At 40.6% G+C, this 72089-nt stretch overlaps 1 protein-coding gene, 3 non-coding genes and 2 pseudogenes across 5 annotated transcripts; 2 read left to right on the forward strand and 4 right to left on the reverse strand.

Moving 5' to 3' along the window:
• Positions 1-1909: 1909 nt before the first annotated feature.
• Positions 1910-4393, reverse strand: LOC121979344 (sulfite exporter TauE/SafE family protein 4-like). Of its 2 annotated transcripts, XM_042531325.1 has the most exons (11): positions 4129-4393; positions 3884-4043; positions 3534-3796; positions 3409-3457; positions 3272-3327; positions 3107-3193; positions 2970-3020; positions 2630-2869; positions 2458-2551; positions 2239-2379; positions 1910-2157 (listed from the first exon to the last, which is right to left on the reverse strand). In XM_042531325.1, the coding sequence occupies exons 1-11, from the start codon at positions 4330-4332 to the stop codon at positions 2078-2080; spliced, it is 1425 nt and encodes a 474-aa protein (XP_042387259.1). In that variant the 5' UTR covers positions 4333-4393; the 3' UTR covers positions 1910-2077. The 2 variants fall into 2 exon arrangements, with proteins under 2 accessions (XP_042387259.1, XP_042387258.1); XM_042531324.1 differs by having other exon boundaries at positions 2239-2551.
• Positions 4394-28439: 24046 nt separating this feature from the next.
• LOC121983633 lies at positions 28440-28639 on the reverse strand. The gene has a single exon (XR_006112655.1). It is a non-coding gene; the product is annotated as a U2 spliceosomal RNA (small nuclear RNA).
• Positions 28640-29287: 648 nt separating this feature from the next.
• LOC121983685 lies at positions 29288-29459 on the reverse strand (annotated as a pseudogene).
• Positions 29460-29811: 352 nt separating this feature from the next.
• Positions 29812-30008, reverse strand: LOC121983504. Its single transcript, XR_006112553.1, has one exon. It is a non-coding gene; the product is annotated as a U2 spliceosomal RNA (small nuclear RNA).
• A 41101-nt stretch (positions 30009-71109) lies between these two features.
• Positions 71110-71306, forward strand: LOC121983469. Its single transcript, XR_006112520.1, has one exon. It is a non-coding gene; the product is annotated as a U2 spliceosomal RNA (small nuclear RNA).
• Positions 71307-71671: 365 nt separating this feature from the next.
• LOC121983693 lies at positions 71672-71768 on the forward strand (annotated as a pseudogene).
• The last annotated feature ends 321 nt before the right edge of the window (positions 71769-72089 follow it).

The following is a 72089-nucleotide window of genomic DNA, read 5'->3' on the forward strand; positions in this document are numbered from 1 at the left end:
AAAGTTGATCCGCTCAATCTTCCCTCTCTCTTTCAACCTGTCGACCTGCTGCAGATGCAGCAGGCTCATACGTTGGCTGATCGGTCAACGCCTGTTGCTATTGCTCCAATATCTTCGTCACTCGAGCTTGTATTAGTGTATCAAGATCGTCTTGCGTTAGCCACTGTTGTGAGTCGTCCAGCGTCTTCCATCTTCTTATTCGGATATAGGTCACGTTCCCACAGAAGGCGCCAAATTAATTTTGTCTAAAAGAAGGAAGCTGGAAAGCTGAGGATGGGGTGACCACTAATGGGATGAAGACTTCAATCCTGCAAAACAAAACAAAACCAGGATAGGGATCTCTGACGTTGGTCCTCCGATGCTCAAGTCAAAATCAGGAAGAGAGAATGAGTAATCAAGAAAATGATCAATCTTGTCTTTCCTCATACCTGGCGTACCCTTTTATATCTTTTTTTGTGATCGTTCATCTACCATTATTTAATGATATTAATTGTTAGAGAAATGCTTCTTTGTCTTGATTTCTGTGCATTAATAATAAATGGAGTATTCTTCTTGGTCTTGACTTCTTCATATTTAATGATGACAGACGAAGTGTTCTCTTTTGTTTTCTCGTCTCCTCCTGTATAGTGTCATTCTTGTGCCGGACGGGCAGTCTGATCGGCTCGTTTTCCTGCCGTACGGGTAGTCCGAGCGGCTCGTTTTCCTGCCGACCGAAACAACCAACTACGGGTTGTCCATTCGTCTGACCGACCCATGATGTCCATTTGTCTGACTGGCCGGGTGATCCACTCGGCCACTCCTTTATCGATCGGGATAACCAGACAATCACTTTTGGCCAAGGCTCTTTCCGTAAGCTCCGATGTTGATCACCTTGACTTTGACCGATACTGTGTCAATTGACCCGTGGCAGGTGGACTCCCTTTTATCGTCATGGGCCATGCCCACGAGATTCTATCATTTGGCTCCTGATGGAACTAACAAAGAAGGACAAGGAGCTGCGAAGAAGAGCAGAATGGGGAATAAAGCTACGTCTCAGCACCAGGAGCATGCCATCGCCGAGAGTAAGACAAGGAGAGGCTCAGTGAGAGTCTCATAGCTCTGTTTGCAATAATCCCCGGCCTCAAGAAGGTAGATACTTGCAATTCAATCGAGTTCATGTTTGATTTCAGAGAATGTGACTTTTTTGACTGGAAGATGGACAAGGCTTCAGTTCTCGGGGACACCATCAGGTACCTGAAGCAGCTTCAGGAGAAGATCAAGGCACTGGAGGATCAGGTCGCAAAGAGGAGAGTGGAGTCGGCCGTGCTCTTGAACAAGCCAGACGACGTCGACGTTCGAGGCCAGTCTGATGAGACATTGCCGGAGATCGAAGCGAGTGTGCCAGAAGACCATCCTGATCAAGACACACTGCGAGAACCGGAAGGGAATTCTGGTGAAAGTAGTTTCTGAGATCGAGACATTAAATATATTAAATATATTTATTAGAATAGAATTATAAATTTTAATAAGAATATTATAATTTTCTCTAAATATATAATTTAATTTTGAATAGATATTTAAATTTATAATTTATATTTATTAATCTCGTTTATGCTCGATAAAAGTTCAAATAAGCTCGTGAACTATGAATACATTCGTTAAATAAAATTCGAGTTTGGTTCAATTATAAACGAGTAAAACTCAAATATTTAAAAATACGATTCGCCTCGTTTACACCTCTAGTTGAGTAGAGAGTTTTCATTAGAAATTTATTGCCCTGGTAATTCAGTTTAAAAAGTATAAAATTAAAAGATATATTCAAATTCATTGCTTCAAAATTGCTGTTTGTTCTCATCTTCTACTTTGTATTCTTTAAATTAGCTGTTTCTTGTCATCTATATATTTCAGTTTTCATCTGTAAGCACAGTCATGAAATGATGAATTTCTAATCAAAATAAAATCTACAAATTCAAACAGATAAGGGAGCTTCATTGGTTTAGATCCAAGACATGATCTGATCAACTAGGTATAAAGTATAAACCACCACTGACTGCGTCTCTACTGACAATTTACTCCTTTACCTCGAGAAAAAAACTAGTTATTTCTGACAAAAGCTCAGGAATCCCATGTATTCATGGTGTTTAATCATAGAAATGGACTTCTGTGTGCCAACGACTCCTGATAAAAATGGAAGAATTCAACTTGAGTTAGCAATGCTCATGAACACACAATTTAATGGTGATCTAAAGGCAGGCGTACCCATGGTTAGAGCACTGGCGAAGATGACTGCGGAGAGAATGAAGACGATTATGGATGCTCTTTTTAGGATCTTTACAATCTTCCTGACGAAGGACTGGCCCCAGAACCCGGCCAACACAGACACAGCAATGAGGTAGAGAGCTGCATGCCACAGGAAGAACAAAGATCTTCGTAACTGTCGAGTGTTTTGATGCAGGTTTCGAGCAATTACTGCCTTACCGTAAGGGATGGGGAATCTCTTGAGGAAGTAGAACTCCAATACTGATAAAGACGACGAGAACATCATCACAAATGTTGCTGTGGCGCTAGCAACCTGAAATTCAAACAATATAAAGATTAGATTTTTCTTTATCTTTTTGCTTCTTTTCAAATTTTGGGATCGAAGGCGGACTTGAGGGATGACGCCGATTTCGAGGAGGAGGGGGCCGAGTATGAAGCCGCCGCCGGAGCCCAGGAGACCGCCGACGGTGCCGCCGAGGAGGCCGCAGAATGCGCAGAACAGCAACTGCACGGGCGTCCACTCGATGGAGGCTTCGCAGACGCACTCCCAGTTGCCTCGCATCCGCCGCAACCGACTCTCCCTCCACAACTCTGCCGCCTTCTTCCCGAACACGATCAGCGCCACCGGAAACTGCTCGTCGCCGACCACCGGCAGTAACTCGATTAACAATCTCGAACGAATATTTGGGCGGCCAAAACGAGGTCCCTAAGTAAACTACGAAGCCACCCACCTGGCCGACGGTTACCACCCAGTGGAAAAGGCTGCAGCTTTCCGACTTGCTCTGCAACGTACAGACAAATATGAGCACAGAGCGCGCACAGAGAGAAAAAAGGTTGCAGGAGCCTTTATTTAGTAAAAAAAACGCACCTTAAGAATCTGGAGGAGTAAAAAGGTGAACCAGACCAGCATCAACACAGTGATCCCCTTCCACCTTATGTTGAACATCAACACCTCCTTCAGCATTTCATCAACATGCAATGGAATCAGTGACACGATCAGGAAGTATCTCGAGCAGGGAGGAGCAGCACTTACAAGTGTGGTTTTCTCCGGTTGAGGAAGGAGAGGCTCGTATTTGGTGTCGACATCCACTGTCGAAGAAGTGAAGAACATACATATTTAATCATATATCAGTTTCTATAAATTGATCAAATGTTTATCTTGCTACACACCCTGTTTTTGATTCGATTGCTGAGCCGCTACTTGCTTCTCCATCTCCATCTGCGGTTGCTAGGTCAATAAACAGAGGATTGCAGAGAGGCAGAGTCTAAATCATGAAAGGAAGATATAATTCGACCTTGAGGAGAGTTTCCTGCTTCCACATCTGAACGCCCCTGAACATTGATCTTGAGGAAGTGCCTATGAAGAGGATGATGATGAGCACGGTGATGAGCCAGTAGGGGAAGATGACGCTGAGGTCGACGCCGATGGTGATGCCCAGCATAAGCATGGGCTGGAACAAAAGGGCGAGGTTGTAGTCGATGATGGGGACTTCCTTGGAAGGGTGCGCCACCCGGAGATTATACCACACCGACGAGGCCGACGCCCCCATGATCATGCCTGAACACGGAAATCACCATTGTGATAAAGATACTGTTTTTATAAAAATTCAATTTTTTTCCCCCTTTGGATCAAGATTGGTGGTACATTTGGAGAGGGCGGCGGCAGATTTGGTGTCGAAGCCGACGATGAGGTTTAGCATGGGGACGAAGATGCCGCCGCCGCCCACGCCGCCGACGGTGCCGAAGGCGGAGCCCAGGAAGCCAATGACGGTGGCCAAAGCGCTCCTCCAGCTCACCTCCAGATCCTGCTCGTGATGGCAACGAATAGATACGTAGCTGAAGAAACGAGGGAGATGGATTTGATCAAGGAGCGGGAGGTGGACGACTCACAGGCCAGGCGTGAACGGTGGGCGAGGACAGGGTGATGTTCCGGCGTGAGAAGGCGGATGTATAAGAGGGCAGGAAGAAGGCGGCGGCGGCGGCGGTGGCGGCGACAGCGAGGGACGATGCCGCGACGAGGTAGACGGCGAAGCTTCTGCTGCTGCCGCCGTTGATGATCCGGTAGGCGGAGCAGAGGCCGGAGACGACGTCCATGGCAAAGACAGAGACAATATGTGGAGCTCTTCAGAAATCACAGGTTTGTGAAGGAAGAAGATAGAAAGATCGCCTTACCATTTAAAAAATAAATTTATTACTTATTTCACAAAATAAAATTTAAATCTCATTTTTAGAAAATAAAAAATATATATAATTTTCTGAAATAACCCTTGGATTTCTGAAATGACACTTGAGTTAGTGTTTTTTTCCTTCCAAAAATGCAAGCTATTGATTTCCCTATGTAAGAGTAATTATTGATTTCTAAAATAGTAATAATGATTATGGGAAAGTATTAATTATATCATATAAATTTAAAATTTTGATTAATATTTTTATTATTTTATATAATAATTTTGATCAAAATTATTTAATAATTAATAGAGTGAATCCTCCTACGAGATAGTTGGGATCCTCTATCCCAAAATAACTCTATCCTTATATTTTCTTATCTATCTTAAAATAATTCTATCCCTATATTTTTTTGTCTATCCAAAATAACTCTATCCCTGTGTTTTCTTATCTATCGGATAGTCATGACATCTTTAAGATATGTACGGTATTGATGTATAGACATTCTTATAATGTAATCTGGTCTGTTTAATCGGTAAAAGGACATGGTGACAAAGATATTTCGGGATAGAGGATCCGAATTCCCTACTAGAATAAAGATGTCACTCTATTTCTGGCTTATTGAGCATCTTCTTGGCCATTTTGTTACGAAACAAACAGAGCCAAACTCTAAGAAAGGATGGAGAAAGGATAGATTTTAATAGTTGAAGCAACTTGGGTGGCGTTCGAAATATGACGAAACAAAATCTCCCCTCTCTTCTTGAAAACTTCTGGCATAATAGTTAGGGGTCGATTATCAGGAACTTATGATCTGAGATTTACCTCACTATACATATGACGCATGTGTACTTGTATGTATCTCCTTTCATATATATATGATTGACACTAGAAGGGTCATTAATGTAGCGGATCTATATTTTTTCAAAATTATTTATAAGTCCCAAAATGTAGCATAGACGATGAGCACAGAATATTTTTAATATAATGATTAAGAATCGATTCTTATAACTGATGATATGAATTTTATTATATCTTGTGCCTAATCTTCATATAATAATGGTAAGATTAATACTAGAAAGCTGTTAAGATAACGGATTAATTTTTTTAAAATGACGTCCATTAGTCAGCTTGACTATATGCCTCGAACAGTGAAGGAATAGTTAGTTCCCGAGGTTGCACACAAGAGATAAAAGTCTGTTGTAATTCCGAAGTTGATTGATTCGGTTGTATTAAGCAGTAACGTGTTTTTTTTTATGGAATTCGTATTTAATCATTAATGATTAAATAGTATTGTATTTAATTTATAATGCAGAGAGTTATATAATTTATAATGTAGGAGGTATAAAATTGTAGAAAGATTTTTTCATTATAAAGATAATTATATTTTTTTTTATTTTTAATATGATATTGATATAACATTGACGTTATAAGATGCCCTAAATTACGACCAATGATTTATTAATCCAACCTTTTTAAATAAAATGCCTATTAAAAAAAAAATATCAATTAATACGACAAAACTTAGATATTTGAGAAAATTAAGAAGTCATCTATCACTACACCATTGCCCTGGGCCAAAGGGGTCATTTAATTTCAATTTTTAGAATCGCAAGCAGATTTAATTTTTTATTTCGCCTGCCTAATTAACATTCATAATATCAAAAACATATAATACGTTCTCAATATACCCTCCTTTTACTACTATAAAAAATTTCTCTATCCTCTGTAAATTTTTGTTTACCCATTTAAAAAATGGACTATTCTCAATTTATGCTTTCCAATTGAGATCTAAACATATATGAATACATTAATAAGACTTTATGACTATATTAATTTTAATTTGAAATGATTTAAAATTCTCTAAATCCATTAATCAGTTTGAGATGAAATTTATTAATGGACTTATATTATTAAAAAATTTAAAATTTTGATATTTTTCAAATTGAGGAATTCCTTCTGGTGTATTAATTAATGAATATTATTGTCTTAGACCTTATAATAAAATTATAATAAATTTATCATTAAAATTCACTGTTGTCAACGGACAAAACTGAAAGATGGATATGAAACACTTTAAATTATTTCAATCAAAATCAATATGCTTTCCCCTTACTATATCGATGCCCTCATATATCAATTCGATAGTATAAATTGAAAATGGTAAATTTTTAAATGGCCAAAGCAAACATTGAGAAGATGAAAACTTTTGAGAGCAATGAAATGAGAAGGGGTATCCGTGCTTTGTTTCATGATTTTGATATTATGGAAGTTAGGTAAGTGCGATTTCTCCATTTTTGCTCTTAATTTTAAATGGCTAAATAGTTGTCATCAAAAATGCTATTCTATAATGTCTTTTTAATAGATCTCCCGTTAACCCGAGCGAACATTTAAATATCTGTCCCACATTCATTCGTGTTCCATCTTACAAATAAGGCATATCTTGTCTAGGCACAATTTTAAAAATATATACCTTTATTCCCATGTCTTCCAGCTACTTTATCAAAGAGTTTTAGTTAAAAGTAAAACAAACTAAATATTTTTAAATCAAAAGCGAACCATGCTCCTAGGGATACAACGGTAGAGCATTTTCTTAATTTTTAATTAATGGATGATTTTTTTTTAATAACATTTGATCTGAGAATACTGGATTGATGCGGCCGTTGTGAGCACTTATGCACCACGCATAGCCACATGTATCCCTTTCACAGTCGGATATGCTCAATCCCATCACTAGCTCAAGACGACAGTGGATGAGCAGGTAGGTCTTGAGGTCCAGAACAAAGCTTCACCCCTCAAACTTATCTTCTTCATTCATTCATTCATTCATACACGTGTTTCATATAAATATAAACTCCAAAACATAATAGATACTCCTAAAAACTATCTAGGATTAAGTATTGCATTAGTTGTTCTATCCTATTCCTAGGTTGATTAGAATATTAATATGAAATCATACAGAGCCAGCTTAAACTAATATATCCTATGTCAGACACCTAAACTGAGACTACAAATTAACTCGGCAAACAAAAATCTCCAAATTGATAAACACAAAGATATCCACAGCATGTGACGGGTAACATGGCCAACAAGCTACTCTTCCTTCCATTGTGTGCCAAGGGAGCAAGTCACAGCAGGTGGAAGTTAATTGAAGTTATCATAATTGAGTTGCTAGCTACAGTCGTTGGTTATGCTCTTATATATCTTTGCACTTTCAGGTACGGGGGTCGATTGTCATGGTAGAAGTCAAAGTTAAGATGATCAACACCAAATAGAGGACAATGGCAATGGCCGGTTGGGCCGGTCAGGGCCTGACCGGCAAGATGACCGTAAGACAGTTGACGCTTAATGCGAAGTATCAGGACGTCGAGGGAGACCGGATAGCTGGTCAAAACGGGAAAGGACATGTTACTACATAGCCATTGCACGGATGGATCCCGGCCGAGCGGCTACCCCGTTCAGCCAAGCAGCGGGACTTGGCGACGGACGGAGCTGAGTCTCAGTCGAGCGTCTACCTCACTCGGCTCAACAACGAGACAATTGTAGTATCTCTTGACATCTTTTTGGGAAATAGTGTTGTTGACATGAAGTATGGTTGACAGGCGGATCGTACGGCAGAAGCTTCTACTGTCGCGTCAGGGATATGCATGTCCTATTAAGGTATAATGTTAGAGGTATTTTCCTGATAAGATCCTTTCATGAGACACATGGGAGAGTGTGTCCATATCTCAAGAAGCACACATGCTGCCCACCGAAGCTCTATATAAAGGGGGTTCATCACCGACGAAGGTAGGCGCTATTCTTGAGTTCTACTGTTGTTTCGCTTTTTCCACGTTCCAGTGACTGACTTAAGTGTTGGAGAGCCAACGCCGGGGACCCCTTCCCTGGTCTGACACCGACGTCATCTGTTTTACAGAACGAAACGAAGTCCAAGTCCGATCAGCCACGGCGAGCCCATGCAAAGGGTTTGGTTAAGATATGCCAAATTCCACCAAGTATACAAATGACAGCTAACCATACATGTCCCCCAATTATATCTTCTAAATCATCTACAATAACAATCCACCTTTCTCCTCCAAAAGGAGATTTCAATAAATAACCAAATATGATACTTGGACTAAGGGTCAAGTTCGTAATTTTTCTTACATCCCCCCCGGGGCCAGGTATCATATATGCCCCCAAAATAAAGAGCCTTGAGTACTAGAAGAAAAGCACCTAGATCTAACAAAATTAAATGAATACCCAAAATGGTAGTCATTTTATTTCGATCTTTCCATACATAACCGAAGAATGGAAAAGATTCTTCAAGAGTCTCGGGCCCAAGAAACGCATGTCATCTCCCAATTTTCCAACTTCACGCTTTCGGATAGAATCAATATACTTTAAAAGAGGTAATTCCCAATCCAGAAAATGGTAAGAGTTCAACCTTGGCCGCTTCTTCATCTCACCCCCATGACACCACCTCCCAAATCTGCCAGAGGGAAGTTAGTGAGATGCCTTTTTGAGAATGCATTGGGGACCAATGCTAAGGGAAAGGTCATTTGGCTTCTCAGTGAATATAGTGTGTGCAGTGTCATGCTAGTTCTTGTTTGATCGCCGAAACTCCAACTAATCAGTTCCTGATGACCTAGCCTCTACCTTATGAATAGAGAACTCCATATTCAAGTGCTAAGAGGGATAGAATGAGGACTGGGGGTCATTCAACCATGATGATTAATGAGGAAGCATTGTGAACCGAAGACTGTGAGAAGGGTTTGGAAAGTGAAGTAATATTATCATCTAATAGGAATACAATAACCAGGTCCATTTGTCAAGGACTACTAACTCTGCCTCGATCTAAAGGAGATCCTGCAAGGAAAGGATAGATGAGTGTGTGCTATCTAGTGTCATAGATGATGCTCAAGTCAACCTCTAAGGGATGTGAAAGTAAATAAAAGACAAAATAGACTCACTTATTTAATTATAGATAAAAGCAAATCATGATTTTATCATAGTTGATCAAGTCCTTTTAAATCCTACTTGAGGTTTAAACTGGAGTCCAATCTCATCTAAGGTAAAAGAGGTGTTAGATATAACTGATGTGAATGGAGAAGAGGTGAAAGAGGAAAGATGCTCTATTCTGAATGGGTCTTTAGTCTCATATTGAGAGTTTCATAACATGTTGGTTGATTTATATTGATTCACATACATTAAGAATGTGAACAAATGTATAGAGAGAGATTCTCTCTCACGCTTAGCACACTGAACCATGTTGACTCGTGTGTGGGCACGACTTGCGTGCACTAAATGTCGGATCGATTGGGGCAACATTTGTCCAAGTGAAACAATCAACATTTTGCCATGTAAGCCTTTTTGCTGCTTGTGTAACAGATACATTAAAAAAAGATTAACGCAGCCGAGTGAAACATTGACGTTTCACAGCTGGCGAATAATGATCTTTAAACGATCATTAACACCGCCCTTTGGTCTTGAGCTCTTATATAAGGAGACTATGACCATATGTAAAGGGTTACACACATAGAAAAATAGCAGAAGCTCTCCACCTACGTTAACGTTCCCTCCTCCTCTGTCATGCAACTTTTGCTCGGCTGAGTGCCCGTGATAGTTCTGGTACCACTCAGTTCGCTGTGACCACCAGTACTTGGTGGAATCACGGTTCATCATTGTATCCTGGAAAACAGATGACCCATGTAAACCTCGAAGCATTGTCGGAGGTGAGACGAATCTGTTTCAAGGAAATTACATCAATTGCAGACTCTATACTGTTGGTCCCGCTCAGCGTCAAAGCCTAGCCGACCACTTGCTCGGATGCTCGGTAAGCTTGCTCGGCCTCTATGTCCACTCGTCCCGTCGGTCTCCTGTCCGCTTGGTCGGCCTCTTCTTCCGCTCGGTTAGCCTATCCGCTTGCCTACTCGGCCTCTTTGCTTGACCGACACTAGCTCGCTCGGCCTGTCTGTTCGCTCGACCGGTCTCTCACTCGACCCGTCTATTTGCCCAACCGTCCTCTCACTCGGCTTTTCTGTTCGCCCGACCTGCCTCTCGCTCGACCTGTCTGCTTGCCTGGCCAGTCTCTCTCCCGGTCGACTCTTTGTCTGATCGATCGACCTTTCTGCCTGCTCGACCTATCGACCCGGTCGACCAATCTATTGCTTGCCCGCCTGACCCTTCAGTTTACTCGGACTCGGAGCTCGGACTGCACTCTGCAATTAGCAGAAACTAGCCCTTGCTGGCAGCCTGAGATTATCAGCTCGGGTTATCTTGACAAATAAGTGAATTTAGTTAAGTGTAATTTAAATTTAGCTAATACCCCGTAAATCTCCAGCAGGAGAGATTGTGTTCACCAACAAGAGGTTAGCAAGTCGTTGGCTAGAAATATTAGGAGAAAAGTTCAAACAATATCTGCTGTTAGTACTACACATGTGGCGCGAAAATGTAACATGCTACAATCATTTAACCTTCTTTTTGCTTGATTAGTCTTAAGTTGCACCTGGAATCTTGCAGAACTACACAGGGTGCACAAATCTCTTCTGTTTCTTAAACTTTTTGAAGTGATCATGATGGTCCTTCAACCATGGGAGGTTGGGAGATTACCATGAGGATCTGTTTATTCAGTATAGAAATTGATGGGTAGCAGAAAAGATCGATTAACTAGATTTTCGTTCCTCAAAAGAATGCCACGCGATAAGTAAAGGAGTAAATACTTGAAAGTAAAGAGTGACTTGGATCCCAATAGATTAGCCTTACTCTGTTCATGTCTGCTTCTCTATTGATGATGATGGAGCAATTACCATTTATCAAACACCACAATCATAATAATAAAATTCTCTGAGATGCTGCTCCTAAATGTGATTTCCTCTTTGTTATATGTGATACAAATGCTACAGGCTGAAGCAGCAAACTGACGAGGAGTTCAGTTTACACGCTACTCAATTAATTACGATGGAGATTGAATGAAACAAAAGGAATATCTGATATTATGAACTTAATCTCTTAAAGCACGCCGACTTGGCGTTTGCAAGGAGGAACTTATGAAAATATAGTTGCTCAGTCTTGCTAAATTTACCCATTACAATGTGTTTCTTCTGTTTCTCATGATCTTGTTGAATGTAATGAGCTCATCAAAGTTACGACAGAATAAAATTGTCTGTTTTCCTTAAAAAAAAGAAGAAACAATTCATAGCCAAATTGCAGTATTTAGAAAGCAGACTAGGATACGATAGGAATAAAGAAAATAGGGAATAATTATTTCTGTGATGATTTTATTTATAAAACTAAAGGACTTATTTATACAAATCGTCTAACTAATAATGAAAATATAAAATATGACATACAAGTATAATAATAATAATCGTAGTAATGAATATAATAAATTTAAAAATATTATCTTGTTAGACAAAACAATCTGCCTGTGATATTTGGATCTTTGTCGAATTTAAATTACACGAAATTAAATTTAACTTATCTGTCGAGATGACCTGAGCTTATAATCTCAGGTTGTAAGCAGGGGCTGATTTTTACCAATTACTAAGTGCAGACTGAGCACCGAGTCCGAGTAGCAAAGTCCGAGTGGACTAAAGGGCCGGTCAGGTTCAGTAGCCAACCAGGTAGCAATGCTGACTGAGTTGCTGATCAAACTGAAAGTTTGACCGTGTAGTGCGGCCGAATGAGCTAAGCGGCCGAGTGAGCTTGCGGTCGGACGGGTGGAGAGGCCGAACTAGCTTCTGCCGAGAGAGTTGGAGGTCGTCTGGGTAGAAAGGCCGAGTAAGCGAGTTAGTTGTCGAGCATGCTGGAGGTCATCCGAGCAGAGAGGCCGAGCGAGCGAGTTAACTGCCGAGCGAGCTGGAGGTCGTCCGGGCAAGAGGCCGAACGAGCAGTTAGCTGTCGAGCGAGATGGAGGTCGTCCGAGCAAAGAGGCCGAAAGAGAAAGTCGGGCGAGCGAAGCAGCCTAATGTCGAGCGATTGAGTGAGTGAACGATCAGCCAAGCGAGTGAACTAGTTGCTGAATGAATGCAACCGGCTAGGTCGAAGTTGAGCTTGAGACTTGCTGGGTGTAGAGGCTGGCCGAGAGGATGAAGTAACTAGGCAATTGAGGCTTTGACCGAGCGAATCAACTGGGCGGGTGAAGCGTAGAACTTGACCGGGCAGGCGAAGAGTAGAACTTGATCGGGAATGCGAAGTGTAGAACTTGATTGTGTGTGTGCACTAAGTGAACCGAGGCCTGTGATGAACGCAGTTTCCTTGAAACAGATTCGTCACACCTCCGGCTGTGCTTTGAGGCTTTCTCGGGTCGTCTGTTTCCCAGGATACAATGGCTAATCATGATTTCCACCAAGCACCAGGGATCACGACGAACTGAGTGGTACTCGTCTGCTATCCCGGGCACTCTAACGAGCAAGAATGTACGACAGAGAGAGGGGCGTAGGTGGAGAGCTTCTGCTGCCTTTTTTTAATGTGTGTAACATCTTTCCCTATGATCACAACCTCCTTATATTGAAGCTCAGATCAACGACAATGTTAATGATCAATTAAAGATCATTACTCGACGAGCTGTGAAACGCTAGCATTTCGCTCGACCATTTTGATTTTACATTAATCTTGCTTTAATGCATCAGTTACACAAGCAAAAAAGTTTACGTGGCAAAATGTTGGTTATTCTACTTGGGTAAATTTTACCCCGATTGGTCTGACATTCGACATGTATAAGTCGTGCTCGCACACGAGTCAACATGGTTCAGTGCAATTCGGGCCATGGATTTGCACCCCCCTTGTGCATCCACACATGAGAGAGAGAGCCTCTTCCCATTCGTTTGTTCACATCATTAAAGCATGTGAATCAATATAAACCAACCAAAGTGCCTTGAAGCTCCCACTGTGGGACTAAAGTACCATTCACAATGGAGCTCCATGCCTTTTCCACTTCTTCTCCATTCACATATATCCAACAATCTCCCACATGAATGGAGATAGGATATGTGATAACATTCAGCAGTTGAGTCTAGTATAGGATAGGTAGGTTTTACCCTTTGAACCTTCCCTTGTGAGGATATGTTTACTTATTGGCTGACAGTAGATGCGATGTCCTTGAACTGTTCTGTCATCTGTGTAAGCATTGACATATCTCACCCGAGACTCTCCCTGATACAACTCAATTCTCATGAGTGTGTTCGTTTTTGGCAATGAACACGTTTGGTTCTGTGAGAAGCTCTAAGAATTGTGCCTCCAATTCTCTTCGAAGCGACCCAACTTCTTTCTCACATAGGTGATCTCTTAAGAGTATTCCACATTACTCTTCTTGGATCATTGAAAGCCATGTGCTTAACTTCCATCCTTCACTGATTCATTGGGTCGTTCCCCTATAGTGAACAACTTAGTCGGTGCAGTTAGGCTGTCCCTTTAAACCTAATCCTTGGGATCTCCAGTCTGCATAGGTTAAGTTTCCTTTGCACCAACATTTCCCATCGACATCAAGCCCATCCCTCGCAATGAGCTTGCAACTAACTCTCTATTTAATCCCTTCGTTAGTGGATCCGCAAAGTTATCCTTTGACTCTACAGAGTCAATAGCGATAACTCCCGTTGAGAGTAGTTGTCTAATGGTATTATGTCTACGACATATATGTCTAGACTTACCATTATACAGATGGCTCTATGCCCGACCAATTGCTGACTGACTATCGCAATGTATGCAAATTACCGACAAAGGTTTCGACCATCTCAGAATATCTTCTAAGAATTACCATAGCCATTCGACATTTTCACCACATTTGTCAAGAGCTATAAACTCAGATTCCATCGTGGATTTGGTTATTACCGTTTTCTTAGAAGATTTCCAAGATATGACTGCACCTCCAAGAGTGAATACATATCCATTCGTAGACTTAGAGTCTTTTATATTAAATATCCAACTCACGTCGATGTATCTTTCGATCACAGTAGGATATCTCGTATAGTGCAGACCATATTCACAAGTATACCTCAAATACCTCAGTACCCTTGTTATCCGTTTCCAGTGCTCAACACCAAGATTACTCTTGTATCTACTAAGTTTACTTACTGCGTAAACTAAGTCTAGTCATGTACAACACATCAAGTATATTAGACTTCCAATCACTTGAGAGTACTCTATCTGAGAGATACTTTTACCTCAATTTTTCGATAGATATTGACTCGTATCTATCGGCGTTCGTGCCAATGCAGTTGTTGGAGTGTATACTAAAAGCCTAGCTTTTGTATAAACATTTATAAGAATCACATTGGTCAAGTGTCTACATTTATATATACCAAATGTAGATGTTCAATTAATTTATATTGTAGATAACATAGTGTGTGGTGTCACACACAGAAGATTGTGTTATCGGTTCTTTATAAATTAAAAATAGTAGCTCACGACAAAGATGGAAAGGAACAAACCATTGGAAGGTCATAGTGTAATTAGGTATTAGTTTATCTTAACTATATAATTACACTAGTACACTTAGAGTGTATTGAGCAGGACAATTTAAGGGTCGTTTCTTTTATACTGACTTTATAAAGGAACAAAGACCTCAATTATTATGGAAGTATGTGCTCTTAATCCTAATATAATAACAAGCGCATATATTTGATATTTATTTCTTTAATTTATTAATGGGTGAGATTTAGTTCGATAAATCAATAAGCCTGATAAGTTGGGAAATGATATCACTTATAGTGTGTGTTGTTGATTATAGAAGGAAACTGTGTCCTAGTGATCTAGGTTGATAATGTCCCCAAGAGGAGCTCATAAGGATTGTCATGTTAAACCCTACAGGTGGACTTAGTCTGACATGATGATAAGGTTGAGTGGTACTACTCTTGGACTAAGATATTAATTAAATGAGTTGTCAGTAACTCACTTAATTAGTGGACATTCGACATCTTAAACTCAGGGAGACTAACACACTCATAATAAGAAGGAGCCCAAAAATGTAATTTGGGATTGGTGCTGTAGTTCAATAATAGTTTTTTAGTGGAATGAATTATTATTGATGGAATTAAGTTGTGTGTTCGGGGTGAACACGGGAAGCTTAATTTCATCAGGAGACCAAAACCAATTCCTCCTCTCGGTCCCTATTGTAGCCTCTTGTATATAGAGATTTATACCCACCACATACCCATCTTCTTACCCAACCAATAGGGGCCGGCCAAGCTAAGCTTGAAGCTCAAGCTTAGGGCCGGCCAAGCCTAAAGGTTGAGCCTTAAGGTGGCCGACCAATAGCTTGGAGCCCAACCTTAGGTGGCCGGCCACATCATATTAAAAAGGGATTTTTATTAAAATTATTTCTTATGTGGATATCATGGTTTTAAAAGAGAGTTTGAAATTTAAATCTTTCCTTTTATAGTTTTCTACAAAAGATTAAGAAAAGATTTGAAATCTTTCCTTATTTGTAGATTGAAAGGTAGATTTTAATTTTGAGAAAACTTTCCTTTTTTAACCATGTTCATGATTTAAAAGAGAGTTTAAAAATTATATATTCTCTTTTATAAGTTTCTACAAAAGATTAAGAAAAGATTTGATATCTTTCCTTATTTGTAGATTGAAAGGAGATTTTAATTTTTAGAGATAACTTTCCTTTTTGGAAATCATCCACATGTTTAAAAGAAAGATTTTAATTTATAAAATTTTCTTTTTTATAATCCACCATGAAGGGAAAAATTATTGGAGAAATTTTTATAAATTTCTGGAAGCAAATAAGGAAGTTTTAATTTGTGTTTAAAATTTTATTTGCTTGGAGATTTTAATGTGGACGACCATTGTAATTGGAAAAGGGAATTTAATTTTAATTTTCTTTTTCATGGCAAAAGCATTAAGGAAGTTTTTATTTAAATTTCCTTATTTGCTAAGACCAAGAATTATAAAAGAGCGGGTAGAGGTGCCTTCATTGTGAACGACTCTATTTCTTTTTCTCTCTCTCTTTCTTCCTTGGTGTGGCCGGCCAACATCTCTTTCTCTTTTCTCTTCTCTCCACTTTGTGGCCGAACCACATCTCTTCCTTGGAGTCCTTGTGGTGGCCGGATCTTGCTTGGAGAAGAAGAAGAGAAAAGGAGGCGATATTTCTAGCATCTCTTGGAGCTTGGTGGTGGCCGAACCTCTTCATCTTTGGAGGAGTTTTTGGTGGCCGAAACCTAGAAGGAAGAAGAAGGTGCTTGGTGGTTCTCGTCTCGGAAGATCGTTGCCCACACAACGTCTGAGGTTAGAAGAGGAATACGGTAGAAGATCAAGAGGTTATTTTGCTTACAAAGAAAGGTATAACTAGTAATTATTTTCAACATCATACTAGTTTTCTTTGTATAGTTATTTATGGAAATACCAAACACAAGAGGCATATGATTCTAGAGTTTTCGAAATAGTTTTTTTTTGAGTTTGTGTTTTCTTCTTTTTCGAATTTGTGATTCGATTGTTCTTTTTGGTTAACCTAGAGTTATTTAAGGAAATAAATATTAGCTTTCCTTAAAAGGCTTTGCCTAGGCGGTGGTGGTTGCTCCCATATCCAAGAAGGCCATGTGCCTCGCCATGCAGTCCTGGAAGCCAATTTTGGAAATTAATATTTATGGAATTAATAACTTAGGTAGATTTGAATCAATAGTGTTAAGTTCCGCTTGCGATTCAAATCCAAACCATTAAGAACAGATAAGTTAAATTTGGAATCAATGATGTTAAGTTTCATCTGCGATTCCTAATTTAACTTCTAAAGAATACAATAGGTTATTTAAGGAAAGGTTCGACACTTGTACAAAATTTTTTTGTACAGTGGAACCTGTACGTTTTCCTAGGACTAACCAACATCAGTATCACCCTTGGTGAATTTCACAAGAATTTTGTCCATATAATGGGACTGACTAAGAACAAGTCCTTCTATTATTCTAAGAATTTTGATTCCTGGAATCACATCAGCAAAACCTATGTCTTTCATGTCAAATCTTGAGTTTAACATATCTTTAGTGGATTTGATTATCTTATCATTATTCCCAATGATAAGTATGTCATCTACATATAGACACAAGATGATGTAGTTATTCTCTATGACTTTCATGTAGACACATTTATCACATTCATTAATCTTGAATCCACATTCCTTCATGACATTATCAAATTTTTTATGTCACTGCTTTGGTGTTTATTTCAAGTCATATAATGACTTCACCAATCTACAAACCTTGTTTTTCTATCCTAGCACAGAAACCCCTCAGGTTACTCCATGTAAATTTTCTCTTCTAAATCCTCATTTAGAAATGTTGTTTTAACATCCATATGATGCATTTCAAGATTTCATAGAGCGTCAATAGACAACAATACTCCAATGGATGTTATTCTCTACATCGAAGAATATGTATCAAAGTAATCAAGGCCTTCTCGTTGTCGGTATCCTTTGATTACCAACCTGGCCATATACTTATCAATTGTACCATCTGACTTCATTTTCTTCTTAAAGATCCACTTGCAACTTAGTGGTTTACTTTCCGGAGGAAGATTCACAAGTTCCTAAGTGTGATTTTACAAGATAAATTTTATCTCAGATGTAATTACCTCTCTCTAGTGAGGTCCATCAGAAGAGCTTACAGCTTCTGAGTAACTTCGGGGCTCACTTTCCAACATGAAAGTGATAAAATCTGATTCGTAGGATTTTCTACTTGAGCTCTTTTGCATTATCTAAGCTCAACCTCGACTGGCACATCATCATCTTCACCTTGTGTTTCATGTGCCCACTTTGAGGAGCTAGCATCCTCTCGGGTCTTATATGGAAACACATGTTCGCAGAATGAGGTATTTCTCAATTCTATTATCGAGTTCTTGTGTATCTCCGGTATTTGTGACTCATACATAAAAAAATCAATATGTGTTGCTGCTATGTGCATATCTAATGAATATGTAATCAACAATTTTTAGTCCTATCTTAATCCTTTTCGGATTAGGCACCAAAACTTTAGCAAGACACCCCCATATTCATAAATATTTGTAGGACGGTTGTCTTCTATTCCACAACTCATAAGGGCTCTTATCTATTTTCTTCTGGGCACCTTATTTAAAAGGTAATTAGCTGTTACCACAACTTTCTCCCACATGAACTCTGGCAGTCCAGAACTCAATAGAAGAGCATTCATCATCTTCTTTAGAGTTTGATTTTTCACTCAGCAACTCCATTTTGCCGAGGAGTATAAGGAGCTGTTGTTTCGTATTTGATCCCATGTTCATCACACAACTCAGTGAATAGTGATACATATTCACTGCCTCTGTCACTTCGAACCACCTTAATCTTTCTATTAAGTTGATTTTCAACCTCATTCTTATAGAGAGAAAATTTCTCTATATCTTCATCCTTACTTTTGAGAAGATACAGATAACAATATTCTATGTTATAATCTACAAAAGTAATGAAATATTTGTTCCTGCCACTTGTTGGAGTACTTTTGAGGTCGTACACGTTGGTGTGAATTAGCCCGTGTGGTTAGTTGTTTCTTTCAATATGTTGAAAGGATGATCTTATCATTTTTGCTTCAACACAAATCTCACACTTGTGTTTCGGGTCAAGGTGGAATGCAGGTATGCTTTGCATATTTATTAATCTATGCAATACATCATAGTTAATATATCCTAGTCTAGTATACCACAAATATGAAGACTCAAGCATATAAGTGGAAGAGCTTTCAATTTTATTTATCTTAGGCCTAATCACCATTACATTGAGCTTAAACAACCCATTAGATACATAGTCTCTTCCTATAAACATTTCATTCTTAGATAGTATAACTCTATCTGACTCAAAAATAATACGAAAAGACATGATTGCTTAATAATGATTTGGACACTAGATTCTTTCGAATCTCTGGAGCATACAACACATTGTTCAGAGTGAGGTCCTTGCCTGAGGTCATCTTCAACACCACTTTTCCTAGGCCCAGATGTCCATGGTTACTGAGTTCCCCATGAACAACTTGTCTCCATTGACTTCTTCAAAGTTGTGGAGCAGCTCCTTGTTGCAGGACACATGTCTGGTGGTTCTAGTATCGATCCACCATTACCGCGGTTTTGAACCGACCAAATTCAGTTCCGAGATCACTACGCAGAGGTCGTCCATTTCTGGTGCCTCATGCAGGTTGACCTCTTGCTTCTTTTTCGGCTTTCTGTACTCTGAAGATTTGTGACATACTTAGTCACAGTTGAAGCATTTCCAGAGAACTTCTTTTTTGCTTATACCTCCTCTGGGCCCCAACTTGAAGTTTAGTTCACTGAACTTCTCTGACTTTTCCCCGTGATTGATTGACACAGTTTCAATCAGGGCAGAAGGGGCCTTCATGTGTTGAGTCTGTTGAACCTCAACATTCTGTTCTGTGGCCATCTCAATAGAAGCGAGTTTGTTTCAAGATTGTTAGACAAAACAATTTACCAGAGATATTTGGGACTTTATCGAATTTAAATTACATGAAATTAAATTCAACATATTTGTCGAGATGACCTGAGCTAATAATTTCAGACTGCCAGCAGGGGCTGGTTTTTGCCAATTGCTAAGTGCAGACTGAACACCGAGTCTGACCAGCAAAGTCCGAGTGACTAAAGGGGCGATCGAGTTTAGTAGCCAACTGGGTACAAGGCCGACCAAGTTGTTGATAAAACTGAAAGTCCAACTAGGTAGTGCGACTGAACAAGCTAATCGACTTAGTGAGATAGCGATCGGACGGGTGGAGAGGTCGAGCGAGCTTCTACCGAGTGGGTTAGAGGTCGTCTGAGCAGAAAGGTCGAGGAAGCGATTAGCTGTTGAGCGAGCTGGAGGTTGCTCGAGCAGAGAAGCCGAACGAGCGAGCTGGAGGTCATCCGGGCAAAGAGGTCGAACGAGCGAGTTGTTGGAACACTAAGAGTGTTTTTATGTGATCAAACAAGTTAAGTTAGGTCATGTTTGGTTTAACCCTTGTGTCTAAGTGTGCAGGAGCTTAGGAGCACAGGAAGTCGAGCGGAAGAGGCGGCTAGAGAGAAGGACGGCACAGGAGCGAGCCGATGGGCTCGGTGCGTCCGAGGGACAAGGTGCCGCGGAAGAGTACACCAGTGGACAAGAACGTACGCGACGTTCGAGGGACAAGAAACTGGGGAGGAAGGCTGCTTGAGGAGAAGGCCGGAAGTTGGGTTCAAGTGAGCCCTATTCCGGATGGCCGAGATCACCCAAGCTAGTGGAGTCGGAGTGGAAGACCCGGACCAAGACGAGCAGAACCGAAGCAAAGGAACCAGACCGTAAAAAGTCAACCTTGTTGATGGTCCGAGCGCCCGGAACCTGAAGTTTATCACAAGTGATGTGAACGTTGACCGACTCATCGGGGATAGAATTTTATCCCACTCCAGGTGCCCGAAACCCTTCCAGGCGCTCAGAATAGTGCTATAAATATAGCGCTGATTTCAACAGTTATAACAATAACTTGTAATTCTATTCTTTCTGTTCTACTTTTGTTTGTGAGCTGTTAACGTTGTAAAAGACTACTCCGTCCAAAGGAGATCTTCAGAAAAGTGTGCTTCATTCTCCTTGGATTAGCAATCTTCTGATTGCAAACCAAGTAATTCCTCTTGTGTCTATTTCTTTTTAATTAGTCTCTTTATTTTTAATTACAAGTGTTTTTATTCAAGTTATAAGTCGAGAAAGGGTTGATTTATTTTTGTAGGGCAATTCACCCCTCCCCTCTTTCCGACTACCAAGGGACCAACAAGTGGTATCAGAGCGAGGACGCTTCAGAAAGACTAACTGCCGACCGAAGCAAAGAAACCAATGACCGGACCAAGCATCGTTCCACCAAAATTTGAGGGAGACTTCGCACACTGGAAACGACGAATGGAGATATTTCTGAAAACAGACTTTGAAATTCGTTTAATAATCGAATATAGTTTTGTAGCTCCTACTAATCAAAACGGAGAGGAGAAGGAAGAGAGTCTTTGGATGAAGAAAGAACAAAACGATTTCGTAGAAAATAATCGAGCAGAATATTACTTGTTGAGCGTGTTGTCGCCTCAAGAAGTTAACCGCATCGGAAGCTACTCGCCGGCCAAAGAACTCTGGGAAAAATTCCTGGAACTCCACGAAGGCACATCCGAAGCCAAGCTTGTAAGAAGAGACATATTTCGGAACAAACTGACGAATATCCATTTGGAAAGAGGTGAGAAGGTAGTCGATCTACACGCAAAGGTAAAAGAACTAATCACCGGACTCGAAAACATCGGTGAAACGGTAACCAATTGAGATACGATACGCTACACACTCAATGCCTTTCCTAGGACTCCATAATGGACCTCAATAATCGACGCCTATTATATCTCAAAGGACCTGGAGGTAAGTACCATAGAGGAACTCTTTTCTACTCAAGAATTACATGAAACCAGATGTGCAGGGACAACAAAAGACTCAAATAAAATTATAGCACTAAATGCAACCAAGAAGGATGAACCTGAGTTAGACTCAGAAGAAGATCAAGAAGCTTATATGGTAAGGAATTTCAGAAAATTCTTTAGATCTAACAAATTTAAAGAAATGCAGAATAAGAAAAATCTAAGAAATAGAAGAAGGGTTCGATGTTACCCGTGTCAAAAGGAAGGGCACTTAAAAGAGGACTGCCCAGAACTCAAAAAAGAAAAAGGCAAGATGCCCAAGCAAAACAAACACCAGACTCTAACTGCTACTTGGGACGATAACTCTTCATCTGTAACGACCCGACCCATTTGGCGACCCATTTGGCGACTCTTGGGTCATCGACCGTCGACCGTCGGTCGTGCCATTACTCACTAGGACTTTCCACCCATGGCAGTGGATTTTTGCCTCCCCCAGGATTCGAACTCTAAACCTCCAGGCTTAAGTATTAGAGTTTATGAATCCTGGTAACCAAGTGAGATGATCTCACTTGGTTACCAGGATTCATAAACTCTAATACTTAAGCCTGGAGGTTTAGAGTTCGAATCCTGGGGGAGGCAAAAATCCACTGCCATGGGTGGAAAGTCCTAGTGAGTAATGGCCGCACGACCGACGGTCGACGGTCGACGACCCAAGGGTCACCAAATAGGTCGCCAAATGGGCCGCCAAATGGGTCGGGTCGTTACAATAAAAAGGCGCCTTTTTATTGTAACGACCCGACCCATTTGGCGGCCCATTTGGCGACCCTCGGGTCGTCAACCGTCGGCAGTGCCGTTACTCACTAGGACTTTCCACCCCTGGCCAGTGGATTTTTGCCTCCCCCAGGATTCAAACTCTAAACCTCCAGGCTTAAGTATTAGAGTTCATCTCACTTGGTTACCAGGATTCATAAACTCTAGTACTTAAGCCTGGAAGTTTAGAGTTCGAATCCTGGGGAAGGCAAAAATCCACTGCCAGGGGTGGAAAGTCCTAGTGAGTAATGACACGGTCAAGGGTCGTCGGTCGACGACATTAGAGGTCGCCAAATGGGCCGACGACATAAGGGCCGCCAGTTGGGCCGCCACAAGGGCCGCCCAAGAGGCCAAAGGGCCGGGTCGTTACAATAAAAAGGCATCTTTTTATTGTAACGACCCGACCCATTTGGCGGCCCATTTGGCGGCCCATTTGGTGACCCTTGAGTCGTCGACCGTCGACCGTCGACCGTCGATCGTGCCATTACTCACTAAGACTTTCCACTCCTAGCCAGTGGATTTTTGCCTCCCCCAGGATTCGAACTCGAAACCTCCAGGCTTAAGTATTAGAGTTTATGAATCCTGGTAACCAAGTGAGATCATCTCACTTGGTTACTAGGATTCATAAACTCTAATACTTAAGCCTGGAGGTTTAGAGTTCGAATCCTGGGGGAGGCAAAAATCCACTGGCCAGGAGTGGAAAGTCCTAGTGAGTAACGGCACGGCCAAGGGTCATTGGTCGACGACATGAGAGGCCGCCAAATGGGCCGACGACATAAGGGCCACCAGTGGGCCGCCGCAAGGGCCGCCCAAGAGGCCAAAGGGCCGGGTCGTTACATCATCAAAATCAGAAATAAGAGAATATGCTGGACTAGCACTGATGGCAAACCATGAAGAGCAAAGCATCTCAAAGGCTAGCATCGATAAAGGGGGAGTGACTTCAGATTAATGGAACGAAGCAGGGGGAGAGCCAGACTTCAAGTCTGATATGGTAAGTGAGGTATGCCTCTTACCTCTTGATCAACTATATTTTGGTATCAAGTCTGAAGGGCATCGTATCGAGGGTAAATCTCTTAAAATGTATATCTAGTTTAGAACTAGCATAAGAAATTCGTACTCGTAATGTTTTTCAAAAATTATTTTACTTCGCACGGATCTGGTGGCATGAGAATCGGGTTTCCGCAACGCGAAAAAACAGTTTTTGCGGCCCGAAATTCCCAACATATCAAACTTTGAAATTGTTGAATAATGTAAGAGTCCATCAATCAATTTTATGATTGATAGAACTAGAGTATTCCTTTATCATTTTAAATTAAAATCAATGTCCTCCTAATGTATTCATATCTGTTTAGATCTGAATTTGACAATATAAATTGAGAGCAGTTAATTTTTAAATGAGTAAACAAAATTTTAGGGAAGATAGAGAAATTTTTAAGAGTTGTAAAATAACTAGGGGTATAATGAGAATATCTTGTGTGCTTTCGATATTATGTAAGTTAAGCGGACGAAATTAAAATTTTCAAAATCTACATGTGCTTCCAAAAATCTAAATTAAATGACCTCTGTGGCTTGGAAACCTACTATTTTTTCACTGTTTGAGGAATTTATGTTCCCTTGTAAGGATGGATTGAAAAATCTAAAGAAAGTTTAAATTTTTCCATGGAAAAGTCTTCAGCCCTTTTTCATGAGGGAGGATGAATTACTCATCCTTTTGGATGTTTACTTGTCATCAAATAATGGATGGAGGGATTTATGAATCTATTTACAAATCACATTATTAGGGTTTTTTTGTCCACTCAAAATCGGATGGAAAACCCTTCATAATAAAATAATAATAATTCTTTTATTATTTTGATCAAACAATTATTGATAGCCCCACCCATCAGTTTTGATCATTAGTTGTTCAGTCTTTTATATATTTTATATTTTCTAATTTAAGTATCCAATTTTTCAAATTGATTAATTCTAGTGTTGATATATTCAGTCTTATGAAAATTTTTCATCAATTATCGGAATAAATGAAAAAGTATTCATGAGGTCCGTTCAAGTGATTAACAATTTTAAGTTTGTTGTTCTATTAGAGAAAAATCTTTATAATGTGTCGTAATACTTTAGACGTCTAATTAACCACTTAGAGAAACTAATTATTGCATCTAGTCTGGGACAGTTGATTAATTTCTTATAGTTGTTGCATGTAATCAAACTAAAATTCGAATGTGAATGTATAAAATATAATCCAGTAGACGTCCATGTAGAATTCTAGAGAAGAATTTATCGTGCTGGTTGTATGATGTATTGCAAAAATAAATGTATAAAAGATGAAAATAATTTCCATTGATAAAAAAAAACCTAAGTTAACAATAAACTTTTTATTTGAAAATAAAATATTTTTTGTTTTTAATATGAGTTCTCTCCTCTACAAAAGGAATTTCTCCAAACGGATTTTAAAAATTATCCATCTTATAAATTTGGTAGTAACGAGTCAAGTTTTATGGCATAGAAATTTAGATACGGTAAACGAAATGAGCTAAGTTAAGTCTAAAATAAATCAAACAATTAAAATAATTGTTCCCAATTTGCACAGTTCTAAACATGATCTTGTCGGATTTCATTTTCCCGTTGCAACCCTGCAACGACTTGGGAGACACCCATCCCAGTTACACAAGCATGCCGATGGATACAATTAGCAAGCAATCCATATAAAAAGGTAAAGCTACCAGAACTTACTGTAAATAGTTGTCGAGAAAACCTATTTGCTAAATCCAGCACAAGGTAGTCTAGCACCTTGTCTACCGCATCCTTCCAGGCCTCTGCTAAAAGTCCCTTTAGTCGCACCTATCCACAAAACGATGGGGGACTTGGGACTAGAGGAGGTTGCAATACTTGAAGGGAAGGCACGTTAAAGCCAAAGGAAATCACAAGATAGTTTTTCGTCAGGCAGGACGAAGGTGAGAGAGGATCCGCGCACGGGATGATTGATGAAGGCATGGGGGCACAGAAGTAGCGGGTGAGTCGCTCGCTAGGGAAGTCAAACCCCCTTGTGGTCGTACCGAGGAACCGAGAAGCGAAGCAGTGTGGCCAAGCGAAGCAGAAGTACTCGCTTGGGTAGGAATAGATACCCGAGTTAAAGGACGGGTTGAAGAAGGCCACTTAGGCAATGATTGGACTGATGGAGTGACACGACGCCTTTTGCGTTGAACTCGTAATGGCTGCTCGAGGCCCATGGAAGGAGCCTCCTTTGGAGGGGCAAGAGGCTTGGCAATTTCCCTATCCACGCTGGTGCCACCTCACTACCGCTTGCTTGAGGACAAGGTGCTTCTCCTGAAGGGCTGACCGGTTGCTCCTCTTGGTTAGCCAAAATGGCCTGCCCCTGTAGGCAGATTATATCCTTCTTTAGCTTTGAGGAGGCGAGGGCGTGAGTTTTAAACATGATGTATTCTGCAAGGAAAGGGAAAACCTCAGTCAGTGGGGAGATAAAAGTTCAGTTGTTTGAGCTTACCAAAGGGAGCTGGCAGGACGGTGTCGACTGGACTAAGCCCAAATACATAGAAAAGGCATTTGGAAAGCAAGGCGAGCTGGATGAACTGCACGTCTATTAAGTTCTCCGAAGCAGCAGCATAGGCGGGCTCGTGATGATGGTCCCCTAATTTAGAAGAAGAAGGGAGATATGATCGCCACTCGGTCGACCAAATTACGACCGAGGTGCTTGAATAAAGAAAAAGTAGGATTTCCAACCCTTACTAGAGGAAGGAATGTTTTTAATGAACATGGACTTAGTCAGGAATGAATCATGAAAAACCGGAATTCCGATATTTTGAGGTTGCAGAAGTGATGAAAAAGATGGGGAGATAAGGAGATATTCTATAGGTGGTAGATGATCACCATTCCGCACATAACACAAAAAGGCATTAGGTGCAAATTCAGAATGAGGAATATGAAAATACTGACTTAGGTCGGAAAAAATGAGGGAATGGGAAATCGAAAACCAGCATGAAGCCGATCCTTAAAGAAAGTGATGAAATCAAGGGGAGGATGATAAGGGTTGTCTTGAGGACTAGGAATGCGAAGACAGTTTCTGGGATCTCCAAGTTCAACTTGGTCGATGCAAGTTCATTGTTATCAATTAGAACAGAAGGTGGCATTCTAGGGGGTGAGAGTTTCTTGTGCTATAAAAGGGGAGGTCCTCCCCGTTGGTTAGGTATGTCCACGCATACGCATCTTCTTCATTTCTACAATTTGCTGGGTTCTCAGTCTGACTTGAGCGTTGGAGACCCTTCGCCAAGGCCTCTTCCCTAGTTTTGGGCGCTAGCGTTCTCGTGTGATTAGTCTATGGTGCGTGTAGGTCCTGCATCCGTCAGCGTTCTCACCTCGTCGCCAACACCCCCATCCGACTCAGCTTCCATATAGGATCAATCGACTACAACCCCACCCTTTCGTTCCATCCCATGCTTTTGCTGGGCATCACCATCATCGTCGACCTCATCGTGTCTTCCCCTACCGACTCATCATCGTGCTCATCCTCATCCTCTTCATAGGTTCTTCCTCAAGATCAATGTTCAGGGGCGTTCAGATGTGGAAGCAAGAAAGTCTCCTCAATGCGGGCCATTGAGCTACTGAAAGTCTAAGTTATTTAGCTACCCTCTTCACTTCTAAGTGCAAAGCTAAGACAATCCAAGGAGATGATGATCAGCGCTTTGAATTTGTTTGGATTGCTTAATTTGGAAGAGCTACATTGCTAGGTCTAAAAATGGTAAAGACAAATCATGGAAATTTGGCTCATCTTGAATGTATATCTTCTATCACCGACATATTCTAATACCAAATATTTTTTTGTCGCATCATTATTTCAGATGTTATGAGAGGTGATATAAAAGAGGTTATTTCCGTTGGCGAGATATGTTCACATTTTTACTTACATACGTATCTATTGTTCATCTTCTCCACTTTTTCCTCGACCACCTCACTGACTTGATTGTCGAATGGCAGAGCCACCTATCCAGCTTGCCATCTCCGCCGCTTTCAGACAGAATCAACTTTGGCGGTGTTTGTGGGAACTTCGCCTGAATCTGAAGTGCGGAGATAGAAGAAGCTGGATGACTTACTACGGTTACGTTGACGCAAGAGGATTTTCAATTGTTGATAACTCCCCGAGCGCAAAAATTAGTACAACAACAACAAGCAGCAGTCGGCGATACTTTACCGCATGATCCTGCTGCGTCGATAACGGGCCCATACACTAAACAAGGAACTAGAGTAGAAGACCCAATCGGGAACCAGCTAATTCCTCCAACGGCTGGCTTCGTGCAATAACCTACTTTACCAATAAACCTTCTGCCTATTCAACAAATCATTAATAAAATTATTATCAAAATATTAAATAAAATAAATAAAATAAATAAATAAATTAAAATTATGATAGTTTAATAATTGATCAAACAAGTAAAAATTTTAAATAACCAAATAAGTTTAAATTTAGAGTTCGATAATATCTAAAAGATCAAGTTCAAATCAAACTTAAATTGAGAAGTTTAAGCTAAGCTTAAATTGAGAAGACAAGAATATCTAAAGGAATGAAAGCTTAAACCAAATTTGAATCAACTAATAAAAAATAAAACAAACTTCAAAATAACTTTCACACGCTAAAACTTAACTTATTTATACTGAACACACTAAAACCTAACTCGCCTTATTTATGGCCTAAGTCCAATATACTCTAGAAATGCTTAAGTTAACAAGTAATACTCTAGATATGTTTTTCTATCAACTAGAATGGAACCAACAAAGGCCAATTCCCATATCTATACTCCCGACGTGAAATATGCAAGGTTGCAAAACAAAATCGATTTTAATTAGACTGCTCAATTTAATATAATTTCTGTAATGCTAATCTTGATATTTAAATTATATTTGGTTAGTGCATCAAACCCATACTATAGTGTAACGCAAGGGCAACACACATAAGGATAGCAGTAGCAAACTAGTGTGGTAAACCCTCTCCCAATAAAAAATTAATTTAACATCATAATAGACCGATGGCTCACATATCAAATATTAAATTAATAAGAACATATACTACACTTGATTTTAGCCAAAAGGCTGAGAAAGATATAAATTGGATAGTTATATCCTACCTTCTTTTAAAGATCCAAATCGCGCCCGAAGCGCATAATTCAGCAACGTGGGACTAAAGTTCCATGCTCTTCACGCTCTTTGGTATAGTCTCATGTCATAACGTGTTTTACGGAACAGGGTGTTACTCGCAGCCATCCTTATCCTCAACTGCCCATCTCTCCGCCGAAGCCCTCTGTCGATATAGCCGCTCGATTTGTTGGGATCACACTTTCCAATCTATACAAGAGGGAAAGACTCTTGGTGGCAGCATCTGTGTATTGTGAAGACAAGAATATCTAAAGGAATGAAAGCTTAAACCAAATTTGAATTAACTAATAAAAAATAAAATAAACTTCAAAATAACTTTCACACGCTAAAACTTAACTTATTTATACTTGAACACACTAAAATCAAACTCTCCTTATTTACGGTCTAAGTTCAATATACTCTAGAAATGCTTAAGTTCACGAGTAATACTCTAGATATGTTTTTCTATCAACTAGAATGGAACTAACAAAGGCCAATTCTCATATCTAAACTCCCGACGTGAAATATGCAAGGTTGCAAAACAAAATCGATTTTAATTAGACTGGCTCAGTTTAATATAATTTTTGTAATGCTAATCATGATATTTAAATTATATTTGGTTAGTGCATCAAACCCATACTATAATGTAATGCAAGGACAAACTACTATGATGAATCCTCTCCCAATAAAAAATTAATTTAATATCATAATAGACCGATGACTCATATCAAATATTAAATTAATAAGAACATATACTACACTTGATTTTAGCCAAAAGGTTGAGAAAATATATAAATTGGATAGTTACATACTACCTTCTTTTAAGAGATCCAAATCGCGCCCGAAATGCTTAATTCAACGACGTGGGACTAAAGTTCCATGCTCTTCACCCTCTTTAGTATAGTCTCATGTCATAACGTGTTTTACGGAACAGGGGGTTACTCGGAGTCATCCTTATCTTCAACTGCCCATCTCTCCCTCCGCCATCTCTCTACCAAAGCTCTATGTCGATATAGCGACTTCATTTGTTGACATCCATTGCTAATGATTTTTAAAGAAGCAAAACATAAGACTTAAATTAAGAACTAACTCAATTTAATATAACTTTTATAAAGGTAATTTTGTTTATTTAAATTATATTTGGTCGGGTGCGCCAGCCTATGCAATAGTGCAATACAAAGGCGACACGCAAGGATTCCAATAGCAAGCTATTATGATGAACCCTCTCCCCATAAAAAATTAATTTAATATCATAGTGGACCAATGACCCACGTATCAGATATTAAACTGATAAGAACAGATACTACACTTGATCTTAGCCAAAAGGCCGAGAAAGGTATGAATTGAACGACACGATCTTTCCTTGCTTTAAAGTTCTCAGTCTCATTGGAAGAGGTTGATTTAGCGACATGGGACTAAAGTTTCATTGTTCTTCATTTATCAGACCTCACCTCCTCTCCGCCTCTTGTTTCAGGTTTAAGTTCAGAACGAACGAGTACTCTCTTTCTCTTTCCTAAACAACGATCAAATCAAAAGGGGAGTGAGGGTGACGAGCACCCGACCGAGTCCGAACCTTGTGTTTAGTAGTTCCACAATAGGGAGACTCACCTTGTACGCGAGAGGATAGAACAAGTGCCGGAGCGAATGCGAGAGGGACGAGTCAAAACCCCGTCCCACGTCGCGAGGCAGTAAGCACTTGGCTCCTCCCCTTCTCGGCTGAAGCTCTCTGTCGATTTAGCGGCTCGGTTTGCCCTCTTCTCCGTGGCAGCCACCTTCCTCTCCATCTCCATCTGTTCGCCGTCGACGCCCCTCTCCTCGGTTCATCTGTTCTCCGCCCTGCCCGCAGAAGCTCCCCGATCCGTTGCATTTGCAGCTTATCCTCCTTTTCTCCTCACTTGCGCTTGCGCTCCCACGGAGAACGGGAGAAGGCATCCCCAACGCTCCCCGTTCCACTGCCGCTCAAGACGGAACCTATTTGCTATTTGCTATTTGCTATTTGCTATTTGGGTGCCGAGGTCGACCCCGCCCGATTCCAAGTTCGGTCACAAGCTCACAGTCGATCCCAGCGCCTACCACGGAGTGGAGTCCACCGTCGAGAGGGTAAGCAACTGCGCTTCCATTCCATTCCATTCCATTCCTCCTTTATTCATCATCCTTGTGCTTTGGGAATTCGTTCCTTTGATCTCCATACTTACCACTATTCCCTTTTCCTGAACCACGAAGTATTTACTTTACTGTGAGAATAAAATTTACATTTGTAGATGATCTAGTTGATGGGATCACAAGCATACTTGTGTTAGGAAATGAAGTAAAATATCAAATCTGGTTTCGGTTCCTCATCCTCACCAAGTTGATGGGATCACAAGCTAATTAAGTTTAAGTTTAAACATGCTACGCATTTGCAATTTACAGAAAGATTAGTTTGGATTTCTTTTGACATGTATTTCGAGCCTGCTTTAAACATGCTAAGTTGCGGTGATAATTTATCATTTCTGCAGATGTTTATCTTGCTTGAACAGTGATGCTGATTTTTGGTAGGGGTTTATGTGGTCGACTGTTCATCAGCAATCTAACCCCTAACACGCCTTCTCATGTTGATCGTGCTTTAAAGGGATCTTCTCTGTTTGGGATGTTTGCCTTAAACGTACTAATAATCTTCAAGAGATAAATAAAATAAAATAAAAGAAAAAGAAAAAGCTAATGTAAGCTCTGGAATTTATCTTTTTCAAATGCTCCAACTCTGCACCAAATTTCTGCTTCAAAACAATTTTTCTGAACTTAATTACTGGTAATTGTATCTCTTAACTGAATCAATAATGAGGTTCCAGTATCTTTTTCCAAACTAGCCTTCGGTAGGACATGTCTTATGGTGTATAGGACTAGTTATTTGTCATACAGGTCAGGTGTACGTAGATCATTTTATTGGATCCATTTACTTTTTGGTACATATTTTATGAATATGGACATGGTCAGAATTTTCATGCTTAGTGTCATGCACCATCTTGCATGATTGCATGCTGAGCGATTGTCGACTCCATTATTGTTATGCACATCGCCAGTTACATGGATCTACACACAACCACTCATGGTTAGTGGTATATTGGGCAGGGTGTGTTGTAGCAGGTTGCTCTGTCAAGGGCTCTGCTAGCCCGCTTATGGGTAATGGTGACACAGCGTGATAGCAGGACAGGGATCCCTCCTCTGGATTGTCTTAAGGAGATGAGAACATTGAGCTCATCCACTTATGATTTGGGATAGGAGGATAGGTGTACTCCGACAGCATCCTGTCCACTCGGTCACTTAAGAGTAGTGATGACAGAGTGCACAGTTGTCATAGCCCTATCCACTCGGTCTCACCATCGTGTGTGAGATAACTGACTGGCGTCAAGGTGACCATGTCATTTGCATCATATGCATGGATTGCATTATTACTTATGATTGTTGCATTTTAGATGCTGCATTTGTTTGGGTTGCATACGATTGACATGCATACAGGAGACATGAGATATCTGGTCTGACGACCCTTATGTCAGGATAGGAGGCACTGGTGAGTATAGTTCTTCTTTGTTGGTTCAGTTTTCGCATTTTCTGTTATTGATCAGGAGACTGTACTCCATGATTATTACTATTAGATATATCTTACTATGCATGTCAGTTCGATACCCGTTGAGTTGTTGAACTCAGCTCGTTGCTTTATTTTTCTATTTCAGGTTGAAACGTCAGGAGGTTCCAGTCGCTAGTCCCCCACTAAGTGTCGAATGGCTTTCTGGTTTCAGACTTTCGTTGTTTCCTTGTTTTGTGATGTCTACATACTTATGATGTGTAGTTCTTGTACTTATGAATTCTATGTCGTGCTTCGGGTATGATGCCCATGTTTTCCGCTGCAAAGGTTTTTCGTTGTGTTATGTTTTCCTCGTTATAGTGGAGTAGGTTTTTACCAGTATAACTGCGTGGTTGTGGCAGCCAGAAGCTGAATTATATAAACTGCGTGGAATGCTTATCATATTTTATTGTATATGTTCCGGCCGTGTTGGTCGTGGATTGAGGGGCCCTGAGGGCTTTGTAGATAAGTTTCAGATTGTCACCTGTACAAGGGAGATGTTGTCAGAATTTCCTCTGGCAAGGACTCCCCCGGGGATATGACACATGGAAGGCTCCCCCGGGGGTATGACACATGGAAGGCGCCTTGAACATTGTTCACTGGAGGCGTCTTCAAGCTCTATGGAAGGCGCCTTAAACACTGTTCACTCGAGGCTCTTTTGTGCTTTCCACTACCTGGAAGGCATATTACTCCAAATACAAAATATACCCTACAAAATAGAGTTAGCACAATCAAATATGAAATAATAAATTATTTTGACTGTCTCCAGACTGTCCGGTTTCTGACTTTGAGTTTTGCTGAAACTCTAGGTCGAACCGACGCCTACTATCCACTCTTCAGGTACAAGGTTGATAAGTTCAGCGGTAATCTTGTCGTCGTCCTCTGAGTTTGACTCGTCTTCGGGCTCCTGTTCGGTTCGGCACTTGACTTTTGATTCCTTTGTCTTATTTATACCTGCAATCAGAGCAATACTTTTCTCAACCAAAGGTGTATTAGTCTGTTCATGTAATTCAAATTCAGAAAACAATTCGTCTAGTCTAATTGAGGAAAGGTCCTTATATACCTTGTAAGCATATATCATTGATGCCCACAAGGTATTCCTAGGGAATGCATTTAGTGCATACCTGATGACGTCACGATTCTCTACCTTTTGACCGATTGCGTGGAGGTCGTTGAGAAGGTCTTGAATCCGAGTATGAAGTTGGCTTGTCTATTCTCTATCCTGCATTTTTTATAATATAATTTATTTAAAATTAAATCTCTTTTGCTTACCTTAGTATCGGAGGTTCCTTCGTGCAGCTCGATTAATTTTTCCCACAAATCTTTGGCACTTGAGAACGGGTCGACTCGATTCACTTCTTCTTAAGCCGCATTGAAGAGTGCATGTTGCTTTGGCGTCAGCTTCGATCTTCTTCATCATGTTTGCGTCCCAGTTCTCTCATTATACAGGTTTTCCAGCGCTGTCGTGTGGGAGTACGAGGCCGGTTTGAATGATCATCCAAATCTCGACTTGTGTCTTGAGGTGGTATTCCATTCACCCCTTTCAGTAACCGAAATCCTCGTCGAAGAAAAGAGACGGGCGTGCTGTGCTATAACCTTCTTGGTTGGCCATTGAAGAATCTCGCATGGACAAAAATAATAAACATTGTCCCAAAACTTAGTCTTGGATTAGTAGTGTGGTAGGAGAATAGAGTGGAAAAAATGGTTTGATGGCGTTGCACTAATTTTGAGAAAAAATCGACGAATTAACAAATTTTTTTGGAGAGGTTATTAGACCAATCCTGACTTAGGGTAAAAATTTGACAAAGAAAAAATTTTTAAAAAATTTTGGAGCGAAAAAAACGAAAGACATAAGGATAATTTTTGAATACAAACGATATCTATTTTTCTTTCTGCGAATTCTATCTGTCCGAAGGTGCCTTCAAGCTCCATGGAAGGTGCCTTGAGCACTATTCACCGAAGGCACCTTCAAGCTCCATGGAAAGTGCCTTAAACACTGTTCACTCGAGGTTCTTTTGTGCTTTCCACTTCTTGGAAGGTATATTAGTCCAAATACAAAATATACCCTGCAAAATAGAATTAGCACAATAAAATAAGAAATAATAAATTATTTTGACAGTCTTCGGATTGTCTGATTCTGACTTTGAGTTTTACTGAAACTGTAGGTCGAATCGATGCCTACTGTTCCCTCTTCGGGGAGCCCGTTCTCACCTACTCCTCTTGAGAGAAATTATCTTTTACCAGTTCGGTTCTCCATACCGGCAGGGCTTTTGTAAGCACCCGAGACTTCAGGACTTTCCTGCTGGACGTCCACTCCACGACCCATCCAGTCTTTCACCTAGTCTGCGACCACCAGGATTTTCACCTAGAGTCCTAGACTCTAGGATTTCGCCCAGAGTGCTCGACCCGTCAAGACTTTCTACCTAGGGTTAATGGTGAGTGAATTGTCACACCCGCAAATCAAATTAACAATTTATATCCAATGAACCCCTTAACTACACAATGATGTTGTAATAACGAGCCCAGGATCGAATCTCTCGAGGAACTAACAGTAGGATGGTAATCTTAGGATCATATGTTATTCCTATTTTGGGGGTTTTAATATAGAAATGGGAGTTTTAGCTTTGAATCTAAATCTAACAAATGAAAAGCACAGCAATTAAGAAATTAATCTAATGCATACATGAAATCTCCTAGGTGCCAACAATCAATCAACAACGCATTGTCACCCTACGTTATGATTAAACCATCAACACACTTAAACTAAAAATGAAATACAAGACACAATTAAATCTGATCTAAACCAAAATTTAAACCCTAATTTAAAACTTAACCACCTAACAATTAACCAAGCTTAAACAAGTCTTAAACTAATTTGCATCAATGAAATTCTAACTACTTAACATGAATTAAACTTCAACAAGATAAAGAAATGCTAGATTACTTGATAAAAATATAACTAACATCAAAATAAATCTGTTCTAGCTACAAAACAGTAACAAAGTAAAATAAAATGATAAACCGTTCCAATCTCACAACCAATCTAACCAAACAACACTTCTTGTCGTCACACAAGAAGCCGGAGACGAGAACGCCCAACTCTGATCATCAGTGAAGAACCTCGTTAACAATTCAGTTCCAGGATTGCTCAGCAACACCGGCGGAACGCCTCCGGCAAGCTAGAAACAACCCGGAACCTGTAGATGGCCGAAAATCTGGAATTCTGCAAACATTAATCTCTAAATCTGAATGGAAGCTGTGGATTGTGGATGATCGTCCGATGGAACTCAGTAACACTGGAGGAACGCCTCCAAATGTCGCTAATGGAAGGAGATTCACAGATCTGAGGGAACGCCCGCCAAATCTGAGAAAACAGAATATCAACGAAAGCAAAATTGCGCCGGAAAGAATGCTCGCCAGCGGCTCCAGATGATCGGGATTCAGCTGCCTTGAAGATCTCCACTGAGGACATCGCCTGAGAAGATGATCGGAGATGGAAATCAGGGTCGGAATTGTCGAAGATGCCCGTGCAACGCGAAGCACAATGCGAAGAGATCGACGAAGACAAAGGCTACTGTAGCTTCTCATTTAAATCAGATCTGAGATCTGAATGGATGGCTGTGATTGATTTGGATCTTGATTAACGGTGAAAAGTCACTTAAAATCTGATCCGAAGGTCTTGATCTTGATCCAGGGTCTAGATCTACTCTTCCTTATGTCGGATGGACCAGATCTTCAATGGATGGCTCAGGTCTCTCTTGTTCTTGATGAATGGTCCATAATGCTCCAAAGCTTGATCTTCTCGTTTAAACTCCGATTCGAGCACAAATTTAGTTCGAATAAATCCAAATCCAAGATCCTTTGATGCCTACAAAATAAGAATCAAATATTAACATCAACTAATACAAAAAAAAAAAAAAAATTACAATTAAGTACAAGAATAAATACAATGCATGAAATATGATGTAAATATAGGTTCCATATATGAAAATAACATCAAATCATGCATGTATGAATCAAAATAGGATAGTAAAATCATGGTTATCAAATCCCCCACACTTAGTCTTGAACGTCCCGTACAAGTCAAGTAAACTAAGGAATCTACTTAAATGGCACCCCCTAAACAAAATCCTAATCATGATTAGAAAAATAAAGAAGGAAAACCATCTAAGATTATCACATTCCAAAATCTCAAGCATTCATGGACTTCAAACTTTACTCTTGGTTAACACATAATAATTTCCATCTATCATGAATAAATTGAAAATGATTTCACACAATAACCTCACAAGATAAATTTTGGTGGCCCTCATCCTATTTCACATGTAGTCACAAAAATGGAGGGCACTCATGCTAGTTGTGCTTCTTGAACTACCATATGCTTGCTTATCTTCTACTCTCTACCACTATCCAAAGCATTAGAATACATAATTATGAAGGCTCATCATGATGACAAAGAAAGCATAAATCAAATGAAATCAAAGTTTAAATGTCAAGAAAGAAAATAAGGAGAGTAGAATTCAAAGTTAAAGTGGAAGACATGGACACAAAAGAATGCTATATAGATAAATTTCTTGACCATGCTTCCCTCTTTTCTCTTCTTCTCTAAATTTCATGATCAATCATAAAAGAGATTTCCTGATACTAAATTCTTGAAAAACTGAATGAGCTTGCTGGTTCTATAAGCTGAAATTTCCAATTCTGAAGTTATTAATTCAAAGAAGTTGTAGTTTTGAACCTCGTACTGTCCCAATTTTCAATTTCTCAAATGCTGGAATTTCAAATTCCTAATTCAGCATTTCAATTCTGGGTGCAAAAACTGAATTCAATTCCTGAAATCATTCTTCTACTATTGCTTCATTGATCAATAACTCACAGAACATGTAATATCCTTTAACCTAAATGAATTATGGTTCTCCATTTCTGAAATTCTGCTTGCACATAAAACTGTCATAGATTCCAGCAATTCAGTTTGATACCAATCTATTTTCAGCTTAACCTTCATCCAACTTGGTGTTCGTCCACATTTAGAGAGTAAGTCCCTTGTATACTTTTTATTCTCATGAAATTCTGCAGCTAAAAGGGTTGCTGATCACTTCAGATTCCATCATAGATTTGAAAACCATATAGTTTCTGGGAATTCTGTATTTCTGTTTAGTTTCAGTTCAGATTTTGATCTTCCTGGATTCTCAAACCAAGCTTGAGGTTTTAATCTCTATAAAACATCTCAATTAGCATTCAATCATTAAAGCTTGAATTCAATTCCCTTTGAACAGCAATAGATTAAGAACCCACAACTTTGAATTCCCCCAGCAGCTGCACTTCCGCAGTTTCAACATTTCAGCACTCTACATCTGTTATTCCAAATTCAGAATTGAATAAATCTGGAATTTATTTCCAAAATGTCTACCATCAAACTCTTAAGCATACCCTTCATTTATTCTTAGAAAATTCTCAACATCCAAAATCAAGGACTTCATCTCAGAATTAAAACCCACAGATACTGAAATCCACAGCTCAAGCTTTGATCTATAATCCCTCTAAATTATTTCATTTAGTATTCAATCAATGTAAACTTGAATTCCATTAGTCTCAAATCAGAAAAATCAAGTTGGTACAGCTTCCAGCATTTTGAAACTGCATGCCTCACTGTTTTGACAGATTTCAGCTTAACCCACAGAAATTTCAGAATGTTGCAAAGAATTTTTACTGCTTCCCAAATACTATACTCCCCCCCACTTAAAATTTTGTCCGTCTTGGACAATTAAACTCACCAAAAGATCAACCAAAATGCTATCAAAATGGTAACCGGCCAAGCAACCAAGAAATCAGCAATTCCAGAAATCTGCTTCAATATGCTTCACTTGTAGATTATATTTTCTTTCTGTATTCAATATGCAGCAAGCTTCCCCACAATCTATTAAAAGGGCATAGAAATTCAGCTCGAATTTAAACTTCCCATAACTGCAAATTCAGTTACCAAAGACATTCTGCAGAATAGAATTCCAGTTTTCAGTATCCACTTGTATTTTTATTTTATATTGAATTATCAGCCCAAAAATCTTGGAAACTCTAGATAAAATAGATTAGCATTTAACAAGACCAAAATAACAGCTGGAATTCAAATTTACAGTGATTAGCTCACACAAAAACCCAATTAGCACAGCAACTGCAGGTTTTCTGAATTTTCTTTCTTTTCTGATCTTCTTTGAATTTCCAGTCAAACATTGGACTTTAACCTTCAAAAGACTATCTTCTTTATCATCCATTCATAGTTAGTTTGCCCTTCAATTCCTTTCAATCGAAAATAGCATTACACACTCTAATAACTTCTTGCACGGCAACCATTTGATAGCATACAGCAGGTTCATTTCTGTTTTCCAGCTTTTCACCTCACTGTTTTGAGTATCAAGTCCTACCCTTCCCATTCTTCATTTACAGAATTTATGATAACATCTTGAAGTGCTATATGAATAGAATGATACCTACCAATTGAATTTCGAATCCTACTTCCCAATGTCAGATTCCAGTAGCTACAAAACCCCACTGTTTCAGTTCTGTTACTGAATTTTATTGCATTGTTTCAGTAATTCTTAGCTCTGAAATTCTGATATAGAGTTTGGAGAGGTCATGGAGGGAGAAGAACACCATTAGTTTTTGAAAAATACACAACCTTCACTTAGTTTCTCACTGATTAGAGGGTTGCTGATAAGATTTTGGTACATACTTGATACAAACTTCAAAACCTCTTAACCATACTTTTCTCTTTGGAAAGATCAAACACACTTGCCCTTTGAAACTCACAACATAATCTTCACTAGGTGCTAATGAGAATATTATAATCCAGCCTCTATTAAACCCAAATTCATTTCTGAAAATGAAAATCCAGCACTAGAATCTGTTCATTTCTGTTTTAACTATTACTTCGTGTTTAACTCCATTTAGTTTACATTTCTTGTTGCAGTATTGTGCCAAAAGTTAGAATTCAATACTTCCTAGAATCCATGCCAGTAACAACTTCATTACTAGGAAGCAGCTTTTTATTTTTATAGAATTCTGAAGTTAAGGTTTAATGATCATTAAACTCCAAATTTTTCAGCAAACCAACTCTGAATTTCTGCATTTGCTTTTTCTAGTTTCACATCTCTAATTTCCTTGTCAGAATTCCACCTTCCTGTCCTCTAATCAAGCTTTGAACTTTAGTTCCTATAAATTGTTCAATTGGTATTTAATCAATGTAAGCTGAATTCCATTTATTTCGGATCAGAAAGATCAAGTTGGTACAGCTCCCTTTCCAGCTTCACTGATTTCCATTTTAAGCAATTTGACATCTTCAACACGCTATCCAATGCAGTTTGTAAAGACATGGAAAGCAATGAAACATCATTTGTCACTGTAAATGAAAAAACTTCTCTGTTTTTCCTTACTACTTTGAGAGTTGGTCATAAAAGGTTGATACAACTTGATACATCTCTAAGGCTGAATCTTGTTTTCCAGCTGCTCCCTTTACTACATTATTGTAGCTAACTCCCAACTATAGCTTCTAAAATTTGTTTCTTTGTTTGTATTTAACTCCTGCTTCTTGGTTAGTGGAAGTTGACTTCACTTGTAATTTGAAACCCCACAGATCTGTAGTTTTCTTGCTTCAATTTTAGCAATTCACAACTTCTGAATTTCCTTTTCACTTGTTCCTTATTTCAGTCATTCAAATTCTTTGCTATCAAAATATAAAGTTTGTAGAAATCATGGCAGAACTCGGATACCATTTGTTTCTGCACCCAAAAGAGCTTCACTTGGCCCTTTCTCTGATTAAACTGCTACTCTTGAATCTTGATACAAACTTGATACATGATCCTGCATTTCCATGTCAACCTTAACTCAGCCTGCTAATCAAGTAGGCTACTAGTAATCTCATCAGCATTCCAATCTCTTAATGACATATTACTGATCAACAAAGATGATCAGATTTCAGCATTTCTGAATTTTCAGCCAAACCTTAATTTCCATTTCCGAATTTCTGCAATGGCTGCAAAAGGGCAATGTTTAGAATCAATCATGTTTCTGAAATCATTTTCATTAGCATTCCATCAGTAGCATTTCAAAATAATTGCCCAATCTGTTGCAGATTTTTTTTTCTAAACTCTCAATAAGGATTAATGATAAACACATTCTTTTTGAAGGCTATAGCACAGCTTATAGGCAGCAACATCAACAGAATGCTCAGATTCCAGCATTTCCAAACCTTCTTCAACATATGTCTTCAAATAGCTTGAGTGTATCACCTTAGTAACAATTTCCAGAATTCAAGACTATTTAAGCTTGCTCTATTCATGAATAAGCTCAAGGAATGTTTAGGTTTAGCACTACAATCTTAAGAACCTTCCATTGAAAACAATACTATTGAGAAACAAGCTCAATAATTGGCACAAGAATCATTTCAACACTCCATCATCAAATTGAATATGAATTCTGGTCTTTAGAAAACTTCATCCAAACATTCAAAAACATTACACTCCTCCCCCACACTTAATCCTTTGTCCAACTTGGCCAAATAATTCATCATATAACAAACAAAGTATCCACATCCCAAAAGATTAAGAAATTAGAGAAAATAAAATGATATGATGATTAACAAGTAGATTAGCAAGATATTGTGTGGAAGAATATTAAGCAAATTGATTTACCTTCACAAATATGATTCAATCCATTGAATTGTAGTTTTGAAAGGGTCAAAGCAAGTTCTAGAGTTACAATAACACAAGTGCATCACTCAAATTAAGGCATATCCTCATTAGGCATAAATGTATCATCTCAATTAAACAATCAAGTGTCCATTATTAAGTAGAAACATTGAGAAAATTAAAAGTCCATTTTTGACATTAAGCCCAAAATAAGATACTCAAATCTAGCTCACATTCTCTACTTCTAACATATCATAGGAAAATATTAAGGGGTGCCATTTTCTTATTCAAAATTAAAACTAAATGCAATAAGAAGACTTCCCACAGTAAACATAACTAGATGCAATAAGAAAATCAACATTTGTACTCAAGGAATTTATTAAAGAATAGACTAAAATAAAACATGAATTAAAATGCAAAAGAAAGCTAAATTAGAACTAACTCCCCTTATTCCCGGTGGTTGAAGAAGATTTAGAAGAAGCATCCACTCCGGTAGTGGAGTAATTGTGGTTCCACTCAAATTCTTCTTATTAATCATTTTTCCCTTGAAAATTCTTTCTGGAGATCTAAGACGATTCAGTTTAAGTACCCATTTCAAACATCTATTGTGTCTTGCAAATGAAATAAAAACAACCCCTCCCGAACACTTTTATGATAAGAGAAATGACCATCACATTCTATTAATTCAAAAATTGGTACCTTAAAGAAATTTTCTGAAAGATCACAAAAAAACACTAACCTTGTCATGTTGAAAGGTACCTGTAGGTTCTAAAATAGTGATTGAGACCTCTTCATCATCAAATAATGACTCAAACTCTGGTTCAGGTGATCCTTGGGGTATTGCTTCCAGTAAGCAATCCCTACACTTAATTCATTAACATCTACAAATTCAGGTGATCCTTGGGGCATTGCTTTCAGTAAGCAATCCCTACACATATATCATCTACAAGTAAATCTTCAATTCCTGCATTATTAACAACATCTACAGCAACACTATTAGTAGAGTCAGAAATTTGAACAACTACATCATAATCACAAATAACACTAGATAAATCTTGTGAAGTAATGGAAGTAGGGTCAAACCTGATAGAATCTTTACTTTCCATCTCCCCACTGGAGTTTTGTATTTGTAACTGGTTGATAGATGATGCAATTTGATCTAACTGAATATGTATATTCTGTAACCTTGAGAATTGTTTCTCTTGATGCTCTCTCATTTGTTGCATAGCCTCATTAAATTTCCATGTTGACTCTGCAAATTGTACTTGTACATCCTCATACTTGAAATGTGAATAATCCACCCAATTAGAATTATAGGTATTAGAAAATGACTCATACCTATTCTGCTGCTCCATGGGTGGGTAATACTGATATTCAGGCTGATAGAACTGAGTCTGAGGCTGATAATACCGACTCTCCCTCCTATCTCCAAAATATTGATAATATGGATCCATAGTTAAATAAATTTCCTGTTCTTACAATGAAATACTAGCAAATAAGATCAGAAGACTCAGGAATATATAAAATCAAACACATGGATATATGAACATGGAAGCAATTGAAACAACAAAATTTTAAGTTTTCCAAAATAAATAACAATCCTAAAATTATCAAACACCGCTAAAGTTATTCCCCGACAACGGCGCCAAAATTTGGTGAGCGAATCTGTCACACCCGCAAATCAAATTAACAATTTATAGCCAATGAACCCCTTAACTACACAATGATGTTGTAATAACGAGTCCAGGATCGAATCTCTCGAGGAACTAACAGTAGGATGGTAATCTTAGAATCGTATGTTATTCCTATTTTAGGGATTTTAATACAGAAATGGAGGTTTTAGCTTTGAATCTAAATCTAACAAATGAAAAGCACAGCAATTAAGAAACTAATCTAATGCATACATGAAATCTCCTAGGTGCCAACAATCAATCAACAACACATTGCCACCCTACATTATGATTAAACCATCAACACACTTAAACTAAAAATGAAATACAAGACACAATTAAATCTGATCTAAACCAAAATTTAAACCCTAATTTAAAACTTAACCACCTAACAATTAACCAAGCTTAAACAAGTCTTAAACTAATTTGCATCAATGAAATTCTAACTACTTAACATGAATTAAACTTCAACAAGATAAAGAAATGCTAGATTACTTGATAAAAATATAACTAACATCAAAAGAAATATGTTCTAGCTACAAAACAGTAACAAAGTAAAATAAAATGATAAATCGTTCCAATCTCACAACCAATCTAACTAAACAACACTTCTTGTCGTCACACAAGAAGCCGGAGACGAGAACGCCCAACTCCGATCATCAGTGAAGAACTTCGGTAACAATTCAGTTCCAAGATTGCTCAGCAACACTGGCGGAACGCCTCCGGCAAGCTAGAAACAACCCGGAACTTGTAGATGGCCGAAAATCTGGAATTCTGCAAACATTAATCTCTGAATCTGAATGGAAGCTGTGGATTGTGGATGATCGTCCGATGGAACTCAGTAACACCGGAGGAAAGCCTCCAAATGTCACTGATGGAAGGAGAATCACAGATCTGATGAAACGCCCGCCAAATCTGTGAAAACAGAATATCGCCGAAAACAAAATTGCTCCGGAAAGAACGCTCGCCAGCGACTCCAGATGATCGGGATTCAGCTGCCTTGAAGATCTCCACTGACATCGCCTGAGAAGATGATCGGAGATGGAAATCAGGGTCGGAATCGTCGAAGATGCCCGCGCGACGTGAAGCACTATGCGAAGAGATCGACGAAGACAAAGGCTACTGTAGCTTCTCATTTAAATCAGATCTGAGATCTGAATGGACGGCTGTGATTGATTTGGATCTTGATTAACGGTGAAAAGTCACTTAAAATCCGATCCGAAGGTATTGATCTTGATCAAGGGTCTGGATCTACTCTTCCTTAGGTCGGATGGACCAGATCTTCAATGGATGGCTCAGATCTCTCTTGTTCTTGATGAACGGTCCATAATTCTCCAAAGCTTGATCTTCTCATTTAAACTCCGATTCAAGCACAAATTCGGTTCGAATAAATCCAAATCCAAGATCCTTTGATGCTTACAAAATAAGAATCAAATATTAGCATCAACTAACACAAAAAATAAGATAATTTGTAATTAAGTACAAGAATAAATACAATGCATGAAATATGATGTAAATATAGGTTCCATATATGAAAATAACATCAAACCATGCATGTATGAGTCAAAATAGGATAGTAAAATCATGGTTATTAGTTACCACCCCCTCAGATTTTCCACCTGTCTAACTACAACTAAGACTTTTACCTAAGAATACTTAGGACTTTCCTGCAAGCTCATTCATACTTGTTAGACAACAAGTAACCTTAATTTTGAATCCTTTGTCATGATCAAAGTATAGGTTCGATCGTCTGATGCTTCCCGCACTAACAATTTTTGCTTCAAAACAATTTTTCTTTCATTTTAAACTTACTAGTAATTGTCTCTTAACTGAATCAATAATGAGGTTCCAGTATCTTTTTCCAATCTAGCAAGTTATATTACGCCACATCCTACGTACAAGAAAATAATTTCACTTTCTTGAGTTGTGTTCCAATTGGCCTACGTGCAACGACAACATTGGAATTGCTAACAAATCCTTTTCTACAAACAAAATGATGAGTCTTTTGTTCCATACAGGAGAGGCCAAAGTGGATGTAGATTAGCTCACTTGACGAGTTAAAAACAGAGGTTGGGCATGTCATTGTCATGATTCTCCTGGTCAAGGTGTTTGAAAGAAGCAAACTTTGTTGGGCACATCATTGTCATGATTCTCCTGGTGAAGATGTTTGAAAGAAGCAAAATGGTGACAATAGCTACTTGGATGGATTCTATTGATATGGCGATAATCTGGGTGCCCCCCGAAGTTAAGAAGGGTAGCTGAGTGTTCTTAAGTACACTCTCTGGCTCCCCACAGAGATAGTTCAATCGACTCCCGGTGGACTCCATCTACAACTTCAAAGATTTTTCAAGTCTTTTCTGCACCACTTCGCTAGTAGTCACTGATATTACATAACCACATTAAGTTTATTAGCAAGGGCCTAAGGAAGCGTTGAGGTCATGCATCAACCGGTTCAACCAAATGGCCATGAACGCCCATTCAACTACTTCAGATATTCTGGTGAGTGTTTTCTCCCAAGGACTCATAGATAAGGACTTTTGCCAGTCCCTGATCAAGAAGCCCCTAGGAATTTTGACCATCTGCTGGAAGGGCGATAAAGTACATCAACGTGGACGAGACATAATCCACTCTAAAGAAGCAAGTGGCTACACTTGCTCCTGTCTCTACCTTATAGAGCACTAAGCCATTCTCCCTCCTCCACACAAATGACCCAAATCGGGCCCCTAGTCACATCCTCTCGAGTAGAGGCCAAACATGGTCGAGCATATGGAGGTCGTTCAGAACCCATTCTTCGAGCCCCGCCAATGGGTCAAACCTTTCTGCAGTTACTATTGGACGGGAACCCATGTACTCAGGAGTGTTATAAGTACAATTAGAGAATGCACCGAATGGCCAACCAGGAGTTCTGGCTATGATCATCATCTTCTAACAACCTACGTAATCAACGACCAAACGGACCACCTAGAAGAGACCCCCGAGATGTCGACCGGCCCCGGTTAGTGCTCCAACAGCAAGAAAACAGGGCCCCGGCCCTCGCCCAAGTCCAACCTTAGCGTCCCCCGACTTGGCAAGAAAATCGCGTCAATGCCGCATAGGGAGACATAGGCATGATAGCGAGAGGCCCAGCCGATGAAGATTCCAACCGGGCCAGAAAGTTACACGCATGCCAACTGGAGATTCATAAAATCGGCTACAACTAAGAGCAAGCACAGAACAAAGGCCAGAAATTTGTTTCAGCTCCAAGGACTTGGAGGGGTGGAAGTACCCCATGACGATGCCTTAATTATCAAGGTTGTTATAGTCAATTATAATATACATCGGACTTTTGTTGATACAAGAAGTTCTGTTCATATGATCTTCAAGAAGTCGTTCAAGCATCTGCAAATCGTGAAGAGTAAACTTCAACCCATGACGACGCCCTTGTACGGATTCATCGGGAATGAAGTGCAGTCGATTAGACAAATCGGATTGGCTGTTTCTCTTGGGGAGGAGCCTCTGATAAGAGCTCGGCGATCGACATTCATAGTGGTGGAAGCACCCTTGGCCTATAACGTGATTTTAGGTTGATCGACACTGAAAAAGTTTCAAGCAATCGTCTTGACCTTCTGTCAAAAGATCAAATTCTTAGTGGATGACCAGGTGGGCATAGTAAGAGGAGTGTGGCGCGCAAGTGCTACGTGGACGTCGTCAAGAGCGAAGGTAGTGCAACTCTTAAGATCCAGCAAATAGAGGTCAACATAATACATGTAACGACCCCAATGTTAATTTACGAAGAGAAGAAGTGCAGATCCACCAAGGCCGACCGGAGGCTACTAGATAGTGGCCGACCTGACCCCCGAGGTCAAGGCTGAATTAATCGCGTGTTTAGCATGCAAAAATGATGTATTCTCTTGGACGCCCCAGGAGATTACTGTTGGTGCGGTTAGCACTAACGGTCTAACTCAGGTTTTAATCAATGACAAATCGGGTTAAGTTAGGTTTGTCGTGATCTAACACTCTGATCGAGTGTGCAGACGAAGTCCAGACAGGTCGACGGGCTGACCGAATGTCTGGCAAGAAGTCCAAGCGAGTCGACGGGCTGATCGGACGCTTGGCGAGAAGTCCAGCTAGGTCGACGGGCTGACCGGATAGCTAGCGAGAAGTCCAAGCGGGTCGACGGGCTGACCGGACGCTTGGCGAGAAGTCCAGACGGGTTGAAGGGCTGACCGGACGTCTGGCAGGTGAGTAAAGGTAAGTCACTGGAAGGGAGTGACTGTGAGGACGTATTCCCGGGAATGGAACATTAGGCGTCGATCCGACTTAGACCCATTTCGGATATCTAAATCGAGATCGTGACTAGATTCCGGTCTCGGAAAGACGGAATCTAAGTCATACTCTTTTTTGCTAAACTATAAACTGAACTAACACTCTGTTTTGTAGGTTATAATTTATATATTTGCCTCGAACTAACCTTGTTTTGCAGGAAAGGTGCTCCCTGGAAAAAGGTGGTCCGGGCGCCTGGGAGGCGAATTTTATCCAAACGCGTCGTCGTCACGTGGAGCTCACTGGTTGGACCTGCCACGTCTCACCAGGGCGCCCGGAAGGAATCCGAGGCGCTCCGAGCTTCATATAAAAGAAGGGGCAGGGGTGGAGCTTCAAAAACAACTCTGAATTGACGATCTGCTCTCTTGCGCTCCTGCAACGCTGTGACTCTGCTCCGACAAGTTCCATTCTTTTCTTATTTTGTTACATTTGTCGGTATTCTACTTCTAGCTTTTCTATACTTAATCATTGTAATACATTATTCGAATTGCTTGTGGATTGCCCAACGAAAGTACTCAACGAGTATGAGCCTTGGAGTAGGAGTCGACACAAGCTCCAAACCAAGTTAAAAGAACTCGTGTTAGCATTGTCCTTCTGTTATACTTTTCCGCTGCGCTTACTCATTTCGAACGTTTTTCGATATTCACCCCCCCCTTAATCATACTATCTTTTCTAATATTTTTTTAGTATTCAAATTGAATTTTAGTTTCAAATTTAAAGTTTTTTACAAAAATTTAATAAGTATTGAAAAGAAAAGTTTTCAAACTTAGTTTTTGAAATCTTATGTTTCAAATATTTTTAAATAACTTTCATAAAATTAAATTCTTCAATTAGATTTTATAAACTCAGATTTTTTTTGTGAACAGTAAATATCTTTTAAAACTCAGTTTTGAAATCTTTTTCAAATTTGAAAAATGTTGTTTGAAAAATCTAGTTTTGAAAACTTAGCCTTAAAATTTTAATTTCAAAACTTATGGTTGAAAAATCCTTCAAAATTGAAACATATTTTGAAAATTTACCTTGATCCTAAAATGTGAAACTTATACACTTATATTAGAAGATTAGCTTTTCAAATTTCTGATTAGAAAATTCTCTTTTGAGTTTGCAAAAGTCATTTTTGAAAATTAAATTTGTAAATGATCCTTTAATATTGGACACTCTTTCAAAACTTAGCTATTTTCCAAAAACTAAAACTTTTTAAAAAACTCCCCCAAGATAACTTGACATCATTCCTAACAGATTTTTTATGTGTTCTGTGTTCTTAAATGTTTAAATTATATCCTTTTTTGATGAATGTCAAAGGGGGAGGGATAGGTGGTTAACTTAGAAAAACAAAATTAAAATTAAAAACTAACTTAAACCTCATGCTAGAACAAAATGTTTAACATTTTACTCGCATATTTTTACAAACTTAACCAGGTTGTCATTCCATCAAAAAGGGAGAGATTGTTGGTGCAGTTAGCACTAACAGTCTAACTCAGGTTTTGATGAATGACAAATCGGGTTAAGTTAGGTTTGTCGTGATCTAACACTCTGATCGAGTGTGCAGACGAAGTCCAGACAGGTCGACGGGCTGACCGAATGTCTGGCAAGAAGTCCAAGCGAGTCGACGGGCTGACCGGACGCTTGGCGAGAAGTCCAGCTAGGTCGACGGGCTGACCGGATAGCTCGCCAGAAGTCCAAGCGGGTCGACGGGCTGACCGGATGCTTGGCGAGAAGTCCAGTCGGGTCGAAGGGCTGACCGGACGTCTGGCAGGTGAGTAAAGGTAAGTCACTGGAAGGGAGTGACTGTGAGGACGCGTTCCCGGGAAAGGAACATTAGGCGTCGATCCGGTTTAGACCCATTTCGGATATCTAAGTCGAGATCGTGACTAGATTCCGGTCTTGGAAAGACGGAATCTAAGTCATACTCTTTTTTGCTAAACTATAAACTGAACTAACACTCTATTTTGCAGGTTATAATTTATATATTTGCCTCGGACTAACCTTGTTTTGTAGGAAAGGTGCTCCCTAGAAAAAGGAGGTCCGGGCGCCCGGAAGGGATCCGGGCGCCCGGGAGGCGAATTTTATCCAAACGCGTCATCGCCACGTGGAGCTCACTGGTTGGACTTTCCACGTCTCACCAGGGCGCCCGGAAGGGATCCGGGGCACCCCGAGCTTCATATAAAAGAAGGGGCAGGGGTGGAGCTTCAAAAACAACTCTGAATTGACGATCTGCTCTCTTGCGCTCCTGCAACGCTGTGACTCTGCTCCGACAAGTTCCATTCTTTTCTTATTCTGTTACATTTGTCGGTATTCTACTTCTAGCTTTTCTGTACTTAATCATTGTAATACATTATTCGAATTACTAGTGGATTGCCCAACGAAAGTACTCAACGAGTACGGGCCTTGGAGTAGGAGTCGACACAGGCTCCGAACCAAGTAAAAAGAACCTGTGTTAGCATTGTCCTTCTGTTATACTTTTCCGCTGCGCTTACTCATTTCGAACGTTTTTCGATATTCACCCCCCCCCCCTCTATCGATTCCTCATGATCCAACAATTACTAGAATATCTCCAGACATTATGGAGCATGTGCTCCATGTTATATCGGATGCTCGACTATTTAAGCAAAGAGAGATTTCAGAACCGAGCATAATAAGATCATTTGGTCAAAGGTTCAATTTTAGACTCTCGACACTTAACACTGAGTTATAAGTAGGTTTTTTCATGCCCTTTGACAATTCAGTTCAATTCCAGACTCTCAAGTTATAAGCGAGTTTCCCTATGGCCTCCAACCATTTGATCGGAGGTTTAATTCCAAATTCTTACGCCATAGTGCAGAGTCATAAATGGGGTCCCCTGTGCATTTACGGAGAGATTATGTAGCCGCTCACTCAGCACTACTCAGCTCCCCACTGGCATGATTCAGCCGCTTGCTGGGCATGACTCAACCACCAGCTCGGCACCACTCAGCCGCTCACTCAGTATGATTCAGCCGCTTGCTGGCATGACTCATCTAATTGGTCGGATAAGTCGATTAAGGTCAAAATGGTCGATTGCTATCTATTTATTGTTCACTTGGTCGATATTTCATCGAGGAACCTCTAGTAAGGCGATAAAGATGAGGTCATCCGAGAGCCACCGAGCCGATGGCAACGTATGAGTATTAAAGCAATGGTCGATCAGTTGGTCGGGACGATTCCTAACTTCGGGTTGTCAGAGAGATGCGATTAAGTGTTTAATATATGTTTAAGCCTTACTAGCATAGATTCGTGCACAAACTTGACACAACACAAAGAGAGAAATGCAAGGTCTCAACAGTAGTAAAAGATATTCATAGCAAAATAGCTTAAGTTCTTACAACAAAGTGGGATAAAACCTCAAAGATAAAAGTTCTTATGAAATCTTAACCAAAATCAGGGAAGGCGTCGTCTAGGATATTTGCTAAATTCTTTTGGCAGTTGATGAATTTTCTAGGATATCCGTAGCAATATGGGCAGGTTCCCAGAGTTGCTTATGCCACCCCCGCTCTGTAAGAAAACATCTTGGAAGTTCATCGGCCCGAGAGCGTAAATAATCCACCTTTTAGGTTTCAAGCCGCTCGGCCTCCCCCGCATTGTAATTGGCCAGCTCGGCCTTTAACACTTCCAACTCGACGTCCTTGGCATCCAAAGCTTGTTGCTTCTCCTCGAACTGTAAATCCCTCGCGGTCAACTGAAATGTTTTGCTTGTCATCTCAAGGGCATGGGTGGTCTCTGCTTCTTTAACTCTGAAGAGAGGACTCTGGCTTCGGTATTCTTCTAGTCTAGGTCCAATATAGCCCTTACTTTTTGAGTATTCTCAGACTGGAGGCGAGACTTGGCGGTTCGTAGTTGGTTTCGAAGTTTATCCATGGATGCCTCTTGGGTGAGTCTCCTCTCTTTCTCGTCGTTAAGGACTTGCTCAACCCGTAGCAATAGGTTGTTTCTGTTGGACCCCGTGGTTGTTTTAGTGTGATCAACCAAGTTAAGTTAGGTCTTGTATTATTTTGATTCATGTGTCTAAGTATGCAGGAGCTTAAGAGCACAGGCAGTCGAGCGGAAGACGCTGCTAGCGAGAAGGATGGCATGGGAAGGGAGCCGACGGGCTCGGTGCATCCGAGAAATGAGGTGTTGCGGAAGAGTACACCGGTGGACAAGAAGAACGTAGTGATGTTCGAGGGACTAGAAGCCGGAGCAGAAGTCTGCTTGAGGAGAAGGTCGGAAATTGGATTCGAGTGAGCCCTATTTCAGTTGGCCGCAATCACCCAGACAATCGGAGCAGCAGAAGAGCCTATGGAGACTATACTTGCTGCTAGAGGCGCCTTCAATGTCTTTTGAAGGCACTTCCGCGCCTCTGCAACCTTCCAGAGGGAGGCGCCTTCCATGGGCATGGAAGGCGCCCTCCATGGGTATGGAAGACGACCTCCATGCATATGGAAGACGCCTTCGACTAGCAAGTTAGCCGTTGCCAGTGGATAAATCTTTATCCACTGCGCCTCGCTGGAGGCGCCCTCCAACCTCTTTGGAGGCACCCTCAAGCTACGGATAGGATTTCCAAGAGCTATAAAAAGGCCCCTAGAGCTAGGAAATAACATAACAACTGCTGTAATCACTTTCCTAGTCTTTTCTGAGCTTTTATTGTGTGTAAAAGGCTTCTCCGCCTTCAGATAAGGAGATTCTTAGTGAGCTTTGTAACCGCCTTGGATTAACAACCACCTAGGCTGTAACCAAGTAAATAGTGGCCTTTCACTTATTTTTTAAGTTGTTATTTCTGTTTATAATTGCCTCACTAATCTTAGTCCAAGGATAGAGGAAGGGTATATTTTTTTGTTTCAGGCGATTCAACCCTCTCTTGCCGATCCCACTGCACCAACAATTTCGGGTCTCCAACTCCTTCAGACAAGATACTTCTCCTTGGAGTCGCTTAGAGGGGCTTAGGAGGTTCTCGCTTCTCCCACAGAACCCTTTAGGATCTGATAAGCGTGACTTATATCCACTATCTTTTTTACAGAGGGGCAGACTCGTCACCCAAAATTAACAAAAGGGGAGAAGTTAAAGCAGAGGGTAAAGAAGGAGAAAAACTATTTGGTAGAAAAAAACTCATCCCTGTGACATCATGAGAAAAATGATTGGCTAATTCCTCCAGGGAGAGTTCGGTCGTATATGCCACACAGTTGACCCAGGTCTGGGCGGGCCTTGTATCTTTATGAGGTGTTGGGTAGGACGAGGGGCTTGGAGGGGTTGGTGCAGAGCCATTGGTGGGAAGGCAGCTTGAGAATAGCTCTGGCCTTGCGGGGATCAGACCATTACAAGCTTTACTTAGACTTCGATTTGGATTTGGAAGTGATTTTGGTGCTCGTCTCGCGAGGCCTTGATGATTCTGTTGATGGAGGTGGCAAGAAGGAAATGAGCAATGACATGATGAGTTCGGTTGGCATGGGAGGATTTGGCAACATCCGAGTGGGAGAGGTGGGATCCTGATGGCTGACCTCGTGCGTAGGAGAGGTTGGCACCGAACTCTCCCTCACTCGGATGGTGGGTGAGGTACAGGTGCGTTGGTCGCGTGCAGGTGTAGTCGATCGGTGTCTCTTGCGACGAATACACAGAGGCACATTGGAGGTGGGGGACTTGGAAGGGACTTGTTCTAGAATTAGGGAAGGCCGAGGAGGCGTTAATTCTCTAGTATTGGCCGTTGCATTGCTACTTGCAACCCTGTTGGCACCCTCCTCACCCGTCGACTCCTCGATTGAGGCAAGCGACAAGGCATCACAACAAGCCAACTCAGCTTCCAGCTCGGATTTTGCACACTGATTCATGTCTTCATCGTCCAACTTGCTGGACTCGGATACACACGCTTTCCACATGGTGTTGGTTACAAAACAAGAAAAGAAAATCAGTTAGATATAAGCTATAAGGCAGTTTGGCTCGAATGGGATTGAACCCGAAAATGTACAAGACGCCCTCTAGGTGCAGCATGTGGTTGTTGAATTTTAGACTGGACTGAATCTCCGAGGTGGTGATCTACATGGACTCCCTACAAAATTCACCCAGTTTGGGCGCAGGGGGCAGTTCCATCTACCAACTGATCAGAGATGCAATAAGAGGCACCAGTTGAAGATAAAACTAATAAGATTTTCAACCTTTGTTGGAAGTAGGCATTTTGTCAAGGAAGACAGGACCCGTTCTGGCTTGAAGAAGGAAAACGCCTGGTTTAGATTTTTAGGATAATAAAAATAGTGAAAGACACATGGGTGTAGTGGGACACGGTATAATTGAAAGAGAAAAGCGACCCCATACAGTAACCTGATGGAGTTTGGAGCTAATTATTAGAGAGAAATGTGAAAGTAGCAAGAGATTTCGAAAGAGTGCAATCGAAAGTGAAGACCGGCCAAAAAATGGTCTCTAAAAAGGGTAATGTAACTGATGGGAGGAAGATTAGGGCGATCGTGGGCTAAGAGTGATGATATGATGGTCGGTGGGGAGCTTATAGGTGAGACGTATCCGCTCCAGCTCTCCATTAAAATCCAAGGTTGTTAAGGTATACCATAAACCAAGGACAAGGGTGGGGGCGGGAGTGTGATAACGAGTATTTTGATGCATTATTTCGACTTTTATACTTAGCATTTTTACCTTCTTGCATGCTTAATTTTATGTTTGTATTATATTTTGTCAGTAGAAATTTATTTTGGACTTAATTATTGATCCTGTCTGAATCGTCGAACCAAAGGACGCTGGGCACGTGGCGCTCTCTTAGTCGATGACGCAGGCCTCCAAAGCTCCGGCGATCTTACACAGAAGTCGGGTCGGGAAGGGGTTCTCGGCGGCGACCCTCCGACGCTCAAGTCAGGTAAGCGGACAGAAAAAAGGTGGCTCCGAAATGCGTAGAATGCGTACCTCCGACAAAGGAAGAGGCTCTTTATATAGAGCGGTGAAAGAACTAGTGCACGTCCACCGAGGCGTATACGTGTCCGCAGCCCATACCTCGGTATGTACCTGTCAGAGAGCTTACCTGACCACATACTGCTACAGTTCAGTCATGTCTTCGATGGGACAACAGAACACCCTGTTGTCAGACTTAAAGTATGGCCTAGCCATAGGACTTGACGGCTGTCAGAAGATGTTCCTATCCTTCACCCACCGCCCGGCCGGGACGTCCGTCCGGCCGACCGGCGTGAATAGCGTCATCCGGATGGCCCTAATTTCCCGCGCCAGCCGGGCGGCGCGCCCATTATGTCCTGCCCTCTCTTAGCCCTTCCGCTCGGCCATTTACTACTTCATTGAGCGTCGGAACCCCGACCCCTGTCAGGGCGTCTTTCACTATCAGACGTGTACGGGTAGGCCGATCGGCGTGCCCTTTTTCCATGCGTCCGGTCGGCTCACCCTTCTTCGACGGACCACCTGGCCTTTTGACCTCCACATGGCATTGACCCCTCGTTAGGGGGTCCCGGGCTCTTACCACCGGATCAATTATAAATTTTGTACAAATTATGGAGTTTAAGCTCATGTCTTTAATGTGATTTTGTAGAAAATCCAAAGAGTCATAGATTAGGGTCAAGTCGGATCAAATCTGGCTTGATTTAGAGGTCAAATGGAAGAGATCAAGCTGAATTAGTATGAACCGTTGATCCCAATCTAGAGAAATTTTGTTTCTTCATTCAGATCTAAGTAATCCAGCCTTCCATCCAGATTTGCAGCTATGTGAACCGTCAAATCTAAGATTAAATTAACCTGAATTTAATCTAAAGTGATCTTGGACCGTTTATCTCAAGATCAAATGGCAGATCTCCATCTCCATCTCCTCTCCTCACAAGATGGATGGCTGAGATCGAATCCCCACCTCTTAATTTCCTTTCATGCGGCACTGTGTCAGGTGGCTCGGCTAGGGATTTTTTGTCATTGTTGTGCTGATTCTTCCTTCTTCTTCCCCGACGCCCAACGTCCCTTTCCATTCTCCCGATTGACAACAAAGAAGTTGACTGCAATATTTCTGGCGAAGCTGAAGAGAAGGCGATTATCAGATAGCATGGGAGTGGTATCTTTGACGTGATCCTTCATCCATCTCGCATTCCAGTCGGAGTTTCTCCTCCAGGCATAGTGAAGGCGGCGGCTCTTTGATGGGGCAACGAGCTTCGGTTCTTCTCCAGCATTCACTCCATTCCCAGCACCAGCATCGAAACCCCAAATTCTGTCGAAAATGGTGAAGAAGGCAAGAACCTAGAATTCCAGCAGCTATCATTTCCCCTTCACTGAGGATTTCTAGCCGGACTTCTACCAATTTCCGGCACCATGGGACAAGATCTATCTGACATAGTGAATAGGGCAGATCTAGGTTTACGGATTTTGAGCAGATTTCCTTCACAACTAGCCAATTCCAAGGAGTGGTTACTATAAGGGATATTGTGCTCCCATCGTCGAAACTTACATCTCTGACCAGAGACATTGACGTCCACCGGATTCAGGGGATTTCCTAGTGACAGTAGAGTTCTCCTCGGTGCTTCTGTTGATGACAGGCAGAGCACTTTTCGTATTTGATTGTGGAGAATTGGATTGTTTAATTAGGTTTTATTTGTTGTTCATGTTTGATTTACGTGTTATGTCCTTATGCATGCTTGATTGTTTCATGTTTAGTTAAGGTAGTTTCAATTATGCATTTCTTGTTAATTTCCGAACAGATCTTGTTGCATCTGAGTAGTTTGATTATTGATCTTAGTTGTTCTTTAGTGGTATTTCAATTCTTGTTAATTAGTTTAGTTGTTATTTTAGTTCCGTTAGCTTAGTTTCTTGTTAATGAGAGGATTAGGCTAGTTGTTTCATGTTAAATTTTTAGTTGCAATTAGGGTTAATTTCTTGTTTTAGTTCCGAATTTATTTAGTTGCAAATAACTTTCCTTTATTTGCATTGTCCTTCATTTTTTAGAGTAGGCTTCATTTAATACTTTGCTATTTTATTCTTTAGTTTAATTCCGTTGATGGTGAAATCGTAGCATACAGTGACAATGCGTTATGAGATCACTATTAATTGGTAGATAGGATGTTTATTTCATTAGGATAAATTTCATACTTGTTTTGATATTTTAATTGTTATGTTTAGAATCAAAATCCAAAAACATAAATAACATATAATCCTATGGTTACCATCTTATCATTGTATTCATTGGGAGACAACTCGAGTTGCCCCTATGTTATACTAGTGTAGATAGATTCGGCACTTAATTCTTTTAATATCGTATTACGACAGTACAATCTAATTAGGGTGCAGTGGTCATGACGAACGAAAAGAGGAAATAGAAGGGGAGAAAACTTACAATAAAAAGAGGACATCCTAAACAAGCTCAGGCGATAGCGAGAAAGGTCAAAGAAGAAGTCATGGAAAGAGAACGGAAAATAGATAAGGGTCAAGGGGAATGCTCGAAACCTTAAAACTTTGGCAATGCTCCACTAGAGTCGTCTGATTATGGGAAATAGGAGAGGGAGGAGGAATCAGAGCCGTTGAATTCAAATGACCACCTATCGCATCAAACCCTAACAGTGACCTATCGCTTCAGATATTCTTTTCACATGTGCGCGCCACGTTGCAGAGAGATACAACCCATATTTATTTGGGATGGGAGCGGCAATCATTATTTTGGTCAAAGAAACGTGCTTATCGCATTATGCATTAATGGTAGGTGATGTATCATGATTTCGAGATACATGTATGGCGGCGAGGGGATGACGTCAAATTGAATCGAGCTCCTCATCGGGGACTGAAAAACTTAATAAAACACAAGAGTCTAGTCAATCGATTTTACAGTCTCCTTCGACTAGACTTAAAGGAAAAACTTGTGCTACAATGAATAAGGTGGGACCCCCGAAGTTGGGGACGAAGTCAAGAAGGCTAGTTGATGTGGCGGTCAAAGTCAAAATGGGTCGACGATCAAGGCTAGCACAACCGCAGAGCTCAACCAAGCAATTTAGCTGATTGGACCTTTTGTCTGAGTGGTTCCTGAGTCCTCCTTGCTCGATTGGAACCCAAGTCCTCTTGGTTTGATTGAATCTTCTAGACATACTACTCGATCGAGCTCTTTGTTCGACCGAATGTCGAGTCCTCAAGGTATTTAACCTTTAGTAGCCAATTTGACCTACTCAAGAGTGATGTCTGATCGGACAGCAGATAGGACTCGTCCATCTCTCCGTTGAAGTGTTACGATTAATAGCCCTTCAGTACAGCAGTTCGATATTCTTTTTTGGTGTTTTACGTAACCACTTTCAAATAATCAAAAGAATATTTCTTGTGTTGTTCGTACGATAGAAGTTTTCACCCTGCAAACTATGGTGGATTCAATTTAGAAAAGACTTCAACTTGTGTGTGTGTGTGTGTTACATCTGAGGTGAAACTGTCACCTTGGTGGTACCTCCAAAGTGGCCCTCCACTGTTGGAAGTGAGAAATCATGAGAGGCTACGTAGAGTAACAACAATGCATGCGAGGAGAGTTGAGGCCACCAGCGAGACATTCGGTAGCCATTAAGAATCCATTCATGCTTCTAAACCTACACTTGGATATGTAATCTGGTTGCTTCTTTGCCGTTGACTTCTGTTACACATGAGTGGTCAAATGGAGTTCAGCAAACCATGCATGCTTCTAAACCTACACTTGGATATGTAATCTGCTTGCTTATTTGCCATTGACTTCTGTTCACATGAGTAGTTTGAGTTTGTGTCTGGGTTTATTAAGCCGCATTGTAACAATGCGTAGTATCTAGCTACTGGATTGGGAACATTGTTCTTCTCTCAGTTGAAGCTGAATCGACCAAATCGGATCCAACTCTTCTTAGGAGATCAAACGGCATGCTGAGCCGTACGTGGTCAGTGGAAAAATCAAACGGCATGCTGAGCCGTACGTGGTCAGTGGAAAAATATCACTTGCGACATAACTTGCATCGCATCAAGCAATCTATGCAATAAAAAAGCAACCACTTTTAGGAGTGTTGAGTCCATATGATGATAAAAATGAATATAACATTTGATCTTAATCAAAAAGTCAAAAAATATATATATAAATTGTATAAGCTGTATCATACCTTCTTTTAAAGACATAAATCGCACCCAAAGCGCTTAATTCAGCAATGTGTAGTTCCATGCTCTTCACCCTCTTTACTATAGTTTCACGCCATACTGTGTTGCGATGTGGACTAAAGTATCATTGTTCTTCATTTCTCATGCCTCACCTCCTCTCCGCCTCGCTCAGCACTTCGCTCCTCCCTTCTCCACTAAAGCTCTCTGTCAATTTAGCGGCTCAGTTTGCTTGGATCATACTCTCCAGCTTCTTCCGGAGGTGTTGATGATGTCGCCTGGAAGACTCTTGGTGGTGTCCGTGAGCCCCTCTTCCTTAGGAATCCATGGGACGAAGCAAGATATCAAATGTTTTTCAAAGAACAAAAATGTTTTTTTTTTGTTTACGCCATTATAGATTTTATATCTTTAAGACTATAATTATGAAGCAAATCCAGGCCCACCTCGCAAGCATCCCTATCCTCGACTGCCCACCTCCTCTCCACTGAAGCTCTCTATCGATATAGCAGCTTGGTTTCTAACAAAGGTGCTGATGATGTCACCTCGAAGGCTCTTGGCGGCGTCCATGTATTCACCCCGGTCACTAGAGCCCCTCTTCCTTAGGGATCCATGGGGCGAAGCAAGGTATCAAATGTTTTTTTAAAGAACAAAAAAATTTACGTTGTTTACACGATTATAGATTTTATATCTTTTTGCATTCAAATTCAACACACTTAGAAATAGGTGTGTAAATGAATCGAGTCGGCTTGTGAGCTTTTCGAACCGGATCAAAAAGTATTTAATTCGTATTCGAATTTATCAAATTCAAGTCGAACTCAAACATATTCGAATTTTTTTTCGAGTCAAACTCGAGCCCAAATTATATTGTTCAATAGTTTGCGAGCCACTCGCAACCCTTAATATTTTATTAATATAAGTTAAATATATATTAAATAAATAAATTTTAAATCTTTCGAGCATCTATTTTCGAGCAATAATTTGAATAGTTGATGAACATGTTTAAATTTTTCGAGCCGAATTCGAACCCGAGCCCTAATTCAGAACAAACTCAAACAAAAAATTTTGAATTTTTCACGCTTTGAATCAAGCTCAAACTCAAATATACCTATTTCGAGCTAAATTCGAATCTTAGATTTTTCTACATATTCGACTCAATTCGATTCATTTACATCCTTACTCAAAAACACAAATAGCATAAGCCTTGAAAACTTGCGACTGCCACTGCTCATCGATAACATCAAGTTAACAATCAACGGAGATTTTGCTCGAATAGTTATTTGTCTACTGTAGGAAAACAGTTCAAATATTTATGTTGGGATCCTTCATCGGGATTTAGCTTTGCATTCTCGGTGCCTAAAATTTTAATGAATATATATATATATATATATATATAGAGAGAGAGAGACGGAGCTACCCGGGGTTATCTTGGGCTATAGTCCATCCCTGCTTAAGTACAACGTCAAAGGAAATCGATTCCCTTATGCAAGTAAATGTTTAAAAAAGGAAAAAGAGGTTAGTGTTTCTTCTCCTTTAGCTAATGGCAAGCAACAAACAGTGAAGAGAGAAATGAGAGGAGCCTCAGTCGGCTTCAACAATATTCAGCAGTGGTGGATATAGCTGATGTGCTCACCCAGCAAAAATAAAGGAAGAGAAGAATTAGAGCTGTCTACTGTGAATTGGAGGAAAAATAAAAGAACCTAAATGAAAGAAGAGAATAACACTATTGTTGCTCTTTCTAAACAAAATGACAATTGAAATCAGTTACTTGGTGATCCTATCCAAGCGTTGAGTCGATGGATACTGGGGACGTGACACTCTCCGCTGTCTTTGACTGGTGATGTGGATCTCCGACGAACCTGCAAAGAAGCCGAGTCGGGAGGGGTTTCCCGACGATGACCCTTCGACGCTCAAGTCAGGCAGTGAAGAAGAAGAAGAGCAAGGCAACGCTACTGTGACTACAGTGATGAGAATCGCATACCTCCGTCGAAATCTGGGGGTCCTTATATAGGACACCTGGGAGGCGAGGGCACGCTTCTCGATGCGTGCACGCTTCTCGATGCGTGCACGCTTCCCCAAACATACCTCAGTAGGGTTGTGTCAGGAAAGCATGCCTGACGTCATTCCGCAATCGTCCGAGCATATCCCGGATGTGACGGCGGAAACTTCCACCGTACGATACTCTGTCCGCTCCGGCTGACGACCATGCTGTTTGTCGGCGACAGGTGTCTCGAGGATGAAGTTACCAGCTGCCCTTTTTGTCTCCTTGCGCTCTTACCTGTTCCCGGGCCAAGCAGACCAGCCGCTCGAATATCATGACCTCCAGGAATGCGCATACCTCGGCCCGGGCGGGGAAGCCCTGCTCATGTGCTCGGATGGAATTGCGCCTTATTGTCCTGTGGCTCGGCCGAGCGGCCTGTCCGGCCGGCCCATAGACTCTTTTACCTTGAGCATCGGAAATCGACCCTTGGTCGGGTTGTCTTTCGTCCGGTCCGGGAGACCCTTGGCCAGATGTCCGGTTGGCCGGATGCTCGGTCGGCCTGCCACTCCGTTCAGCACGACCTTTGTCCGCTCGGTACGACCTTGGGATTGACCCTCTTAACTGTTGACCTCCACGTGTCGTTGACATCCCGCCAACGAGGGTCCCCCGTCCTTACCACCGGATCGCTTGGGTTAAAGGAAACTTGGAAGAAACTTGTTGTTGAGTTGTTAGCCGGCCGGTCGGAAGATGGTTGTACTTTTGTTGTTGAGAAACGACTGTTCGAGAAAGAGGAAATAGCAGATAAGGCTACTACTGTTGAGAAGAGGAGAGCTGGAGAGGGAAAGGATGCAGTTTGGTGGTTAGAAGAAGGCAAAAAACGAAGTTGCTGCTATTGTCGAAGAAGAACATAGAGGAAAAATAGAGCAGAGGAAAGAGAAGAAGAAAAGAAAGGTAACAAAACATAAGTATGAGGCGGTGAGAGTGGCAGTGGCTATTGTGTGGAGAGAGAACAGTAAAAAAACAATATTCGGTAAAAATAGCTAAGTCATTTTAAGTCACCGAATCAATCTATATATTCAATTCGATTACAATTTAATCAAATAAAAAAAAACTCCGATTTAAATAATATATTTTTTATCTCCACCTACCTAATAGATTTAGATTTTAACCGTAGCATTCTCACTTCATGTTCGACAATGAAATTCTCTTCTACAACGAGATGATAACGTAATCGTGCGAAATAAATTCAAACCTTTTTATGAAATTCTTAGCCTAGTCAATTAAGTCATGATGAGCCCAGTACACATCTAAATCCTATATCCGTCCCTGCGGAACCTCCCTAGCCCCCTCTAAGTGACTCCAAGGAGAAGTAGCTCATATGAAGGAGGAGCTGGAGAGCCGAAATAACCTTTTGCTATGGGTCGAGCAGGTCCTTACCGAGGAGAAAGAGAGGACATTGTCCAAGAGGCGTCCATGGAGAAACTTCGAAACCAACTACGAATCGTTGAGTCCAGAGAACACTCGTAAAGTAAGGGTCATATCGGACCTGGACGAAAAGAATTTCGAAGCTAGAACCCTCTCTTCAAAGTTAAAAGAAGTAGAGACCATCCATTCCCTCAAGATAACGAGCAAAACATCCGAGTTGACCGCGAAGGATTTACAGCTCGAGGAGAAGCAACAAGCTTTGGACACCAAGGGCGCCAAGCTGGAAGCGTTAAAGGACGAGTTGGCCAATTACAAGGTGGGGCAGGCTGATCGGCTTGAAGCCTATAAGGTGGTTTATCTACGCTTTTGGGCATGCAAACTTCCAAGATGTTTGCTTACCTCATCTTTGTCGCCTTACCAGAGGTTCCTCGATGAAATATCGACCAAGTGAACAATAAATAGATAGCAATCAACCATTTCGATCTTAATCGACTTATCCGGCCAATTGGTTGAGTTGAGGGTTGAGTTGTGTCGAGCAAGCGGTTGAATTTGTACTGAGCGAGTGGCTAAGTGGTGCTGAGCGGTCGGTTGAGTCATGCCGAGAAAATAGTTGAATCATGCCGAGTGGGCAACTGAGTGGTGTTGAGCGAGTAGTTGCATAATCTCTCCATAGATGCATAGGGGACCATCTATTACTTGGCGCTAGGGCGCAAGAGTTTGGAATTGAACCTCCGACCGGATTGTCGAAGGGCACGGGGAAACCCGCTTATAACTCGGCGCTAAGGCACAAGAGCTCGGAATTGAACCTCTGACCAGATGATTGAACGCACGGGGAAATCCACTTATAACTTGACGGAAGGACAAGAAGAAACCCACTTATAACTTGGTGCTAAGGCTCGAGAATCTGGATTGAACCTCCGACCGAATAGTTAAAAGGTACGAAGAAATCCACTTGTAACTCGACGCTAAGGCTCGAGAATTTGGAATTGAACCTCCGATCTAATGGTCGAAGGGCATGGGGAAACCCGCTTATAACTCAACGCTAAGGCTAGAGAGTCTAGAATTGAACCTTCGACTGAATGGTCAAAGGGCACAGTAAAACCCGCTTATAACTCGACGCCAAGGCTCGAGAGTCTAGAATTGAACCTCCAGTTGATAGAAGGACATGAGAAAACCCCTTTATAACTCGACACCAAGGATCGAGTGCTTGTAATTAAACCTCCGACCGGGTCGAAAGGCATCGGGAAATCCATTTATAACTTGGCACTAAGGCTCGATAGTCAGAAATTAAACCTCCGACCGGATGGTCGAAGGGCATAGAGAAAACCGCTTATAACTCGGTACTAAGACTCAAGAGTCTGGAATTGAACCGCTGACCAAATAATCTTGTTTCGCTCAGCTATGAAATTTCTCTTCCTTTGCTTAACTAGTCGAGCATCCGGTAGGACATGGAGCACATGCTCCATAATAGCTAGAGATATGTCAGTAATCTCCTGGGGCGTCTAAGTGAATACATCATTGTTGCGTGCTAAACATGCGATTAGTTCTATCTTGACCTCGGGGGTCAGGTCGATTGCTATCTGACTGGTAGCCTCCGGTCGGCCTTGACGGATCTTCACTTCTTTTTCTTTGTAAATTAACACTGGGGCACTTCATGTATTGCGTTGACCTCCGTTCGTTGGATCTTAAGAGCTACGCAATCTTCAGTCTTGACGACGTCGATATATCACTTGTGCGGCACTAGCCGATCTCGTCTTACTTCACCCACCAGGTCATCCACTAGGAATTTGATCTTTTGACAGAAAGTTGAGACGACCACTCGGCTGCTCGAAACACGTTCAGCGTTGATCGACCTAAAGTCACATAATATGTTGATGTAGAAAGTACCAAACAATCGAACTCAAGTTTTGATCATGGCAAAAGGTTCAAAGTTAAGCTGTTGTGTGATGTAACAAGTGTGACTGAGTATGCAGGAAAGTCCTAGTTGAAGCTAGACAGGTGGAAAATCATAGCTGCATTAGGCAAAGAAGTCCTGGTCCAGGGGACTGTGAGAAGTCTTGGCGGGTCGAGGACTTTAGTCGAAATCCTAGCGTCGAGGACTCTAGGTAAAAATCTTGGGGATCATAGACACCAGGTAGAAGACTAGATTGGTCATGGATCATACGTTCAGCATGAAGTCCTGAAGTGTCAGACGTTGAGAAAAATCTAAACAATCTGGAGGACCAGTCTAGCAAAAGGTAATTTCTCCTAACGAGAGTAGGTGAGGACGTGTTTCCCATTGATAGAACAGTAGGCATTGGTTCGACCTAAGGTTTCTGAAAAATATGAAAGTCAAAACTGGACAGTACGAAGACTGTTAAACATTTTATTAATCATATTTTAAATACTAATTCTATTTTGCAGGGTATAGATGTATATTTGCACTAACGTGTTTTGCAAGAGCCGAAACACAAAAGTTTCTCTCGGATGAACAGTGCATAAGACACCTCCCATAGTGCTGGAAGCTCCTCAGGCACCTTTGCCGAAGGTTCACACCGAGAGGCATGGAGGCACCTTCCATGCGCCTGAAGGCGCCTTGGAGACTGGATGAAAGGCACCTTCCGTGAGCTTGAAGGCGCCTTCGGAAGGATAAACAATGCAAGCTACGTAGGTTATCAATTCCGAGGAGTTGGGGATAACTTTCACAGCTGATGGCTGGTTCGAGTAGAGGGTTGTACAGAAACTTGAATTCTTGTCTGCTCTTTTGCACGCTGCTCCAAAGACGATCCAACGAAGCCGTAAAGCTACTCCAAGGACCGAAAGCTTGAAACTCCAACTCTCCAAAGTTGTCAGTATAAATTTTATTATAGTACTTTAATTATTCTTGTACTTCATCTCTGTAGTTGTAATTTCTGGATTGATAGTGAATTGCCCAAAGTAACACTCAACGAGTGTGGGCCTTGGAGTAGAAGTCGTTACAGACTCCAAACCAAGTAAAATAAAAAAATGTTAACGTTTGGTTTATTCATTTATCTTTATTTCTGCTGCGTTATTCTAATCGAACAATTTCTAAACAAAACATGAAAAGTTGAGCGTTATTTACCCCCCCCCCCCCCCCCTCCCCCTCCCCAACAAGCGCATTTCAATCCTCCATAATAGGCCGAGTGTGCATCCACAATTATGAAGGTTGACCGCCGAGTTCTCATCAGGGGCTCCTCTCCCAGAGAAACACTCAATCGGATTTGTCCGATCAACTGCAATTCGTTGCCAATGAATCTGTACTAAGGTGTCGTCATGGTCTAAAGTTCACTCTTCTCAATCTACAGCTGGTTGAACGCCTTCTTGAAAATGATATTAACGAAACTTCCTATATCAACAAAAGTCTGATGTATCTTATAATTGGATATAACAGCCTTAATGATCAAGATATCATCATGGGATACCTCCACCCCGTCCAAGTCATTTGAGACGAAACTGATTTCCGGTCGTTGTGCTTACTCTTGGCTGCAGCCGATTGTGTGAATCTCTAGTCGACATGCATGTAACTTTCTGGCCCAGTTGGAATCTTCATCGATTGGGCCACAGCCTATCATGCTCGTGCCTCCCCAAGGAGCATTGGCGCTGTTTTCTTCTTGCCGAGTCAGGGGACGCTCATGTTGGACTTCGGCGAGGGTTGGGGCCATGTTTTCTTACTGTTGATGTTAGAATGTATACTAAAAGTTTAGCTTTTTGTATAAACATTTATTTTGAAATAAGAATCACATTGGTTAAATGTCTACATTTTTATGCTAAATGTAGTTGTTCATTTAATTTATATTGAAAGTAATATGATATGTGGTGTCACACAGGAGATCATGTTATCAGTTCTTTATAAACTATAAATAGTTGCTCACAACCAAGATGGAATGAGACAAATCATTGGAATAGTTGTAGTTAATTTGGTATTAGTTTATATTGACTATAAAATTACATTAATACACTCTGAGTGTATTGAGCAGGACCATTTGAGGTTGTTCTTTTTATACTGACTGTTAAAAAGAACAGGACCTCTATTATTGTGGAAGTGCGTACTCTTAATCATGATATAATAACAAACACGTATACTTAATATTTATTTCTTTAATTTATCAATGGGTGAGATTTAGTTCGTTAAATCAATAGGCCCGATAAGTTGAGAAATGATATTATTTATATGGTGTGTTGTTGAATATAGAATGAAACTGTGTCCTAGTGATATAGGTTGATGATGTCCCCTTGAGGAACTCATAAGGGTTGTCATGTAAACCTTGCAAGTGGACTTAGTCTGACATGACAATAAGGTTGAGTGGTACTACTCTTGGAGCTAAATATTAATTGAGTTGTCAGTAACTCATTTAATTAGTGGGCATTCAATATCTTAAACACAGGGAGACTAATGCACTCATGATAAGAAATAGCCCATATTGTAATTTGGGATTGGTACGGTAGTACAATAATAACTCTTTAGTGGTATGAGTTATTATTGATGAATTTGAGTTGGGTGTTCGGGGCGAACACAGGAAGCTAAAACTCATCGGGAGACCAAAGTCAATTCCTCCTCTAGGTCCCTATTGTAGCATCTTATATAAAGCCTTATATCCACCCAAAGTCTAGCTTCTTAAAGCCCAAGCTAGGGCCGACCAAGCCTTACATGGACACCAAGCAAGGGGCCGGCCAAGCTAAGTTTGGAGCCCAAGCTAGGGCCGGCCAATCCTTGCTTGGTGCCCAAGCAAGGGGCCGACCACATTCACATAGAGAAGGTAGTTTTATTTTTTGTAAAATCTTTCCTTTTATATAGAGATTCATAAAAAGAATTTAAAAAGAAGATTTTAATTATAAAACTTTCCTTTTTCAGATTGGTCAAAAAAAGAAATAAAAGGGAGTTTTTTATTTTGTTAAAAACTTTCCTTTTATGATGTCTTCCACATGGTTTTAAAAGAGAGTTTTAAAATTTAAAAATTTTTCTTTTATAGCGAGATTTGAACTCTTTCCTTATTTGTAATTATCTATAATGATTAAAAGAAAGATTTTATTTTTAAACTTTCCTTTTTTGTAACCATGATATAAAAGGAGTTTTATTTTAAATCTTTTTTTTTATAGACATCCACAAAAGGATTTAAAAGAGAAGATTTTAATTTTATAAAACATTCCTTTTATTGCTATTCACAAAAGGGATATTTTAATTTTTGTTTAAAATCTTTCCTTATTTGATGGACATGATGTAGCCGACCATGATAAGGGATTAAAGGAAGTTTTTATTTTAAAACTTTCCTTTTTTACTTTCCCAAGGATTATAAAAGAAGGGGAGATGGTGCCTTATGGTTACACAACACATTTTCTATTTTCCTCTTCTCTTCCTTGGTGGCCGACCCTCTTCATCATCTTCTTCCTTTCTTCTTTTTCCTTGTGGCCGACGGCACCTAACTTGGAGTTCCAATTGGTGGTCGGATTCTTGGAGGTGAAGAAGGAGAGAAAGGAAGCTCTCTACTTGTGACATCCTTTTGGTGGCTGAAAGCTTGGGAGGAGGAAGAAGCCTTGTGTGGATTTCATTTTGGAAGATCGTCGCACACACGACGTCCAAGAGAAGGAGAGGAATACAATAGAAGATCAAGAGGTCTATAAGCTACAAAAGGTATAACTAGTTTTTGTTTCCGCATCATGACTAGTTCATCTTTTTGTATAGATCTTGAAAAATCAAACACAAGATGTTATCGATTTTAGATTATCGTTTTGTTATCGATTTTTATTGTTTGATTTCATGTTTCAATATTGTGCTTCTATTGAGGTCTCTGTAGTTAAACTTAGTTTACTATAAGAAGTTAAATATCTAATTTCTTTGAAAGATTTTGTCTAGGAAGTGGTGGATGATCCCATACCTAAGAAGGCCTAGTGCCTCGCCATGTTTAACCTGGAAACCGATCTTCGAAATAGATATTTAATTAACTTCTGTAATATGATTTAACTTAGGAAGATCACATCGGTCAAACTTGGAGTAAAAATATTAAGTATCGTTTCCAATCCAAATTTAACTTCTGAAGGACAATTTGGATTAATAATGTTAAGTATCATTTGCAATCCAAATTTAACTTCAGTAGAGCACATGGGTAGCTAGGATAGTTCTATGCTTGCACAAATTTTGTACAGAGGAACTAGAACGGTATTCCGAGAAGCAACCAACAGTTGGAGCACTAACCGAGGTTGGTCAACGTTTTGAGGGCCTCTTCTAGATGGTTAGTTCGATGGTTGATTAGCTGGTTGTTTGGAGACGACGATCACTGCCGGAACTCTTGGTTGGCCATACGGCACATCCCTTGATTGTACTTACAACACTCCTAAGTGTTCCCAACTGGTAGTAAGTGCAGAAAGGTTGGACCCATTGGCGGGGCTAAATGAACGGGGTCCAAACGACCTCCATATTCTTGAACATGTTTGGCCTCTACTCGAGAGATGCGACTGGGGCCCGATCTGGGTCCTTTGTGTGTAGGAGTAGGGAGAGGGGCTCGATGCTCTGAGGTATAGAGAGGAGCAAGCGTGACCACCTCTTTCTACTGAGCGGATTGTGCCTACTTCACATTGATAAACTTTGTTGCCCTTCCTAGCATATGATCAAAATCCCTAGGGGCTTCTTGATCAGGGCTCAGAAGAAGACCTCAACTGTGAGTTCTAGGGAGAAAGTACTCACCAGAATTTCCGGAGTAGCTGAAGGGGCGCCCATGGCTACTTGGTTGAATCGCTTAATGTATGCCTTCAATGCCTCCTTGGGCCCTTGCTTGAGGGAGAATAAACTTAATGTGGTTTTGTAATATCAGTGACTACTAGCAAAGTGGTGCAGAAAAGACTTTTGAAAATCCTTGAAGTTGTAGATGGAGTCCGCTAGGAGTCGGTTAAACCATCTCTGTGCGAAGCCAGAGAGGGTAGTTAAGAACACTCGACGCTTGACACTATCCATGTATTGATGGAGGATGATTGCATTTTCAAACTTGAGCAGGTGGTCCTCCGAGTCAATCGTCCTCCATATTATCCAATCGCCAAGGGTTGAAAAAAGGCTCGGTAATTTGTCTTCTAAGATTTCCAGTCAGAACGACACACTTACCTGATCGAGAGAGTTACTGGCAACCGAAGCCTTTCCCTTATGAGGATCCCGAGCGGGTACATCCCCTCAAGAGAAAGTTGGTGCTACGAGCGAACCTGTGTGTCAAAGAAGAACAAAGAAGGAAGCGACTTCAGTGATTGGCCAGGGAAGGCTCTTCGGTGCAAGCACTCTAACGCTCAAGTTAGAGAAGGTGCTAAAGAAATGAGTGAAGGACAGTGATTATAAATAGTGAATTTTCAGAGCAAAGCCTACCTACGCCTTGAGGAGGAGACCCCTTATATAATCCCATTCTTCATCTCTGTAGGAATATCAATGTCTTACTAAAATAGGATCAACCATTCTGCCAATCTACAGTCTTTTCTAAATTGAGCCGATCATCTCTGAGCTTGTAGGGTGGAAACTTCCACAGTACGAACAACATAGAAAATATTTCTTTGATTCTCTAACAACGTTTACATAAAATACCAAAAACAAATATCTGCTGAGGGGTTATTAATTGTAACACTTCAACAGTGAGCCGGACGAGTCATATCTGCTGTTCGATCGGACATCGCTCTTGAGCGGGTCCGATCGACTACCGAAGGTTAGGTACCTTGAGGACTCGGCATCGGGTCGGACAAAGAGCCCAATCGAGTAGTATGTCTAGAAGATCCAATCGGACCAAGAGGACTCAGGTTCCAATCGAGCCAGGAGGACTCGGGAGCCGCTCGGACAAAAGGTCCGATCGGCTGAAGTGCTCGGTCGAGCTCGACGACCGTGCGAACCCTGATTGTTGAACCTTCTTTGATTTTGACCGCCACATTATCTAGCCTTCTTAATTTCGTCCCCAACTTCAGGGCCCCAGCATATTCGCCGTATCAATAGAAAATCCATCCTAGCAGGTATTGCCACCATTTTGCGACTTTCAAACATCTGGACCAGGAGAATCATGACAATGACGTGCCCACCTTTGTTTTTAACTCGTCAAGTGAGCTAATCTGCATCCACTTTGGCCTCTCCTATATGGAACAAAAGACTCATCATTTTGTTTGTAGAAAAGGATTTGTTAGCAATTCCAACGCTGTCGTTGCACGTAGGCCAATTGGAACACAACTCAGGAGAGTAAAATGATTTTCTTGTTCGTAGGATGTGGAGTAATACAGATTGCTAGTTTGGAAAAAGATACTGGAACCTCATTATTGATTCAGTTAAGAGACACAATTACCAGTAATTAAGTTCAGAAAAATTGTTTTGAAGCAGAAATTTGGTGCAGAGTTGGAGCATTTGAAAAAGATAAATTCCAGAGTTTACTGTAGCTTTTTCTTTTTATTTTATTTTATTTTATTTATCTCTTGAAGATTATTAGTACGTTTAAGGCAAACATCCCAAACAGAGAAGATCCCTTTAAAGCACGATCAACATGAGAAGGCGTGTTAGGGGTTAGATTGCTGATGAACAGTCGACCACATAAACCCCTACCAAAAATCAGCATCACTGTTCAAGCAAGATAAACATCTGCAGAAATGATAAATTATCACCGCAACTTAGCATGTTTAAAGCAGGCTCGAAATACATGTCAAAAGAAATCCAAACTAATCTTTCTGTAAATTGCAAATGCGTAGCATGTTTAAACTTAAACTTAATTAGCTTGTGATCCCATCAACTTGGTGAGGATGAGGAACCGAAACCAGATTTGATATTTTACTTCATTTCCTAACACAAGTATGCTTGTGATCCCATCAACTAGATCATCTACAAATGTAAATTTTATTCTCACAGTAAAGTAAAGACTTGGTGGTTCAGGAAAAGGGAATAGTGGTAAGTATGGAGATCAAAGCAACGAATTCCCAAACCACAAGGATGATGAATAAAGGAGGAATGGAATGGAAGCGCAGTTGCTTACCCTCTCGACGGTGGACTCCACTCCGTGGTAGGCGCTGGGATCGACTGTGAGCTTGTGACCGAACTTGGAATCGGGCGGGGTCGACCTCGGCACCCAAATAGCAAATAGCAAATAGCAAATAGCAAATAGGTTCCGTCTTGAGCGGCAGTGGAACGGGGAGCGTTGGGGATGCCTTCTCCCGTTCTCCGTGGGAGCGCAAGCGCAAGTGAGGAGAAAAGGAGGATAAGCTGCAAATGCAACGGATCGGGGAGCTTCTGCGGGCAGGGCGGAGAACAGATGAACCGAGGAGAGGGGCGTCGACGGCGAACAGATGGAGATGGAGAGGAAGGTGGCTGCCACGGAGAAGAGGGCAAACCGAGCCGCTAAATCGACAGAGAGCTTCAGCCGAGAAGGGGAGGAGCCAAGTGCTTACTGCCTCGCGACGTGGGACGGGGTTTTGACTCGTCCCTCTCGCATTCGCTCCGGCACTTGTTCTATCCTCTCGCGTACAAGGTGAGTCTCCCTATTGTGGAACTACTAAACACAAGGTTCGGACTCGGTCGGGTGCTCGTCACCCTCACTCCCCTTTTGATTTGATCGTTGTTTAGGAAAGAGAAAGAGAGTACTCGTTCGTTCTGAACTTAAACCTGAAACAAGAGGCGGAGAGGAGGTGAGGTCTGATAAATGAAGAACAATGAAACTTTAGTCCCATGTCGCTAAATCAACCTCTTCCAATGAGACTGAGAACTTTAAAGCAAGGAAAGATTGTGTCGTTCAATTCATACCTTTCTCGGCCTTTTGGCTAAGATCAAGTGTAGTATCTGTTCTTATCAGTTTAATATCTGATACGTGGGCCATTGGTCCACTATGATATTAAATTAATTTTTTATGGGGAGAGGGTTCATCATAATAGCTTGCTATTGGAATCCTTGCGTGTCGCCTTTGTGTTGCACTATTGCATAGGCTGGCGCACTCGACCAAATATAATTTAAATAAACAAAATTACCTTTATAAAAGTTATATTAAATTGAGTTAGTTCTTAATTTAAGTCTTATGTTTTGCTTCTTTAAAAATCATTAGATACCTTGCTAATACATGGATGTCAACAAATGAAGTCGCTATATCGACATAGAGCTTTGGTAGAGAGATGGCGGAGGGAGAGATGGGCAGTTGAAGATAAGGATGACTCCGAGTAACCCCCTGTTCCGTAAAACACGTTATGACATGAGACTATACTAAAGAGGGTGAAGAGCATGGAACTTTAGTCCCACGTCGTTGAATTAAGCATTTCGGGCGCGATTTGGATCTCTTAAAAGAAGGTAGTATGTAACTATCCAATTTATATATTTTCACAACCTTTTGGCTAAAATCAAGTGTAGTATATGTTCTTATTAATTTAATATTTGATATGTGAGTCATCGGTTGATGCACTAACCAAATATAATTTAAATATCATGATTAGCATTACAAAAATTATATTAAACTGAGCCAGTCTAATTAAAATCGATTTTGTTTTGCAACCTTGCATATTTCACGTCGAGAGTTTAGATATGGGAATTGGCCTTTGTTGGTTCCATTCTGGTTGATAGAAAAACATATCTAGAGTATTACTCATGAACTTAAGCATTTCTAGAGTATATTGAACTTAGACCGTAAATAAGGCGAGTTTGATTTTAGTGTGTTCAAGTATAAATAAGTTAAGTTTTAGCGTGCGAAAGTTATTTTGAAGTTTATTTTATTTTTTATTAGTTGATTCAAATT

This window comes from Zingiber officinale, chromosome 5A, assembly GCF_018446385.1.
Source record: "Zingiber officinale cultivar Zhangliang chromosome 5A, Zo_v1.1, whole genome shotgun sequence".
NCBI classification, from domain to species: Eukaryota; Viridiplantae; Streptophyta; class Magnoliopsida; order Zingiberales; family Zingiberaceae; genus Zingiber; species Zingiber officinale.

Bases quoted from the DNA above. Each gene is read 5' to 3' on its own strand.
- LOC121979344 (XM_042531324.1), bottom strand. From the start codon at position 4,332: ATGGACGTCGTCTCCGGCCTCTGCTCCGCCTACCGGATCATCAACGGC. The intron at 3,458-3,533 runs GTCGAATTATAT...TAGCAACCGCAG, and splicing joins AGCAGGAAACTCTCCTCAAG to ATGGAGATGGAGAAGCAAGT. The intron at 3,021-3,106 runs GTGCGTTTTTTT...TGTACGTTGCAG, and splicing joins TACTCCTCCAGATTCTTAAG to AGCAAGTCGGAAAGCTGCAG.